This window comes from Chiloscyllium punctatum, chromosome 20 (genome assembly GCF_047496795.1).
Source record: "Chiloscyllium punctatum isolate Juve2018m chromosome 20, sChiPun1.3, whole genome shotgun sequence".
NCBI classification, from domain to species: domain Eukaryota; kingdom Metazoa; phylum Chordata; class Chondrichthyes; order Orectolobiformes; family Hemiscylliidae; genus Chiloscyllium; species Chiloscyllium punctatum.
Window position 1 is genome coordinate 1,174,200 of NC_092758.1, and position 72,089 is coordinate 1,246,288.

The following is a 72,089-nucleotide window of genomic DNA, read 5'->3' on the forward strand; positions in this document are numbered from 1 at the left end:
CCCTCTATACCTTCCTCCTTACACCTTAAAACTATAACCCCTCGTGGCAGTCAATCCTGCCGTGGGGAAAAGTCTCTGGCTATCAACTTTATTCATGCCTGTCATTATCTTGTATACCCCGATCAGGTCACCTTTCTTTCTCCTTCTCTCCAGAGAGAAAAATCTAAACTTATTCAACCTCTCTTCATAAGACAAACCCTCTAGTCCAGGCAGCATCTTGGTAAACCTTCTTTGCACCCTCTCCAAAGCTTCTGTATCTTTCCTATAGTTGGGCAACCAGAACTGGACACAATATTCCAAGTGTGGTCTCACCAGAGACTTGTAGAGCTGTAGCAAAACCTCGCAGCTCTTAACCTCTATCCCCCTGTTAATGAAGGCCAAAACACCATGTGCTTTCCTAACAACCCTATCCACTTGGGTAGCAATTTTGAGGAATCTACATACTTGAACACCAAGATCCTGCTGTTCCTCCATACTGCCAAGAATCTTGTCTTTAATCCTATATTCAGCATTCAAGTTCAACCTTCCGAAATGCATCACTTTGCATTTATCCAGGTTGAACTCCATCTGCCATTTCTCAGCCCAGCTCTGCATCCTGTCTATGTCGCGCTGCAGCCTGCGACAGCCCTTGATATTATCAGCAGCACCTCCAACCTTTGTGTCATCTGCAAATTTACTAACCCATCCCTCAACCTCCTCATCCAAGTCATTTATAAAAACTACAAAGAGCAGAGGCCCAAGAACAGAGCCCTGGGGACACCACTCAACATTGACCTCCAGGCGGGATACTTTTCATCTAAACTACTCTCTACTTTCTGTCTTTGTGCTAATCCTGACATTATCCTCTCAACATGATCTTCAGGGTCTGATGCCACCTTTCTAAAGGTCCCTGGGATTCAGGATGATATGCGCTTGATATAAAGTGCTGTATGTCTAAGCTCTCTAGAACCTCCTTAAACAGCTTAGCAGTAAAATTAGACCCTTGGACCGAGTGAATCTCTCTGATAGCCCAAACTGTACAAAAAAAGCTACTAACTCCTCTACTACCCTTTTTGCCTTGATACTCTGTAATGGAATTGCCTCCGGAAATCTGGTAGACACACGCATTATTATTGACAAGGACTGGTTCCCACCTTTAGTTCTCAGGAGGGGATCGTCACAATCAATTATAGCCCACGTGAAAGGTTCCTCAAATGGCAACAAGATGCCGATTTTATTACCGCCTGTGGCTTACCAACATTTGGCATAGGTTAACCACATCGTTGTGCATTTCAGACCAATAAAAATGTTTTTGTACCTTAGGCTGAGTCTTTCAAATCCCTAGGTGACCTCCTACAGTTAGTCCATGTGCTACCCGTGTCACTTCCTGTCTGTGTGCTACCGGTAACACAATCTGGTGCACTTTGGCCCATTTCCCCTCTGCACTAACCTGCCGTGGTCCCCATTTCTGCCTGAGGATTCCATTTTACAGATAATAACCCTCCAGAATATTCTCTGTCAACCTTTTGGAGTACGCATCCACATTTATATCTTTTATCGTCTTGTTTTGCTGTTGCAAGTCTCTGACCCTTTCAGGAGTGAACACTTCTGTCTGACCATCTGCCTGTTCAGGGATTTTCTACACCATTACATCAAACAGGGTCTCCGCTGACTGAACCTCAACTCCTTAATTTTTCTCTTTAGTTTTTGCTTCGTGCTGTAACTCATGATAGTGAGATCTGGTTACTACACAGTCTGGGAAAATACCAGGATATCTTTCTTTTACTTCCTCAGTTCCCTGGTCTTCCTTGGGCTTTTCCACAAGAAGGGGTGTCACTCCCAACTTGCACCCTGCTAAATTATTCCCAAGAACAAGCTGTATTCCTGGAACTAACACTTGGTCAATCACTCCCACTGTAACTTCCCCAGTCTTGAGTTGGCACTCCAACCTGATCTTACATAGGGGAATGCTAAATTTCTGTCATCTATCCCACAAATTACCACACTCTCGGGTAACATATCAGAGTGCAAATTTGCTTATCACTTACAATTAGAGACTGGTTAGATCCTGCATTTCTCAATATTATAATGTCTAGTCCTTCTCCCCCTGCTCTTTCTGAGTAAACCTTACCCACAGAGGTGAACTTTTTGTGAAGATCAAGCACTAATTCCATACCCAGCCCCTCCATAGGCTGTGTACTCTCCTGCAGCTCCTTGACTTTTCTTGGGGTTTCCTTTACTATTTTCATTAATGTCACTGGCTTAGCCTCTTTTCCCACATCTTTTCCCACAGTGCCTTTCTTTAACGACCAGCACTGTGACTCTCTTTGTCCCACTTTACCACAGTGGAAACACCTGAGGCCTCTCACCTCCTTTCCACCCTCTTGGGCTTCTTTTTTAGCCTGTGCTCTCTACTCTTGGTTTAGTTTTATAGGCTCTCCCTTTCTTCCAACTTCTATCTCCCACAGGACAAATTTCTGGCCGGAAGCTTATCTTACCTACCAACACGTATTCATCTGCAATTTCTGCTGCCCTTCTCACTTCCTGAACTTTCTGTTCCTCCACATGAATTCTCACCATCTCTGAAAGTGAGTTTTTAAACTCCTGCAGCAGAATAATCTCTCTGAGAGCCCCATAGGTCTTATCTATCTTTAAGGCCCGTACCCATCTATCAAAATGACTATGTTTAATTCTTTCAAACTTAACATAAGTCTGACCTGGTTCCTTCTTTATGTTTCTGAACCGCTGTCTATGTTCATAACCATTTAAAATAGCCTGTTTAACCTCTTCATAATCTCTTGACCCTTCATCTGACAGCGCGGCAAATACCTCACTCACTCTGCCAACCAGTTTCATTTGAACTAGCCTTACCCATAAATCCTCAGACCACTCCATCTGCCTCGTCAAATTTTCAAATGAAATAAAGAAGGCTTCAACATCTTTCTCATCAAAATGTGGTAGTGTTTTGACCGGGAAATTTACCGGGAAATAGAGAAGGCATGTCAGAAAGGCAAGGTTACATTGATCATGGGTGACTTCAATATGCAGGTGGACTGGGTAACTAATGTTGCTAGTGGATCTAAAGAAAGGGAATTCATGGAATGCTTACAGGATGGCTTTTTGGAACAGCTTGTCATGGAGCCCACAAGAGAGCAGGCTATTCTGGCCCTAGTGCTTTGCAATGAACCAGACTCTATAAAAGATCTTAAAGTAAGGGAACCCTTAGGAAGTAGCGACCATAATATGGTAGAGTTCAGTCTGGAGTTTGAAAGGGAGAAGGCAAAATCTGATGTAATGGTGTTACAGTTGAATAAAGGTAATTATGAGGGCATGAGAGAGGAACTGACTAAAATAGACTGGAATCAGAGGCTAACCGGGAAGACAGTAGAGCAAAAATGGCAGGAGTTTGTAGGTATAATTGAGGACACTGTACAGAGGTTCATTCCCAAGAAAAGAAAGATTAACCGGGGAGGGATTAGACAACCTTGGCTGACAAAGGAAGTCAGGAAATATATTAAAGAAAAAGAGAGATCCTATAAAGTGGCTAAGAACAGTGGGAAATCAGAAGATTGGGAAGGATACAAAAGCCAACAGAGGATAACAAAGAGTGTAATAAGAAATGAGAGGATCAAATATGAAGGTAGGCTAGCCAGTAATATTAGAAATAATAGTAAAAGTTTCTTTCAGTACATAAGAAACAAACGACAGGCAAAAGTAGACATTGGGCCACTTCAAACTGATGCAGGGAGCCTAGTGATGGGAGATAAGGAAATAGCAGGAGAACTTAACAAGTACTTTGCGTCAGTTTTCACAGTGGAAGACATGAGTAATATCCCAAAAATTAAAGGGTGTCACGGGGCTGAGTTGAGTATGGTTGCCATTACGAAAGAGATAGTGCTAGAAAAGTTAAAAAGTCTTAAAATTGATAAATCTCCTGGCCCCGATGGGATACATCCTAGAGTTCTGAGAGAGGTTGCTGAGGAAATAGCAGAGGCATTGGTTGAGATCTTTCAAGAGTCACTGGAGTCAGGAAAGGTCCCGGATGATTGGAAGATGGCTGTAGTAACCCCCTTGTTCAAGAAAGGATCAAGGCAAAAGATGGAAAATTATAGGCCAATCAGCTTAACCTCGGTTGTTGGTAAAATTCTAGAATCCATCATTAAGGATGAGGTTTCTAAATTCTTGGAAGAGCAGAGTCTGATTAGAACAAGTCAACATGGATTTAGTAAAGGGAGGTCATGCCTGACAAACCTGTTGGAATTTTTTGAAGAGGTAACAAGTAGGTTAGACCAGGGAAACCCAGTGGTTGTAGTCTATCTGGACTTTCAAAAGGCCTTTGATAAGGTGCCACACGGGAGGCTGCTGAGCAAGGTGAGGGCCCATGGTGTTCGAGGTGAGCTGCTGGGATGGATTGAGGATTGGCTATCTGACAGAAGGCAGAGAGTTGGGATAAAAGGTTCTTTTTCAGAATGGCAGCCGGTGACGAGCGGTGTCCCGCAGGGTTCGGTGCTGGGGCCACAGCTGTTCGCATTATATATTAATGATTTGGATGAGGGAACCGGGGGCATTCTAGCGAAGTTTGCCGATGATACGAAGTTAGGTGAACAGGCAGGTAGTACTTAGGAAGTGGGGAGGCTACAGAAGGATCTAGACAGGTTGGGAGAGTGGTCCAGGAAATGGCTGATGGAATTTAACGTGAGCAAGTGCGAGGTCTTGCACTTTGGCAAAAAGAATAAAGCATGGACTACTTTCTAAATGGGAGAAAATTAATAAAGCCAAAGCACAAAGGGATCTGGGAGTGCTAGTCGAGGATTCTCTAAAGATCAACATGCAGGTTGAGTCTGTGATTAAGAAAGCGAATGCAATGTTGTCTCTTATCTCAAGAGGGTTGGAATATAAAAGCAGAGATGTGCTACTAAGACTTTATAAAGCTCTGGTTAGGCCCCATTTGGAGTACTGTGTCCAGTTTTGGTCCCCACACCTCAGGAAGGACATACTGGCACTGGAACATGTCCAGCGGAGATTCACACGGATGATCCCTGGAATGACAGGTCTAGCATATGAGGAACGGCTGAGGATACTGGGATTGTATTCGTTGGAGTTTAGAAGATTAAGGCGAGATCTAATAGAGACGTACAAAATAATACATGGCTTTGAAAAGGTGGATGCTAGAAAATTGTTTCTGTTAGGCGAGGAGACTAGGACCCGTGGACACAGCCTTAGAATTAGAGGGGGTCATTTCAGAACGGAAATGCGGAGACATTTCTTCAGCCAGAGAGTGGTGGGCCTGTGGAATTCATTGCCACGGAGTGCAGTGGAAGCCGGGACGCTAAATGTCTTCAAGGCCGAGATTGATAGGTTCTTGTTGTCTAGAGGAATTAAGGGCTACGGGGAGAACGCTGGCAAGTGGAGCTGAAATGCGCATCACCCATGATTGAATGGCGGAGTGGACTCGATGGGCCGAATGGCCTTACTTCCACTCCTATGTCTTATGTTTGTATATATCACTATCTTCTCTTTTAATCTCCATCCTGTTAACATGACTTTGTTGACTAAGTCTCAACTTCTCAAATTTAAAATCTCTCTCTTTTTGCTCATCTCAGAACTTTCTGTCTCTCTCTCTCTCTCTCTTTTTCTCTCTCTCTTTCTCTCTCTCTTTGCCTTTCTTTAGCTGAGGATACTGGGATTGTATTCGTTGGAGTTTAGAAGATTAAGGGGAGATCTAATAGAGACGTACAAAATAATACATGGCTTTGAAAAGGTGGATGCTAGAAAATTGTTTCTGTTAGGCGAGGAGACTAGGACCCGTGGACACAGCCTTAGAATTAGAGGGGGTCATTTCAGAACGGAAATGCGGAGACATTTCTTCAGCCAGAGAGTGGTGGGCCTGTGGAATTCATTGCCACGGAGTGCAGTGGAAGCCGGGACGCTAAATGTCTTCAAGGCCGAGATTGATAGGTTCTTGTTGTCTAGAGGAATTAAGGGCTACGGGGAGAACGCTGGCAAGTGGAGCTGAAATGCGCATCAGCCATGATTGAATGGCGGAGTGGACTCGATGGGCCGAATGGCCTTACTTCCACTCCTATGTCTTATGGTCTTATGGTCTTTATTTTCTAACTCTATTTTCCTCAATTGTAATTTAAGTTTTCCTAACTCTACTGCACTTATCCATTTCTCTTACACACCTAAGTGTTTAAGTAATCCCCTTACAATTTCAGCTTTACTTTTGTCCTTGATTAAACACAATCCTAACTGCTCTGTTATTTCTAAAAGTATGGCCTTTTCTTTTCTTTCTAAATTTTCTTGGCAAACTTGGGAATCATCTCCAAACCCAAGAAACTCTTTAGCAATTTTAAGAGCTATTTCTTTTACTTTGAATTTAACCAACCACAAGTCACCAAATTTAAACAAATTGACTCACCTACATTTTATTTAAAGATCTAGGACACTAACCTGCAAGTGTTTAAGTTTACTGGGCTTTTTTGTCATACCCCAAATCTGCTCATATCTGTCCAAATCTCATACAGGGTCTGTCTAAACCTGTTCTAATCATGGACCCTAACCCCCCCAAACTGTTACGACTCAGGGTGAACCCCTCTGCTAATTTAAACCAGACACACAGAGAAGCTCACTTCACAGCATGATCTGTTACATTTCAAGAGGCAAAGAATTATCCCAAATTTCACTCATTAAAGTAAAAAATAACAATTTTATTCTTACTTCCAACAAAGAACATTAAAACTACTATTTACAGCTTCTTTCTCTGAAACCTTTTTTTAACCTCCCACTCTATAATATTGGTCTGATTAAAAAAAAAATGATTAAGACTTACAAAGAAAAATCACATTTTAAAATCTGTCAGCTTTGTGAATTTTCCTTTGTAGATTTTCCTCTGGGTGTCCCTGGGGTGTCTCTTCTTCGGTCTTCTGCAGCATGGCTTTTCTTATGGACCGGTATCTTTCAGAGAGCTCTTTGACTAATGATCTCTCCCGCTAACTATTCAAAATGTCCAGTTTTTTACCCCAAAATATCAGATCATTTCATTGGTTTGATGTCATCAAAACACTAAATTCAAATTCGATTGGATTTTGCAATCGGGGGAATATTTAAAGTGATTGGTGAAATTTGAATTTGTTTTTGTTCCATGGCAACGCAACTCCAGCTTTTTATTTCAATCAAGTCTTACATTTTATCCTTGTTTGGCACTCTCTGTACTTTCAATCAGTCTTTGCTGGCTTCCCCTCTCTTAAAGGTACAGTACACAGCTAGACCTTCACAAAAACACACATACAGAAAAACATAGACAAACAAGTAAATATGGATTGTATGGGTGGAGAAATAAATACTGGGGAAACACAGTTCATAGGATTTGATTAGATGTTTCTTCAATGATGTTGCTTCTTCCAAAAGCTTCTATTCTCTGATCTCTTTATTTACAGATTCTTTTAGTTCTTTACTGATGAAACAAAGTAGTTGGCACATTAAATGTTCAGTCTTTCAGCCACTGGATAGAGCAGCAATTTAAATAGAAACATAGAAGCTAGAGACAGGAGGAGGCTTTTCAACCCTTTGAGCCAATTCCATCAATCATTACGATCATTCTTAGAAGAGGTGACAAGTAGGTTAGACCAGGGAAACCCAGTGGATGTGGTCTATCTAGACTTCCAAAAGGCCTTTGATAAGGTGCCACACGGGAGGATGCTGAGCAAGGTGAGGGCCCATGGTGTTCGAGGTGAGCTACTGGGATGGATTGATTATTGGCTGTCTGACAGAAGGCAGAGAGTTGGGATAAAAGGTTCTTTTTCGGAATGGCAGCCAGTGATGAGCGGTGTCCCGCAGGGTTCAGTATTGGGGCCACAGCTGTTCACGTTATATATTAATGATCTGGATGAAGGGACTGGGGGCATTCTAGCGAAGTTTGCAGATGATACGAAGATAGGTGGACAGGCAGGTAGTACTGGGGAAGTGGGGAGGCTGCAGAAGGATCTAGACAGTTTGGGAGAGTGGCCCAGGAAATGGCTTATGGAATTCAATGTGAACAAATGCGAGGTCTTGCACTTTGGCAAAAAGAATAAAAGCACAGACTACTTTCTAAACGGTGAGAAAATTCATAAAGCCAAAGTACAAAGGGATCTGGGAATGCTAGTCAAGGATTCTCTAAAGGTCAACATCCAGGTTGAGTCCGTGATTAAGAAAGCGAATGCAATGTTGTCACTTATCTCAAGAGGGTTGGAATATAAAAGCACCGTTGTGCTACTGAGACTTTATAAAGCTCTGGTTAGGCCCCATTTGGAGTACTGTGTCCAGTTTTGGTCCCCACACCTCAGGAAGGACATACTGGCACTGGAACGTGTCCAGCGGAGATTCACACGGATGATCCCTGGAATGGTTGGTCTAACATATGAGGAACGGCTGAGGATCCTGGGATTGTATTCATTGGAGTTTAGAAGATTAAGGGGAGACTTAATAGACACGTACAAGATAATACATGGCTTGGAAAGGGTGGACGCTAGGAAATTGTTTCCGTTAGGTGAGGAAACTAGGACCCGTGGACATAGCCTTAGAAATAGAGGGGGTAAATTCAGAACAGAAATGCGGAGACATTTCTTCAGCCAGAGAGTGGTGGGCCTGTGGAATTCATTGCCGCAGAGTGCAGTGGAGGCCAGGACGCTAAATGTCTTCAAGGCAGAGATTGATAGATTCTTTTAGTCTCGGGGAATTAAGGGCTACGGGGAGAATGCGGGTAAGTGGAGTTGAAACGCCCATCAGCCATGATTGAATGGCGGAGTGGACTCGATGGGCCGAATGGCCTTACTTCCACTCCTATGTCTTATGGTCTTATGACTGACCATCCATCTCAACAGCATAATCCTATTTCTCCCCATAACCTGTGATCCCATTCATCCCAAGTGCTCTCTTGAATATATTCAATGTTTTGGTATCAACTACTTCCTGTGGTAATGAATTCCACAGGCTCACCACTCTTTGGGTGAACAAGTGTCTCCTCATCTCCTTCCTAAATGGCCCACCCCGAATCCTCAGACTGTGATTCTGGTTCTGGACACACCCACCATTGGGAACATCTTCCCTGTAGCTAACCTGTTGGAATTTTGTCAGTCTCTATGCGATTCCCCCTCATTTATCTGAACTCCAGCAAAAACAATCCTAACCTAATCAATCTCTCCTCATACATCAGTCCCACCATCCCCAGAATCAGCCCTCACTGCACTCCCTTAAGAGCAAGAGCATCCTTCCTCAGAAAAGGAGACCAAACTGCACACAATATTCTAGATGTGGTCTCACCAAGGCCCTGTATAACTGCACAAACATATCCCTGCTCCTGTACTCGATCCCTCTCACAATGAAGGCCAACATCCCATTTGCCTTCTTTACTGCCTGCTGCACCTGCATACTTACCTTCAGTGACTGGTGCACAAGGATACCCAGGACCCACTGCACACTCCCCTCTCCCAATTTACAGCCAATCAAATACTAATCTGCCTTCCTGTTTTTGCTTCCAAAGTGAATATCCTCATATTTATCCAAATTATGCTGCATCTGCCATTGATTTGCCCACTCACCCAACCTGTCCAGATCATACTGAAGGATCTCTTCATCCTTGTTTCAGTTCACCCTCCCACCCAACTTGGTATCATCTGCAAATTTTGTGATATTACATTTTGTTCCCTCATCCAAATCATTAATATATACTATGAATAGCTGGGGTCCCAGCACAGATCCCCATAGCCCCCCCACTAGTTACTGCTTGCCAATTTGCAAAGGACCCATTAATTCCTACTCTTTGTTTACTTTCTGCCAATGAGTTTTCTATTCATCTCATTACACTTCCCCAATCCCATCTGCTTTAATTTTTCACAATATTCTCTTATGTAGGTCTTTATCAAACACTTTCTGAAAGTCCAAATGTACCACATCAACTGGCTCCACCTGGTCAACTCTACTAGTTACAACTTTATAGAATTCCAACAGACTGGTCAATTATGATTTCCCCTTTATAAATACATGCTGACTCTGTCAGACTCTGCCACTGCTTTCTAAATGCTCTACTCAGAAGTCCTTGATAATGGATTAAGCATTTTCCTCACCACCGATATTAGGTTTACTGGCCTATAATTCCTTGTTTTCTCTTTGCCTGCAATTTTGAATATTGGAGTGACATAAGCTACCTCCCACCTGCAGGGACTGTGCCAGACTCTATAGAGTTCTGGAAGATGACCTCCAGTGCAGCCATTATTTCTAGAGCCACTTCCTTAAGTACTCTGGAATGTTGATGATCAGATCCTGGGGATTTATCCACCTTCAATCCCATAAATTTTCTCTACTTATACTGATCTTCCTCAGTTCTTCCCTCGCACTAAATCTTGCATTCCCCAACATTTGTGGAATCTGATTTTCATCTTTTTTTGTGAAGACAGAACAAAAGTATGTATCTAGTAGCTCAGCCATTTCTTTGTCCACGATTACACATTCCCCCAGTTCTGCCTATGGGGGACCTGCGTTTGTCTTCACCAATCACTTTCTCTTCCTGAGCCTACAGAAACTTTTAGTTTCAGTCTTTATGTTCCTTGCAAGCTTATTTTTGTAAAGTATTTTCCCCTTCTTAATCAGTCCCTTCTTGCTGAATTCTAAACTGCTCTCAATCCTCATTTTTTCTTAGCCAATCTGTTTGCTTCTTCCCTGGATTGGATACTGTCTCTAATTTCCTTTGTAAGCAGTAGATTGACCCTCTTGCCCATTTTGTTTTTGTGCCGGACAGGAATATGCAGTTGTTGTGTTTCCCCCGTGCATTCCTTGAATGTTTGCCGTTGCCTATTCATGGTCATCCCTTTAAGTAACTCTGCCCAATCTATCAAGGCCAACTCATGCGTCATATCTCCATAGTTTCCTTTATTAAAATTCAGCAACCTGATCTCCAAATCAAAAGTTCATTTTCCATCTTGATAAAAAAATTCTATCATGTTATGGTTGCTCATCCCCAAAGGGTCTCACACAGCTAGATTGGCAATGATTCCCTTCTGATTACACAGTACCTAGTCTAAGGTGACCTGCTTTGAAAAATGTGATGCTGGAAAAACACAGCAGGCCAGGTAGCATCCGAGGAGCAGGAGAATCGACGTTTCGGGCATAAGCCCTTCTTCAGGAATGAGGCTGGTGAGGCTGGTTCCTGAAGAAGGGCTTATGCCCGAAACATTGATTCTCCTGCTCCTCGGATGCTGCCTGGCCTACTGTGTTCTTCCAGCAACAAATTTTTCAACTCTGGTCTCCAGCATCTGCAGTCCTCACTTTCTCCTAAGATGACCTGCTCTCTAGTTGCTTCCTCCACATATTGGTCAAGAAAACCACTCTGTATACACTCTAGGAAATCCCCCTCTACGGTATTGTGTTTAATTTGACTGGCCCAGTATATGTGCATATTAGAATTACCCATGAGCACCGATATTCCCTTATGTTAGAAACAAACTTAACAAAATTAGCCAAGACCACCAAAACTGGAAACAAGACAATTTATTTTAGGATCTTGCAAGAAAGGGCATCAAATGCTAAAGCAAATGAGCAATGATCATTGCAACACGTACACAGTTATACCTTTGAGCTGCATGAGGTCACTTCTCCCGACTTCTACATTACCCAATCACCCTAGTTCTCTGCCTAACTTGTGACCTGACTGCCCCGACGTGACTTCTCCTTATCTTGATTGGATTCTACTTCTATCTCCTTGGGCCGTTAGCTGCAACCGTTTTGTAACTATATTAACACTTGCTGTGCTCGTGTTTTCTATTGTTCTGTTTTTCTGTCTGCACAAACTTGTTTTTCCCAGAAGTTTGCTAATCTGATCTTTGCCTGCAGCTACCCTCTATACCTGTTTGTCAGCGCAATGCTGAAGCTTATGATCACTACCCTTTTTGTTACAGCTGCGAAAACAACACCCTTCCCCATTTCTCACACCTTATCACATGTATCTCAATTTCCTGTTGTCACAAAGCTGGTCCTTTTTCTAAAAACTGTTCTTTTTCTCAAGGATACTGTGTCCTTGTTTTTTTCCCAGCGGATTGTAAATGGTCACTGGCTCTGATTAGACCAGTTTGGTACAGAGACTAAAGGGCATTGAGAGGACTTTTTGTTTATACGTAAACAGATGAGACTTTAGGCCAAAGCTTTTATGTTTTTAAAAGTAACCTGAATAAGTTAAGGGGGCATGGCCAGTTCTCTAGCTGAGCAGTTCAGTCTAGAACTAGTTAGGGCATTCAGCTGTGGAGTTGTGTGGAAACAGGCAACTGGACTCTCTCTCCTTCTGTCCTAACTTCGACCTGGAAGCTTTTGTTTCATTTTTGCTGTGTTTAAGGGGTTTGTTTGTTGGGGCTGTTGTGTATATTCAGAACAGTATAATTAAGTCTAGTTTGGATGGGCTGGGTTCTGTAGATATTCTTTGTTCTGTTCTTTGTGTTTCATTCTGTACTTTTGTGAATAAACTTTTGTCTTTTTTAAACCTGGTAGTCAATCTAACTAACTTACACAAGGTAACTTTCACTGTACACTTCCTGAAACAAATTGCAAAGCTATGATTTGGGCTGCCTGTGTAAGAATGTTTTGAGTAGTCTGGCCTAGTTCATAACACTGTTCATTGCCATTTCCAACATCACCACGGCAGTTCAGGGGGGTCTGTCTCTGATACCCAGTAATGTTTGTTGCCCCTTGGTATTTCTCAACTCTTCCCATAGAAACTCCACATTGTCAGATCCAAGATCCTTTCTCAGGGTTGTGTTGATTACTCTTTAACCAGCAATGCCGCTCCACCACCTTCTCCTTTTTGCCTGTCATTCCTAAATACTGAAAACCCTGGGACATTCAGTTCCCATCCCTGGTCACCCCCTAACCATGACCCCATAATCCCAATTACATTGTAGCCATTTACTTCTATTTACTCAATTCGTTCAGCCACTTTATTACAAATACTCTATGCATTAAGGCACAAAACCTTTAAGCTTGTCTTTTTAACATTGCTTGTCTTGCTCCCAATATTTTTCTCAATAGCCCTGATGAATTTTGTCCTTGGTTTCTCTATCTATCCACTTTTCTTATTCCCTTTCCTACCTCTTGTTTGCGTCCTTGCTCCCATCTTCTCTGGCTCCTTATAGAAGTTCCCATCTCCCATTATATTCGTTGAAACCTTCCCCAGCCACTTGAGCAAACACTCCCCCTCGGCCAGAAGTCCCAGTCTTGCCCAGGTGTAGCCCGTCCAATTTGTAGAGGTCTAACCTCCCCCAGAACCTGTCCCAATGCCCCAGGAATCTAAAACTCTCCCCCTGATACCATCTTTTCAGCCACATAATCATCTGATTACATCCTGTCATTTCTACTCTGACTAGCACGGATTCACTGATTTCATTACCTCTGAGATGTGATTTCTTAACTTGCTTCCTAGCTCCCTGTATTCTGCTTTGAGGACCTCATCCCTTTTTTTATCTATGTCATTTGTACCGATGTGTACAATAACCATGCTGTTCACCCTCCCCCTCCAGAATGTCCTGTACCCACTCCGAGACAACATTGACCTTAGCATCAGGGAGGCGACATACCATCCTGGAGTCTCGTTTGCAGCCACACAAATTCCCTTTACAATTCAGTCCCCTATTACTGTTAGCCTGGCACACTGATTACCCCTCCCCTCTGCAGCAGTAGAAACACCAGGCAACTGGTGGGAGAGGTTAGCTAGATTTCATCTAGGTTTTGGTGACAGCAATGCAGAAAGAGAGGTGCATCCTGTCCTTTTCTGCAGCTGAAAGTCTTCTTTCCTTGTACTGTAAACAAACAAGCTGTTCCTCTGCTCAGAAACCAGAGAGCAAATGTCTTGTGGCATCTCCAACAGATCCTGTTTGTAGAAACCAATCAGCAATCTGTTACTGGGTGAGGTTCACTCTACATGCCTCCTCAGCCTCCCTTAAATACCTTCCCTCACTACTTGAACCAAGGAACAGTGCAAACACAACTCACCACGAATCCCAATAAAAAGTGCATCAAAGCCTTCTATAGTCCTTGGTTTACAACAATATCCTTTTTCCCATTTTATCAGCAATCTAAAATAAATGAAATAAACATAAAGTGGTCTTGAGGAAGAGGACTCCCTCAGAAAAGTGGGGGCATGACTGAGCTCTTAAATGAATGCCCTTGCATCGACCTTTCCAAAAGAGATAGATTCTCCCCAGGCTTCACTGACAGAAAAGGAACTCCATCTCTGGAAGAGTTCCAATTTGATGAAGAGACAGGTTGGATAAGCTATTAATATTTAAAACTGACAAGGAACTGAGAGTGGGGGAGATGTATCCAAGGGCAATGAAGTAATTGAGAATTTTAGCAAAGTACACAAAATGCTTCATTCACCTGTCTGATAGTCCCGGGTTAATAGAACACACAAGTTTCTGTTTTTAACAAGTGTTGCTAATTACAAATAAATAGATTCTTACAACATGTAAACAATAATGAACCATTGACAAATGCTGTAAATGACAAGACCCTTAGCAACATTGTGATATGGAAGGATCTTGGGGTCTAAGTCCATAGCTCCCTGAAAGTGGCAACCCAAGTGGATTTGCCTTCATTGGTCGGGGTACAGAGAATAAAAGTTGGCAAGTCATGTGGCAGCTGTATAAAACTTTAATTCGGCCACATTTGGAATATTAGGTACAGTTCTGGTCGCTGCATTATAGGAAAATGTGAAGGTTTTGGAGACGGTGCAAAATAGGTTTACCCTCCTCTAGCCTATCTCTCCACGCTTCAGGCTCACTGCCTTTATTCCTGATGAAGGGCTTTTGCCCGAGACGTTGATTTCGCTGCTCGTTGGATGCTGCCTGAACTGCTGTGCTCTTCCAGCACCACGAATCCAGTTACCCGAATATTGCCAGGATTGGAGTGTATCAGCTATATGGAGAGGGTGGTCAAATTTGGATTGTTTTCACTAGAGCGTAGAAGCTGACAGGTGACCTGGGAGAAGTACATAAAATGATGAGAGGCATGGATAGGGTGGATAGTCAGAGTCTCTTTCCCAGAGTGGAAATTTCAAATACTACAGTGCATAGATTTAAGGTCATGATTTGGAGGTGCTGGTGTTGGACTGGGGTGTCCAAAGTTAAAAATCACACAACACCAGGTTATAGTCCAACAGGTTTAATTGGAAGTACTAGCTTTCAGAGCGTTACTCCTTCATCAGGTGGTTGTGGAGTACACAATTGTCAGACAAAGAATTTATAGTAAAAGTTTACAGTGTGATGTAACTGAAATTATACATTGAAAAATACCTTGATTGTTTGTTAAGACTCTCATCTGTTAGAATGACCATGATAGTTTCACTTCTTTCATATGTAAATCACAAAACTTTTTTAAAAAGTTATATTCTCAGGTTAACTTTAACAATTGGTGTCTGCCCAGATAAAGTGTTGAAGACGTTAGCCCCCTGTGTTCTCTGTCTGTGCCATAATGTTTAGACTGATTCGAATCTAAAAAATGAGTTAACAGAGTCTTACATGGATTCATGCAGTTTTGGAGCAAAGTACAATGTAACTCTAAGTACAAATTCACCCCACAAACATATATTTGTATGTGTGCATGTGGGTTTGTGTGTGTGTACCCTCTCACAGACTAAGATTGCTTTACACTCACACACACACATATATACTCTGTCACACAGACACTCACAACCACCCTCCCCACCCATACCCCCCCTCCCAAACACACACACACACACCCACACACACACAAACCCACATGCATAGATACACATATTCGTCTGTGGGGTGAATTTGTACTTGCAGAGTTACATTGTACTTTGCTCAAAAACTGCATGAATCCATGTAAGACTCAGTTAATTCATTTTTTAGATTCGAATCAGTCTAAACATTATGGCACAGACAGACAACACAGGGGGCTAACACCAATTGTTAAAGTTAACCTGAGAATGTAACTTTTAAAAAACGTTTTGTGATTTATATATGAAGGAAGCGAAACTATTATGGTCATTCTAACAGATGAGAGACTTAACAAACAATCAAGGTATTTTTCAATGAATAATTTCAGTTACATCACACTGTAAACTTTTACTATAAATTTTGTGTCTTAAAACTGTGCCCTCCACAACCACCTGATGAAGGAGCGTCGCTCCGAAAGCGAGTGCTTCCAAATAAACCTGTTGGACTATAACCTGTGTGATTTTTAACTAGGTTTAAGGTGAGACAGGGAAAGTTTAAAGGAAATGTATGAGGAAAGTTTTTTTGTACACAGAGGATGGTAGGTGTCTGCACATTGGGGAGACTGGGCGCCTCCCAGCAGAGCACTTTAGGAAACATCTCCGAGATACCCGCACCAATCAACCAAACCGCCCCGTGGCCCAACATTTCAACTCCCCCTCCCACTCTGCCGAGGACATGGAGGTCCTGGGCTTCCTTCACCACCGCTCCCTCACCACAAGACGCCTGGAGGAAGAACGCCTCATCTTCTGCCTCGGAACACTTCAACCCCAGGGCATCAATGTGGACTTCAACAGCTTCCTCATTTCCCCTTCCCCCACCTCATCCTTGTTACAAACTTCTCGCTCAGCACTGTCTCCTTGACTTGTCCGGATTCTCCGACCTGCCTATCTCCTTTTCCACCTATCCACTCCACCCTCTCCTCCTTGACCTATCACCTTCATCTCCTCCCCCACTCACCCATTGTACTCTTTGCTACTCTCTCCCCACCCCCACCCTCCTCTAACTTATCTCTCCACGCTTCAGGCTCACTGCCTTTATTCCTGATGAAGGGCTTTTGCCCGAAACGTTGATTTCGCTGCTCGTTGGATGCTGCCTGAACTGCTGTGCTCTTCCAGCACCACTAATCCAGTATTTGATTTTCAGCATCGGCAGTCATTGTTTTTACCCTGTCCTATGCTGTACTGTTTTATGATGAACTCTGGGTCCTTAGGAAGAACCAGGCATCACTCTTGGTGATAATGTTCATATGAAGGAATGTGGAAACTTTATTTCCTGAGGCAAGGAGTTTAACAACAGGAAAGAAAGGTACAAAAAGTTGGTTAAGTCACAGCTAAATAATTGTTTGCAGTTCTGGAATCCACGTTGTAAGAGGGATTTGATACCACTGAAGAGGGTGCAGAGGAGATTTACCAGGATGGAGATTTAAGATTGGGGGCATAGAGATAAGGTTGAGGCAGAGGTTTAGAGGAAGATAAACCTTTTTCATCTGGAGGGTGGTGGGGAATTTGGAACTCACTGCCTGTTGGAGTGGAAGAGATAGAAACCCTCAGAACATCAAGGAAGTGTTTAGATGTGCACTTACAATGCCAAGGCAGACAGAGGTGTGGGCTGAGTGCTGGAAAGTTGTGTTTGAATAATTTGATTTTTTTTACGAGCATGCACTCAATGGGCTGAAGGGCCTTTCTCTGTGCTATAGATCTCTACGATTTGATAACTCAATGCCTAATTATTTCCATAGTTTCTGATTTTTAAAATACTCCATTGCGACTTTGGTCCACAATCAAACATAGACAAAAATTAAAAAAAGCACAATCTTTGAGTGTGCTTTCCATATTTGCTTCTGCAATTGGTGCTATTTGTTAACATCTCTGAAATGTACCTGCTAGAAAACATGTCATCGCAGCAAAAATAACTATTTTACACAGAGTTCAAATCTTGCTCAAAAATTAAGGGGAAGGGGAGATGTTAGCCCAAAGGTATTATCACTTGACTATTAATCCAGAGAGGCAAAAGTAAGGACTACAGATGCTGGAGATGAGAGTCAAGAGTGTGGCGCTGGTAAAGCACAACGGATCAGGCAGCATCCGAGGAGCAGGAGAATCGATGTTTCGGACAAAAACCCTTCATCAGCCCTGAAACCACAAGCTTTCTGAGCGTTACTCCTTCATCAGTGTTGGACTATAACCTGGTGTCTTGTGACTTCTGACTTGATCCCATTAATGAATAAGAAAATAATGTTAATGCCTCACACTACCATTCACTCACAAATGGATCAGTAATTTCAGAAGATGAGCTGGGAAGCTTCCAAACTTCAGAGATATGGTGCTCTGTTCCTCATGTTGTACAATTGGCATCTCACCTTCAGACTCTTCGTTAGACTGAAGAATTTTCACATAGCTTGTCCACTCACTTTATGGCAGATAATTTAACATAAATCTGGAATGTTGACTTTAACACAGAGCATCTTCTGGAATTATAAGAAACACCATTGCAATATTACTGCAGGCTTCATTTAAAATATTTCATTTCAAATTAACAGTGTGAACTAATTCAGAAAAACAGCAGCCAAGAATGTGAATACATCATTTTGTCAGTCCCGAGCCAACAATAACTCAAAATGAGAAAATATCCAACTGATGTTTTCCTCTGGATTGGACTGATAATTAATGTTGCATGATTATAATTAGGAAGAAGGTATATTTGTAACTACTCACTAAATTATCCCATTTTTGGCAGAATGCTGACTGTCTGAACAGATATTAATTACTGTGCTTTCTCTGCATTTGTCCCTTCAGAGAAGAATTAAACTATTTTAAAATTCTCACTTTTTAAGATTGGCCTAGGTGACATATATGTCCATGTGAATGTATTTTAAGGATTGGTGAGGGTTCTGTTTAATATACACCTATTACAACATATGCTGAAGAAAGTGTTATCTCTCTTGTTTGAGGAGACATCATGGAGCTCTGTCTGATAAAATAGCAACTGAAAAGAGAAAGCCTGTTTTGCGAATTTGTAAATTATGAGATTAGATTTATTCAAATGGCATCACAACATCCTCCAGAAGCTGTGGATGGATTGAAATGTCTTTTTCTGAACTCATCACTGGGTGGATTGTTGGCCTTAGCAGACCTGAACTCCTGATCTACAAAACATGGAACACAGAACATGGGATGTTGTGCCAAGCATTTGTCTTAATCTAAGGTCAACCTACCCTACACACCCCTCAATTTACTGCCATCCATGTGCTTGTCCAGCAGTCACTGAAATGTCCCTAATGTCTCTGACTCTATTACCATCACTGGCGATGCATTTCATGCTCCCATCACTCTCTCTGTGTAAAGAATCTAACTCTGACATCTCCCCTATATCTTCCTTCAATCACCTAAAAATTATGACCCCCTCATGACAGCCATTTCTGCCCTGGGGAAAGTCTCTGGCTATAGAACATAGAACATAGAAAAGTACAGCACAGAATAAGCCCTTTGGCCCACGATGTTGTGCCGAGGTTTAATCCTAATGTAAAATATAGTAATAACCTACACACCCCTCAACTCACTGCTCTCCATGTGCATGTCCAGCAGTCGCTTAAATGTCCCCAATGACTCTGCTCCCACCACCACAGCTGGCAACACATTCTATGCATTCACAATTCTCTGCATAAAGAACCTACCTCTGACGTCTCCTTTATACCTTCCTCTGAATATCTTCAAACTATGATTTCTCGTACCAGTCAATCCTGCCCTCTGGCTATTGACTCTATCTATTCCTCTCATTATTTTGTATACCTCGATCGGTCTCCTCTCTTCCTCCTTCTCTCCAGAGAGAAAAGTCTGAGCCTATTCAACCTTTCTTCATAAGGCAAGCCCTCCAGACCAGGCAGCATCCTGGTAAACCTTCTTTGCACCCTCTCGAAAGCCTCTGTATCTTTCTGATAATAGGGTGACCAGAACTGGACACAATATTCCAAGTGTGGTCTCACCAGGGACTTGCAGAGCTGCAGCAAAACCTCGCGGCTCTTAAACTTGATCCCCCTGTTAATGAAAGCCAAAACACCATATTCTTTCTTAATGACCCTATCCACTTGGGTGGCAACTTTGAGGGATCTATGCACTTGCACACCCAGATCCCTCTGTTCCTCCACACTGCCAAGAATCCTGTCTTTAATCCTATATTCAGCATTTGAGTTCGACCTTCCAAAATAAATCACTTCACATTTATCCAGGTTGAACTCCATCTGCCATTTCTCAGCCCAGCTCTGCATCCTGTCTATGTCACACTGCTGCCTGCAGTAGCCCTCGATACTATCGACAGCACCTCCAACCTTTGTGTCATCTGCAAATTTACTAACCCACCCCTCAACCTCTTCATCCAAGTCATTTATAAAAACTACAAAGAGCAGAGGCCCAAGAACAGAGCCCTGCAGGACCCCACTCAACACTGATCTCCAGGCAGAATACTTTCCATCGACAACCACTCTCTGCCTTCTGTCAGCTGGCCAATTCTGAATCCAGATAGCCAAATCTCCCTGTATCCCATACTTCCTGCTTTTGTGAATGACCTACCATGGGGAACCCCATCAAATGCCTTGCTGAAGTCCATGTGGATCCAAACAAAGGGAATTCATGGAATGCTTGCAGGATGGCTTTTTGGAACAGCTTGTCATGGAGCCCACAAGACAGCAGGCTATTCTGGACCTAGTGCTATGCAATGAACCAGACTTTATAAAAGGTCTTAAAGTAAGGGAACCCTTAGGAAGCAGCGATCATAATATGGTAGAGTTCAGTCTGCAGTTTGAAAGAGAGAAGGCAAAATCGGATGTAATGGTGTTACAGTTAAATAAAGTTAATTATGAGGGCATGAGAGAGGAACTGACGAAAATAGACTGGAAGCAGAGCCTAGCAGGGAAGGCACTAGAGCAAAAATGGCAGGAGTTCGTGGGTATAATTAAGGACACTGTACAGAGGTTCATCCCCAAGAAAAGAAAGATTATCCAGGAAGGGATTAGACAGCCATGGCTGACAAAGGAAGTCAGGAAATGTATTAAAGAAAAAGAGAGATCCTATAAAGTGGCCAAGAGCAGTGGGAAATCAGAAGATTGGGAAGGATACAAAAACAAACAGAGGATAACAAAGAGAGTAATAAGAAAGGAGAGGATCAAGTATGAAGGTAGGCTAGCCAGTAATATTAGAAACGATAGTAAAAGTTTCTTTCAATACATAAGAAACAAACGACAGACAAAAGTAGACATTGGGCCACTTCAAACTGATGCTGGAAGCCTAGTGATGGGCGATAAGGAAATAGCAGGAGAACTTAATAAGTACTTTGCATCAGTTTTCACAGTGGAAGACAGGAGTAATATACCAACAAGTAAAGGGAGTCAGGAGGCTGAGTTGAGTATGGTTGTCATTACAAAAGAGATAGTGCTAGAAAAGCTGAAAGGTCTTAAAATTGATAAATCTCCTGGCCCCGATGGGATACATCCTAGAGTTCTGAGAGAGGTGGCTGAGGAAATAGCGGAGGCATTGGTTGAGATCTTTCAAGAGTCACTGGAGTCACGGAAAGTCCCAGATGATTGGAAGATCACTGTTGTAACCCCCCTGTTCAAGAAAGGATCAAGACAAAAGATGGAAAATTATAGGCCAATTAGCCTAACCTCGGTTGTTGGTAAAATTCTAGAATCCATCATTAAGGATGAGGTTTCTAAATTCTTAGAAGAGCAGAGTCTGATTAGAACAAGTCAACATGGATTTAGTAAAGGGAGGTCATGCCTGACAAACCTGTTGGTATTCTTTGAAGAGGTGACAAGTAGGTTAGACCAGGGAAACCCAGTGGATGTGGTCTATCTAGACTTCCAAAAGGCCTTTGATAAGGTGCCACCCGGGAGGCTGCTGAGCAAGGTGAGGGCCCATGGTGTTCGAGGTGAGCTACTGGGATGGATTGAGGATTGGCTGTCTGACAGAAGGCAGAGAGTTGGGATAAAAGGTTCTTTTTCAGAATGGCAGCCGGTGACGAGCGGTGTCCCGCAGGGTTCAGTGTTGGGGCCACAGCTGTTCGCATTATATATTAATGATCTGGATGAAGGGACTGGGGGCATTCTAGCGAAGTTTGCAGATAATACGAAGTTAGGTGGACAGGCAGGTAGTACTGAGGAAGTGGGGAGGCTGCAGAAGGATCTAGACAGTTTGGGAGAGTGGTCCAGGAAATGGCTGATGGAATTTAACGTGAGCAAATGCGAGGTCTTGCACTTTGGCAAAAAGAATAAAAGGATAGACTACTTTCTAAACCGTGAGAAAATTCGCAAAGCCAAAGTACAAAGGGATCTGGGAGTGCTAATCGAGGATTCTCTAAAGATCAACATGCAGGTTGAGTCCATGATTAAGAAAGCGAATGCAATGTTGTCAATTATCTCAAGAGGGTTGGAATATAAAAGCACCGTTGTGCTACTGAGACTTTATAAACCTCTGGTTAGGCCCCATTTGGAGTACTGTGTCCAGTTTTGGTCCCCACACCTCAGGAAGGACATACTGGCACTGGAACGTGTCCAGCAGAGATTCACACAGATGATCCCTGGAATGGTAGGCCTAACATATGAGGAACGGCTGAGGATCTTGGGATTGTATTCATTGGAGTTTAGAAGATTAATGGGAGACTTAATAGAGACGTACAAGATAATACATGGCTTGGAAAGGGTGGATGCTAGGAAATTGTTTCCGTTAGGTGAGGAGATTAGGACCCGTGGATACAGCCTTAGAATTAGAGGGGGTCATTTCAGAACAGAAATGCGGAGACATTTCTTCAGCCAGAGTGTGGTGGGCCTGTGGAATTCATTGCTGCAGAGTGCAGTGGAGGCTGGGACGCTAAATGTCTTCAAGGCAGAGATTGATAGATTCTTGTTGTCTGGGGGAATTAAGGGCTACGGGTAGAATGCGGGTAAGTGGAGTTGAAGTGCCCAGCAGCCATGATCGAATGGCGGAGTGGACTCAATGGGCTGAATGGCCTTACTTCCACTCCTCTGTCTTATGGTCTTATGGTCTTATATACACCACATCCACCGCTCAACCTTCGTCGATCTGTCTCATCACCTCCTCAAATAACTCAATAAGATTTGTGAGGCATGACCTGCCCCTCACAAAGCCATGCTAACTGCCTTTAATTACACTATGCTTTGCCAAATAGCCATAAATCCTTTCTCTCAGAATTCTTTCCAAAACTTTGCTGACCACAGACGTAATACTGACTGGTCTGTTATTTGCCAGGGATTTCCCTATTTCCCTTCTTGAAAAGAGGAACAACATTCGCCTCCTTCCAATCCTCCGGTATGACTCCCGTGGAGAGTGAGGAGGCAAATATCCTCACCAGCAGCTTAGCAACCTCCTTCCTCGCTTCCTGGAGCAGCCTAGGGTAAATCTGGTCTGGCCCTGGGGACTTATGAATCTTAATATTTTCCAAAATTTCTAGCACATCAACTTCATCAATCTTGATCTGGTCAAGTCTGTATCCCAGCTCCTCTAAGTTTTCATTCACCACAAGGTCCCTTTCCTTGGTGAAAACCAAAGCAAAAAACTCATTTAAGGCTTCACCTATCTGCTCAGACTCCACGCACAAGTTCCCTCCACTTTCCCTGACCGGCCCTACCTTCTCCCTGATCATTCTCTTATTCCTCACGTATGAGTAAACGCCTTTGGGTTCTCCCTAATCCTTCCTGCCAAGCCTTTTTCGTGCCCCCTCCTGGCTCTCCTCAGTTCATTTCTGAGCTCCTTTCTAGCAAGCCTGTAATCCTCTAAAGCTGTGCTAGATCCTTGCTTCCTCCACCTTACGTAAGCTGCCTTCTTCCTTTTGACGAGAAGTTCCCCTGTTCTCGTTATCCAAGGTTCCTTAATCTTACCCCTTCTTACCTGTCTCAGTGGAACAAATTTGTGCATCACTCACAACAACTGCTCCTTAAACAGTCTCCACATGTCTGCTGTGCCCTTTCTGTGGAACAATTGCTCCCAGTCTGTACATTCCAACTCCTGTCTGATAGCTTCATAATTTCCTTTTCCCCAATTAAATATCTTCCCTCGGTAACTGCACCTTTCACTCTCCAAGGCTATGGTAAATGTGAGGCAGTTGTAATCACTGTCACCAAAGTGCTCTCCCACCGCGAGATCTGACAACTGTCCTGGCCCACTTAAAAACTCAATCCCTCTGTTAGTGAAAGCCAAAACATCATACGCCTTTTACGTAAACCTATCAACTTGAGTGGCAACTTTGAAGGATCTATGTACATGAAACCCAAGATCTCGTTGTTCCTCCACACTGCCAATAATCCTCTCTTTAATCCTATATTCAGCATTCAAATTTGACCTTCTAAAATTAATCACTTCTCATTTATGCAGGTCGAACTCCATCTGCCACTTCTCAGCCCAGCTCTGCATCCTGTCAATGTCTTGTTGTATCCTACAACACCAGTGACCTTTGTGTCATCGGTGAACTTAGGTAAGCCACCTTTCCACTTCTCATCCAAGTCATTTATAAAAGCTACAAAGAGCAGTGGCCCAAAAACAGATCCCTGTGGGAGACCACTGGTCACCGACCTCCAGGTAGAATACTTTCCATCCACTACCACTCAGTGTCTGCTTTCGGCCAGCCAATCCTGTATTCAGACAGTCAAATTTCCCTGTATCCCATCCCTCCTAACTTTCTGAATAAGCTTACTGTGAGGATCCTTCTCAAATGCCTAACTGAAATTCATATACACCACATCCACTGCCTGACCTTTGTCAACTTATCTCGTCACATCCTCAAAGAACTCAATAAGGCATGTCCCTCACAAAGCCATGCTGACTATTTTTAATCAAACTATGTTTTTCCAAATTGTCATAAATCCTATCTCTCAGAATCCTTTCCAGTTCCTTACTTACCACAGACTGGTCTGTAATTCCCAGAGATTTCCCTATTCCCTTCTTACACAGCATCATCTGGTACTACTCCCGTGGAGAGTGAGGATGTAAACATCATTGCCCGAGGCGCGGCAATCTCATTCTTCACTTCCCTTAGTAAATTTGGATATATCTGGTCCAGCCCTGGGGACTTATCCATCTTGATGCTTCCCAGAGTCTCTACATTGCTTCCTTCTGCCTGGATTCCCATCCTCTTGCCATTTTAGTCTGTCCTTCTTTGCAGTCTTTCTACTCACTGCATCTACCGTTACACCAACTACTGACCTGACACCTTGGCTCTCATCCCCCCGCCAACCTAATTTAAAACTCCCCCAACAGCTCTGGCAAACCTGTCTGTGAGGATATTGGTTCCCTCGAATTGAGGTGTAACCCATCCCTTTTGTACAGGCCATACTTTCCCCAGAAGAGGACCCACTGATCCATAAATCTGAAACCCTGCCCCCTGCACCAACTGTTCAGCTGTGTATTAGTCTGCCATACCTTCCTATTCTTGCCCTCACTAGCCCATGGAACAGGTAGCAGCCCAGAGATGAAGGCCTTTGAGGTCCTTCTTTTCAGCTTCCTTCCTACCCAATCCTCAACTCAACTTTCCTGCCTTTACCCCATAACCCTTGATTCCCTTCTTGTTTAAAGATTTGACTACTCAGGTTTGCATATCTTTAATGACTCAATCTTTTGAAGTGTGTTGTAATGTGGGAAAAACAAAAGAAAATGCCTTGGATAGATTCCACAAAGTGAGAATGTTTTAATTAGATTCCCTACAGTGTGGAAAAAGGCCCTTTGTCCCAACAAGCCCACACTGATCCTCCGAAGAGTAACCCACCCAGACCCATTCCCCTAATCCCTACTAATTCACCTAATCTGCACATTTTTGGACTGTGGGAGAAAACCAGAGCACCTGGACGAAACCCACGCAGACTCGGGGAGAATGTGCAAACTCCACGCAGACAGTTGCCTGAGGCTGGAATTGAACCCAGGTCCCGTGAGGCAGCAGTGCTAACCACTGAACCATCGTGCCATCCCATGACTCAGTCTCCTGTTTTGGTGATTTAATGAGGGGCAAATATTGGCCAGGACCCTGGGACAAAAGTCTTTGCTTTTCTTAGAAACACTTTGATGGGATTCTTCCCTTTGACCTGCAAGTTTTGACAGGACCTCTAGTTAACATCTCATTTGAAAGATCAACCTAGGAAAGTGCAGCACTCCCTCAGTACGAAAGCACAGGTTACAATCTCTCGGGTGAGAATCCAAGTCAATTGAGCTTCCAATGAACCAAGACTGGCATCTAAATTCAATCTTCAACTTCATCTAAGATTCGACCCTCTCAGCGTTTTGAGACACACAGTATTCCTCATTAAAAATCAATAATTGTCTCATCATCAACTCCCAGCTCATTGAGTCATGACATCCTCCTCTGGCCTGACTACAATGAAGACACGGTAAAAACAATGACTGCAAATGCTGGAAAATAGATTCTGGATGAGTGGTGCTGGAAGAGCACAGCAGTTCAGGCAGCATCCGAGGAGCAGCAAAATCGATGTTTCAGGCAAAAGCCCTTCATCAGGAATAAAGGCAGTGAGCCTGAAGAGTGGAGAGATAAGCTAGAGGAGGGTGGGGGTGGGGAGAGAGTAGCATGGAGTACAATATGTGAGTGGGGAAGGGGATGAAGGTGATAGGTTAGGGAGGAGGGTGGAGTGGATAGTTGGAAAAGAAGATAGGCAGGTCGGACAAGTCATGGGGACAGTGCTGAGCTGGAAGTTTGGAACTAGGGTGAGGTGGGGGAAGAGGAAATGAGGAAATTGTTGAAGTCCTCTACATTGGGAAGACTGGGCGCCTCCTAGCAGAGCGCTTTAGGGAACATCTCCGGGACACCCGCACCAATCAACCACACTGCCCTGTGGCCCAACATTTCAACTCCCCTTCCCACTCTGCTGAGGACATGGAGGTCCTGGGCCTCCTTCACCGCCGCTCCCTCACCACCAGATGCCTGGAGGAAGAACGCCTCATCTTCCACCTTGGAACACTTCAACCCCAGGGCATCAATGTGGACTTCAACAGTTTCCTCATTTCCTCCACCTCACCCCAGTTCCAAACTTCCAGCTCGGCACTGTCCCCATGACTTGTCCTACCTGCCTATCTTCTTTTCCAACTATCCACTCCACCCTCCTCCCTGACCTATCACCTTCATCCCCTCCCCCACTCACCCATTGTACTCTATGCTACTTTCTCCCCACCCCCACCCTCCTCTAGCTTATCTCTCCACGCTTCAGGCTCACTGCCTTTATTCCTGATGAAGGGCTTTTGCCCAAAACGTCGATTTTGCTGCTCCTCGGATGCTGCCTGAACTGCTGTGCTCTTCCAGCACCACTAATCCAAAATACAATGAAGACATTTTGTTTCACATCAAATTTCTACTGAACCAGAATGTTAATAATGACAAAAAAAGTAGAGTTCATCAAATTCCCAAGTTACAACAGTACAATTTAAATTCGGCTTGAAGTAACTACTGAGTGTCAGGGTCACTTACTGAACTCACAGTTCTGTTTCCTCTTCTCACTACTTTCCCTGGTGTAATTAGTTCTGATTAGTCCACCTTTCCAGTGATTGAGAAGATTCTTTCTAATGCTGGCACCTTAAAGGGCGAGGCAAGCTCATAGCCTGGATCCAGTTATTTTGTTTTCTCGCAAGTTCTGGCTTCCCCAAAATCGATGGAGTAGAATATTTAGGTGTTTCAGTGATAGCATTCTGAGGAGTATTTTACAAAAGGCAAGTTCATGTGGAAAGGTTTCAAAACATTTCTTTGCCTTTTTGTAGAAGTATAACAAATATTTCTTTGACCAAGCAAGGTTTGGATTGACCATGTGTTAACGCAGGGATTTCCTGATAGTCCAACGAATGTTACAAACATTGGGATAAGAACAGGAGGAGGCCGCTCAGCCTTTTGATACTGTTCCACCAGTCAAAACGATTATGCCTGATCTGGTTTTAACCTCAACTCTACATTCCTGTATGCCCCTGATAAACTTTCATCCCCATGGTCATTAAGAATCTATCTTCCTCTGCTTTAAAAATATTTAAAGATTCTGCATCCACTGCCTTTTGAGGAAGGGAATTCCAAAGTCTCACAACCCTCTGTGAGGTAAAAATACTTCCTCATCTCTGCCTTAAATGTGCTGTCCCTTATTTCGAGTCAGCATCTGGTTGAAGCATGTCAAATCTGAACAATACCGGACAGAACCAGTGCAGGTCAGTTGTTTGCCTTGGTTGGCGAATCCAGACATTCCTGAAGAAGGGCTTATGCCCAAAACGTCAACTCTCCTGCTCCTCAGGTGCTGCCTGACTGGCTGTGCTTTGCCAGCACCTCACTTTTCAACTCTGACTCTCCAGCATCTGCAGTCCTCACTTTCTCCTGGAGAATCCAGAACCAGGTTTCACAGAAGGGGCCATTTAGGAATGAGATGAGAAGGCATTTCTTCACTCAAAGGATGATGAAGCTTGAAATTCGCTAACAGAGAAGGCTGTGGAGCTGAGTCACTAAGCATATTCAAGATAGAGATAACGAAAATAGAAATTGCTGGAGAAAATCAGCAGGTCTGGTAGCATCTGTGGAGAGAAAGCAGAGCTAATGTTTCCATTCCACGGATTCTTCTTCAGAAGAGATAGATAATATTAAAATATTAAAGGCATCAAGGGGCATGAGGAGAATTTGGACACATGCCACTCAAATAGAGGATCGGTCAGAATCATTTTGAATGGCAAAGCAGGCCTGAAAAATGGCCTACTCCAGCTCCTATTTCCTATGGCTCTATATTTCCATGGATGGTAGAATGGACTTGATGGGGAAAGTGGCTAAGTCCTGGCCCTAGTTTCTATGTTTGTAAGGATGGTGATGCAATGTCTGGGATGTTGTAAGGTTTGATTCTGGGAGTGTGAATATGTCAGTGTTGCTTGGTCAGTCTGTGAGATAGTTCTGCCAATTGTGGCAATTGCTCCGAGATGTTGGGAAGTAGGATTTTGCAGGACAGTAGGATTGTGTTTGTCTTTTCTGGTTCTGAGCTGGATGCTGGATGGTCCATCTGTGTAGATTCCCTTTTCCTGACTGTTCAGTAGATTCATAATGTTGAATGTGTCACTCACCCATTTCAGATGGCAGTTTTAAATCAACCATGTTGCTGTGGACTCACAATGGAATCACATGAAGACCAGACAGGTAAGGACAACAGATTGCTTTTCCTAGTGGATAGGTAGATTTTTATCATGATGCAAAATAGTTCAGTGATCATTGATAGACAAGATTTTAATTTCAAATGTACTAAGTGAATTCAGATTTCACAATTTATCCTGGTGGAACTTGAGCTCTTGACCACTGATCATTAGCCTCAGTCTTAGGAGCACAGTTCCAATGACAAAACCACTCCACCACTGAGTATCTCCTGCACACAGTGGGTCAGTACTGAAGGAGTGCTGCACTGTTGGAGGGTCAGCGCTGAGGTAGTTTAAAGAGATTGAATTTTAAGACAGTAGTTTATGAAGTTGCGTCCTTTTCCAAAGGGGCATTATATCTTTTTTTGTTTAGATTCTGAACTGAAATGAAAGTTGGACTGTAATAGAGCTGAAATACCAGAAGAGATCTGCAAATTGGAAAATCAGCTAATGCATATTTTTAGCTTTCCAAGACAATGTTGTGTTTTGAAGCAATGAGAGAGATAGTTTGAGATAGTCTAAGTGGCACCAAATGTCTTTGAGGTAAAGAAAGCTGTCAGACAACAGCCTTTGGATTGACCAAGCTTCAGTTTATTATAAATCAAATGGTGCACAGCAGCAAGAGACCTCCAGGCCAGCAAACTGAAAACCTCCTTCCATCTCTCTCTCTTTTACCTCTTGTGAAGGAAAATACTGTAAAAGAAGAATGCCTGAGGGAAAAATGTTAACAAAGAAGACCTCGGCTCACCGAATCTACTGTTGAAATGAAGAATGGCCATCATTCTATAGACAACAGTGAGTCATCATTGCTGAAGTTAGAAAGAACTGTGTGAGACAAAGTAATTGTGATTGTAATTTTGATCTTCAGAATTTTGTTCCCTATCGATATACCAACTTTTCACCAGATATAATATCTGCACCAAACCACCTGCCATGGTGCTGTCTTAATTGTACATCAATATGCATGTGTTATGGGCTTTTTAAAGGGTGTGATTTAAGTTGCATAGTCGTAGAATAGAAATCCTTTCTTCTCTCTGTTATTGTTAAAGTTGTGTTTTACAATAAACAGAGGTATCTTCTCTTCATGATGAGAGCTGGAGTGAATTGCTTTAGCCCTAAACTGCAGTCCATCAGACAAGTTGGTTATCTTGATGGTCTCACTCGGATTCTCTGCCTTCTGGGAGACCTTGTGGAAGTGAAGAATCTTTATCACTGTAGCCTTCCCAGTTAGGTCATGACAAACTAACAAGTTCAAACAGCCCTCCCAGAAACATGACGTTTGTGTCAGAGAGCAGGAATCCCAATGAGACATTGTTTTAGCTTTTATAGTTTTTAACAAAAAAGAAAAGAATGAGATGTAAACTTGTTTTTAATTCAGAATAATCAAGGATTGACTTTAGCTGAGGAAAGCCAGAGATTAAAAGTTTTGGACAGTGCAGAGAAGATCTGATGAGGGTCAGGAGCAAAGATAGTTTCTCTCTCAGAAAGGAGTATAGAAAAGATCAAGAAAAGCACAGTTACCTCAGTGTAAAACTTTAATTGTACAAACTCCAGACAGGATTGTCGGTTTAGAAATCTCCAGTTTATTATAAATTGAGTCTCAATTTTTTAAGTATTTATGTAACTTCACAGTTCACAGAAAAGATATTTGATACCATCCAGAACATTGCAGTCCATAACATTACATCCATAAACATCCATTTCCTGCATGAATGATGCTCAGAAGCAGCAATATATATCATTTACAAAGTGTACTGCAGATCCTCCGAGAGCAGCCTCCAAACCCACAGCCACTTCCATGTAGAAGAACAAGAGCATCAGGTACATGGGAACACCACCTTCAAATTCTCATCAAAACCACTCACCATCCTGACATGGAAATATATCACCGTTCCTTCACTGTTGCTGGGTCAGAATCCTGGAATTCCCTCCCTAAGGGCATTGTGGGTCAATCCACAGCACATGGACTGCAGTAGTTCAAGAAGGCAGCTCACCCCCACCTTCTCAAAGTCAACCAGGGTTGGACAATAAATGCTGACCCAGCCAGTATCACCCATGAATGATAAAATAAATGGAGTTTAAGGATTTTACAGAGAAGGATAATTTATCTAGGGTTTGAGTCTCTCTAATGGATAGTGTCAGGGAACAAGATTTGTGTTTGAAGATTTAAGATTTAAGATTTTAAGATATCTTTCAATGCTTTTCTATGTCACGATAGCTTGATGTATTGTTTATTTTTATTTTTGTGTGATAAACCCTGGTTGTGTAACCAAAGAAACTCTGCAGCCCTGTGTGAACATGTTTCAGCGTTTCAGCGACTGAGCACCACATTAAGTAAAACTGAAACATGATCCATCAATGCAGATTCCAGTCTCACCTCCAGTTGTGCTGTCAGTGGGTATGATAACCAGCCCCGTCTGTTCTCTCACGTGGCTGTAAACGATTATAAGGCATCTTCTCTGGTGCCCAAAGCAACACTGAGCGAGAACAACAACCAGCAATGTTTGTATTGTCCTTTTGACATAACAAACCGGACTAAGTGTTTCATAGGAACAATGCAAAGCAAAATAATCTCATCCAGAATTTATTTTGTAAAGAGACAGGAAGTTGAAGATTTGTGGTTGGGTTCTCATTAGAATTACAATACAAGGACATTAACTTTAGGAGAGAAAGAACTATTCACACAGAATAAGAGGGTGCTTGTTGGTTGGTCTTTATTTGGTTTGGAGATGCAGGACTGTCCTGCTGAAACTGACTAACTTCAAACTAATTCAACTCAGCTTGGTGAAGGCATTATCATGGGGATGTAGCATCCCCTGTCTCTTTCCTCTGTAAAATGTGTGGACATATTCCTTTTGTTGAGAACCATGAGGGTCCGGAGTGTGAATGAATGTAGCTTTTGGCGTGCGCAAATGAATCATACAGTGAAGCAGGTTTGTCATCTTAAACAGGTTACAGCTGTAGTTCTGACCACGGTCACATTGATCTGGGTCCAATAGAAATCAGTGATCACAGGGAAAAAAAAAAGAAAGGGATTGGTCTGAGCTAAGACTTGGACACCAGAATTTTGCTTGACCTTGAGTTTTTTGTAGGTAGGATGTGGGACAATGAGTAGGTTGCAATCGCATGCCTAGAGGTCACATAAGAATGAAAACTGGATAGTGTAGTTCTAATAGAGTAAAGGTAAAAACAATGACTGCAGATGCTGAAAATCAAATACTGGATTAGTGGTGCTGGAAGAGCACAGCAGTTCAGGCAGCATCCAACGAGCAGCGAAATCAACGTTTCGGGCAAAAGCCCTTCATCAGGAATCGGGCTTTTGCCCGAAACGTTGATTTCGCTGCTCGTTGGATGCTGCCTGAACTGCTGTGCTCTTCCAGCACCACTAATCCAGTATTTGATTTTCAGCATCTGCAGTCATTGTTTTTACCTTGTTGATTTTAACCCTACTGCGAATCCTCTTGCAAGGATGCCTGCCTTGAAGAAGTTTTCCTCCTCTCATTCCTGATGAAGGGCTTTTGCCCGAAACATTGATTTCGCTGCTCATTGGATGCTGCCTGAACTGCTGTGCTCTTCCAGCACCACTAATCCAGTAGTTATAATAGAGGTCATTAATTATCCAAACTGACTGATATAGTGGAATTGTAAAGTACAGAGACAGGCAAGCATTGCATTCAGCAGAATTTTCTACAGGAGCATGTTTTCACTCTGATGAGAAAGTAAGGACTGCTAAGCCTGGTTCTTGGGAATGAGGTGGATTGTGTCAGTGGGATTGTGATTATTGCATTGAGGGGAGGTGATGGCTGAGTGGTATTATCAGGAGACTGTTAACCAGGTGACTCCCGTAATGTTCCGGGGACCTGAGTTTGTATCCTGCCATGACAATTGGTGGGATTTGAATTCAATGAAAATTGGGAATTGAGAGTTTAATGATGACCATAACTCCATTGTCGATTGTCAGGACTGGCTCACTGATGTCCTTCAGGAAAGGAAACTGCCATCCTTATATGGCCTGGCCTACATGTGACTCTAGACCCACAGCAATGTGGTTGACTTGTAACTGCCCTCTGGGAAATTAGGGAGGGAGAATGAATGCTGGTGTAGCCAATGATACCCATATCCCATGAGTGAATACAAAAAAAATTATAAGGTTCAGGAGATGGTGGAAAAGAGCAATGCACAATCCAGAAGGCGAACTTTTCATTGGGAGAGAGCTGACCTTTCTGTGGCAAGAATTGGTTTGGGGCAGATTGACTGAAGTTAAAGGCTGCCAGAAAAAGTGATGGTGGAACAATGGGCTACCCTCAACTCACAGATGGTTCAGGCACAGCAAACTTACATGATTTTTTTTCATTCCTCTGTAATCTGTGACCAGTGAGCAATGTTCAGCTCGACAGCTGTTTCTGAAACACAACAGGAGTACACTACATAGAGCACCACAAGAGGACTGCTATTTCAAAGCAAATATTCAGAATTACCACTGTTACTGAAATCAACTGGTTTGATCATGAACACAAATCAAAACTGACATATTGTACATCTCCCTGATACAGGATCATTACTGGCAATGCAATCACCTACAGAGACAATGGGGAGCTCATGTCTGCATTTCTGTTCTCTAAATTATTTCACACAGTAAATCTCATCCTGTTAGAAATCAAAGCACATGAAGCAATTTGGGCTTTGTTAATACTCTTATCCTTAATTGTATATCTGAATACTTTCATCAATTTTGTCGGCTAATGAGGGAATAGACTCATCTTCAGTGGAGATTAGAGGGACACGAAGTGATCTAATTGAAATGTAACATTCTTCAACAGCTTCCCAGTGTCAATGCTGAGAATCTGTTCTCACTCAAGGATCAACAACACAGGGGCACAGTCTCAGAGGAGGAGGTCAGTCATTTTGACTGAAATGAAGAGAATTGTTTTCATTTTGATAAAGCTGAATGTTTGGAATTCTCTACCAAAACCCGGAGTTATTTCTATTCAACAGTCCTCCTTATATCAGGCATTCTTGACTACAATTGCCTGGCAGGCAAAGTTGGCCAAGCTGGTGACAGCAACAAGATAGAGACTTGTATCTTGTTGGAATTGACTGTGAAATGTCAAACCACAATGAGACCTATTTTATTCTATATGTGTTAGCAAAGTCTCAGTTCCTGGTGCAATCTATAATTCATGCTGCAGAAACTGGAATAATGACATTTGTGTGTAATTTTAACGTGGTTGTTGACTTATTTAAAACTCATTTTTCATACATTTTGCATGCATTTGAGACCAGTGCCTGTGTACACTGACAAGAAGCTGACAAGCCATGTGTAATGCAGCCAAGTATTGTCTGCTCATCGTTCAAGGAAGATGAGATACACTGAAGCAACTTACTATGAAATTCTGCTCGCTTGCATCTCAATCCTGAGGCAGCACATGGAATTAGGGATGATACTCTCTTCATGAGTTTCAGTTTGGGATTCCAGGAAGTTTTCACTTTGGAAATGTAAGTTCAAAAGCTGCTGGTCCAAGTTTTTTTTGGCTTTCTTTTATTTGTGAATGTTTTGCTAATGATGTTTTCTTTCTGCTGCTGACTGAGATTCCAATGTGGTTTTAGCATGAAGCAGAGCAGATGATGTGCAGTGTGATGCTTGTGAAGGAAAATACAGAAAAATATTTACTGTCAATTTTCATTCACCTTCTCATCGCTGAAACTGTACTGACCTGTTCTCAAAACTCGCTGACCTGTTCACTTATGTCCTGGCCTCATTACAGCCTTGGTTCAACCATGGATAAAAGAGTTGAATCCCAGAGGGGAGGTGAGAGGGACAGTCCATGACATCAAAGTCTCATTTAACTGAGTGTGGAATAAAGAAGCCTGAACAAAGCTGGAGCCAATGAGAATCAAAGGAAAATTCTCCACTGGTGGAGTTATATCTGGCAGAATGGAAGATGGTTATGGTTATTGGACGTGAGTCATCTCAGTCCCAGCACATCTTTACAGGAGTTCCTTCCTCAGCTCCTGTGCTGAGCTCAACATCTTCATCAGTGACCTTCCTGTCATCAAAAGGTCAGAAGTGGAGACAGGATGCAAAACTCTGTCTGTAAAAATGATGCCAAGCTTCCAGTTGCCTCCCGATTCAACACATCGCCATGTTCCCACAGCCATTTCTGTCTCAGACTCACTGCAGTGTTGCAGTATCCGTCAGTGCAGGGTCAAAAAGCAGCATCTCGTTTCCACTTGGGACCCTGCAGCCTCCAGAACTCAACATCGAGTTCAATATCATTAGAACCTGGGTCGACCCTTCCATATGTTTTACCTACCCCTACACCCCGGTCCTGTCATTTTTTTATTTATTCATTTTGTGAGGTGTGGTCATTGCTGGTTGAGTCAGCATTTATTGCCTGACCCTAGCTGCCCCTTGAGAAGGTGGGGGTGAGCTGCCTTCTGGAACCGTTGCAATCCACCTGCTGTAGTTGACCCACAATTCAGTTAGAGAGGGAATTTCAGGATTCTGACCCAGTGATAGTGAAGGAACGGTGATATATTTCCAAGTCAGAATGGTGAGTGGTTTGAAGATGACCATGAAGGTAGTGGTGTTTGAATGTATCTGCTGCCTTGTCTGTCTAGGTAGAAGTGGTCATGGGTTTGCAAGGTCCTGCCTAAGGATCTTTGGTGAATTTCTGCAGTGCATCTTGTAGATAGTACACACTGCTGCTACTGAGCACTGGTGTTGGAGGGGGTGGTTGCCTGTGGATACAAAGTTAATCAAGTGGATGTTTTGTCCTAGATGGTGCTAAGCTTCTTGAGTGTTGCTGGAACTGCACCCATTCAGGCAAGTGGGCAGTATTCCATCACACTCCTGAGTTGTGCTTTGTAGCTGGTGGATAGGCTTTGGGGAGTCAAGAGTTGAGTTACTTGCTGCAATATTCTGAATCTCTGACTTGCTCTTGTAATCACTGCTGTATGTGGTAAGTCCAGTTGAGTCTCTAACTGACAGGATGTTGAAAGTTAGGGATTCAGTGATGGTAACACCATTGAATGCCGAGGACAGTGGTTAGATTGTCTTTTATTGGTGATGATCATAGCCTGGTGTTTGTGTTGCGTGAATGTTACTTGCCACTTGTCAGCTCAAGCCTGGATATTGTCTAGACATTTTTGCATTTGGACACAATGTCTGAGGAATTATGAATCGTGCTGAACATTGTGCAATCATTAATAAACATCTCCAGTTCTGACCTTATGATGGAGGGATGGTCATTGATGAAGCAGCTGAAGATGGGATATTACCCTGAGGAACTCTTGCAGAGGTGTCCTGGAGCTGAGATGACTGACCATCAACAACCACAACTGTCTTCCTATGTGTCAGGTATAGCTCTAACCACCAGAGAGTTTGTTCCATGGTACCTATTGATTCTAGCTTTGTTAGGGATCCTTTATGCCACACTGAGTCGAGTACAGTCTTGATATCAAGGACTGTCACGCTCTCTTCCCCTCCGGAATTCAGCTCTTTTGTCCATGTCTGAAGCAAGGCTATAATGAGGTCAGGAGTTGAGTGACCTTGGCAGAACCCAAACTGGGCATCACTGAGCAGGTGCTGCTTGATAGCACTGTTAGTGACACCTCCCATCACCTTACTGATGATCAAGTCTAGATTGATGAGTCGATAATTGACCGGGTTGGATTTATCCTGCTTTTTCAGTACAGGACATAATTGGGCTACTTTCCACATTGTCAGGTAGATGCCAGTGTTGTAACTGTATTGGAACAGCTTGGCTAGGGGAGCTGCAAGGTCTGGAGCACATATCTTCAGCACAATTTCCGGAATATTGACAAGGCCTGGAGCCTCTGCAGTATCCAGTGCCTTGCTATCATGTGGAGGGAATCGAATTGGTTGAAGACTGGTATCTGTGATACTGGGGACCACTGGAGGAGGCTGAGATGGATCATCCATTCGGCGCTTCTGGCTGAAGATTGCTGTGAAAGCTTCAGACTTATCTTTTGCACTGATGTGCTGGGCTGTTCCATCATTAAGAATAGCAATATTTGTGGAGCCTCCTCCTGCAGTGAGTTGTTTAATCATCCACCAACATTCATGACTGGATGTGACAGGACTGCAGAGGTCAGATCTGACCCATTGGTTGTGGGATTGCTTAGCTCTGTCTATCACTTGCTGTTTGCCATGTAAGTAGACCTGTTTGGTGACTTTACCAGGTTGGCACTTCATCTTCAGGTATGTCTGGTGCTGCTCCTGGCATGCCCTCCTGCTCTCTCTATTGAACCAGGATCGATCCCCTGACTTGATGGTAATGGTTGAGTGGGGGATATACTGGGCCACGAGGTTGCAGATTGTGCTGGAGTAAGATTCTGCTGCTGCTGATGGTCGACAATGCCTCACAGATGCTCAGAGTTAAGTTGCTCAGTCTGTTTAAAGTCTGTCCCATTTAGGACTCAACAGAATGAAGGGTATTCTCAATGTGAAGGAGGGACTTTGTCACCACAAGGACTGTGCAGTGATCACTCTTACTACTACAGTCATGGACATTAATTACTTTTAGCAGAACCGATCCATTCTCTCCTACTCTCAGCTCTCACTATCACTTATTCAACTCCTCTCTGTCTCAACTTACTATTAATCATCCCTCGTCTGCCTAATCCTTTCATATCTCTCTCTCTCTCTCTCTCTCTGTTTCTCTATGGGCTCTCTCTCCACCTATCCGCTCACCTCTTCCCCTAACACCTCCGACCTCGTCTTCAGAAAATTACCACATTTTCCTCACTGCTAATAGCTCTGATGCAAAGACACTGGATTTGAAATGTTAACTCTGCTTTCTCCCTGCAGATGTTACCAGATCTGTTGAATTCCACCAGCAGTTTCTGTTTTTGTTTCAGATCTTCAGCATTTGCAGTTCTTTGTTTTATTTTAGACTTGGACATTGAATATCTGTCTTTCATCATCACTCTATTCGCTGCCTGTTCACATGTCTGTCTAAATGCCTCTTAAATGTTTCTATCATATCTAGCCATACCGTCTCTGGCAGTGCATTCCAGGCACATGCTACCCTCTCTGCAAACAACTTGCCTCATACAACCTTTTCAAATTTTCCCCTTCAACTTAAACTTATGTCCCCTCGTCATTAACATTTCTACCCTGGGAAACAGACTCTGACTGTCCACCCTATCGATGCCCCTCATTAATTTGCATATTTCTATCAGGAGGCTCCCCAGGTTCTGATGCTCTAGCAAAAGCAATCCAAGTTTGTCCAAACTCTCCTTTTAACTACCACACTCTAGTTCAGGAAATGTTCTTTTGCACCCCCCCAAAAAGCTTCCACATCCTTCGTATCATGCAGCAACCAGAACTGCACACAATACTCCAAATGTAGCCTAACTAAAGTTTTATACAGCTGCAAAATGATTTGCCAACTTTTTGACTCAATGCCCTGACCCATGAAGGTAAGTATATTGTATGCCTTCTTTACTGTCCTATCCACACATGTTGCTACTTTCAAGGGGCTATGGACTTGAACACAAATATCCCTCTGTATGTCAGTGCTCCTCAAGGTTCTGCCATTCACGATATGCTTTCCTCTTGCATTTGCTGGATTAAACTCCACCTGCTATTTCTCACCCCAACTTTCCAACCAATCTCTATCCTGCTGTATCCTTTGACTCCATTCCTTTTTGTCCACAGCTTCATTAATGTTAGTGTTGTCTGCTCAAAGAAACTGCTTTTAAAGGTTTAAAAGGTGGGAATGGGTGAGTGAATAGGTCGAGATGGAGCCCAGAGATATGACAGGGAGTAGGCAGATGAGGGGATTATTGATAGCAGGAAAATTCAGTTTATTGAATATTATCAATTCATTAACCGAGGCTGTGAATATTTCACACTGTTATATCTCATGTATATATTTTATTTATAATATGTACACCATCATATTTGAATGAAGGAAACTCTTCTGTTCAGTTTATTGCAGAATATTCCATTTGTCATCTTTTCATTCTGACAGATAATAGTGTGTTGGAAATTCAGGCTTCAAGTCTTTATGTGAATAGAAATGGGGTTATTTTAATACAATAATGTTCTAAGGTAAATTGAATTGAAGAATGAAAAGTGTTGCACATTTTGTTAACTTTTTCAATTTTTAAAACTAAAATTATTTATAGCTTTCTTCTGTGTTCCTTCATTTATGCCTGAGGGCAGACTTGGTTGGAGATAAATTACCTCAGCTGGAACAGTAAGTGAGGCGTGAACATTTCTGTGATGTTAGTGTACTCAACCAACAGCACAGTTCCTGCAGAATTCCTGTATTTTATCGCTGTGTTTGGCTATTTGATATAGAAAGCAAATGACCTAGCATTTATATTGATAAATGTGTTGAACTCTTATGAAAAAGGATGTGATTTCCTTACCCACTGACTCACTGCAGGTACTGTCTGTGACTCAGTCTGATGGTCTACATGTCTGTATTCTAACTAACACTGTGCTGCTGACCTATATCAACCCCCATCCCCATTGACTCTCTTGCACCTATACAACATTGCCCACCCACCTTCACTGGCTATGGAAACTCTTATCAGCACCCCTGGATATCTCTAGACTATCTCAATGCTCTCCTTGCTGAACCTCCCTCCCACCTTTTACCAATTGCAAAGGAGCTTATTCAAAAGTCTGGTGGCTGAGTGCCCAACTTACTCCAAGTCTTAATAACTCATCATTGCTGTGTTCTCTCACATCCATTAGTCCCTGGTCTGGCAACTCTTTGATGTGAAAACTATCATCCTTGTTTTCAAATCCCTCCATGGCCTCATGTCTCGAGATAGTATTTAATCACATCCAGCCCCTACAGCCTGCTGAATGGTCCATGCTCCTCTAATTCTGATCTTTCACACATTTCCCATATTCGTCACTGCAGTATCGGTGACCTTGCCTTTAGCTGCTTGAGCCCTCAGCTCTGAAACTCTCCATAAGCCTGCTAAGGCCCGTCCTTGATCCTGAGTCTTTCGTACATGTTAAATACACCTTAAAGCTGATGCTGGAACTCATTTTTGATTAAAATATCCTGCCAGCACCTTCGATTATTCAATGTCAACATTTTGAGATTTTATACTGTCAGAACTCAAAGTTGTTGACTTGGTAAAGTCCCACATGGCAGATTGGTACAAAAACTAAAATCACATGAGATTCGGCGGGGGCTGGTTCGATAGATATAGAACTGGAAGACAGAGGGTAGCGGTAGAAGGGTGTCTTTGGGAATGGAGACTGTAACTAGTAGTGTTCCACAGGGATCAGTCTGAGGTCCTCTGTTATTGGTTATATATAAATGATCTGGAGGAAAATGTGTGTGGTCTGATTAGTAAGTTTGCAGATGACACAAAGATTGATGCAGTTGCTGATAGTGCTGTTGATTGTGAAAGGATACAACAGCAGAAGGTGAGGACTGTAGATGCTGGAGATCAGAGCTGAAAATGTGTTGCTGGAAAAGCGCAGCAGGTCAGGCAGCATCCAAGGAGCAGGAGAATCGACGTTTCGGTCATAAGCCCTTCTTCAGGAATGAGGAGAGTGTGCCAAACAGGCTAAGATAAAAGATAGGGAGGAGGGACTTGGGGGAGGGGCGTTGGAAATGTGATAGTGGAAGGAGGTTAAGGTGAGGGTGATAGGCCAGAGTGGGGTGGGGGCAGAGAGGTCAGGAAGGAGATTGCAGGTTAGGAAGGTGGTGCTGAGTTCAAGGGTTGGTACTGGGACAAGGTGGGGGGAGGGGAAATGAGGAAACTGGAGAAATCTGAGTTCATCCCTTGTGGTTGGAGGGTTCCTAGGCGGAAGATGAGGCGCTCTTCCTCCAGGCATCGTGTTGCCATGGTCTGGCGATGGAGGAGGCCAAGGACCTGCATGCCCTTGGTGGAGTGGGAGGGGGAGTTAAAGTGTTCAGCCACAGGGAGGTTGGGTTGGTTGGTCCGGGTGTCTCAGAGGTGTTCCCTGAAACGTTCCGCAAGTAGGCAGTCTGTCTCCCCAATATAGAGGAGGCCACATCGGGTGCAGCGGATGCAGTAAATGATGTGTGTGGAGGTGCAGGTGAATTTGTGGTGGATATGGAAGGATCCCTTGGGGCCTTGGTGGGAAGTGAGGGGGGAGGTGTGGGCGCAAGTTTTGCATTTCTTGCGGTTGCAGGGGAAGGTGCCGGGAGTGGAGGTTGGGTTGGTGGGGGGTGTGGACCTGACGAGGGAGTCACAGAGGGTGTGGTCTTTCCGGAACACTGATAGGGGAGGGGAGGGAAATATATCCTTGGTGGTGGGGTCTGTTTGGAGGAGGCGGAAATGACGAAGGATGATACGATGTATCTGGATGTTGGTGGGATGGTAGGTGAGGACCAGTGGGGTTCTGTCCTGGTGGCGATTGGAGGGGCGGGGCTCAAGGGCAGACGAGCGGGAAGTGGAGGAGATGCGGTGGAGAGCATCGTCAACCACGTCTGGGGGGAAATTGTGGTCTTAGAAGAAGGAGGCCATCTGGGTTGTTCGGTATTGAAATTGGTCCTCCTGGGAGCAGATGCGGCAGAGACGAAGGAATTGGAATATGGGATGATGTTTTTACAGGGGGCAGGGTGGGAGGAGGTGTAGTCTAGGTAGCTGTGGGAGTCAGTCGGTTTATAGTAAACGTCCGTGTTGAGTCGGTCATCTGAGATAGAAATGGAGATGTCTAGGAATGGGAGGGAGGAGTCTGAGATGGTCCAGGTAAATTTGAGGTCGGGGTGGAAGGATACAACAGAACATAGATAGATTGGTGACTTCGGCACAGAAATGACAGGTGGAGTTTAATCCAGACCATGGCGAGCTGATGAATTTTGGAGGATCAAATTAAGGTGTGAATTATACTGTAAATGGCAGAACCCTTAGGAACATTAACATACAGATGGATCTGGGTGTGCAGGTCCACAGTTCCCTAAAAGTGGTAACATGGGTGGCCAAGGTAATTAATTGGGCATATGGCAGGCTTGCATTCATCAGCTAGGTCGTGGAGTACAAGAGTTAGCAAACCATGTTTCAGTGATATAAAACCCTTGTGAGGCTGCATTTGGAGTGTAGTGTGTAGTTTTGGTCACCACACGACCAGAAGGATGTGGAAGCTTTGGAGAGAGTGCAGAGAAGTCTCACCAGGATGCTGCCTGGTCTCTAGGCCATTGGCTATGAGGAAAGATTAATAAGATTAGGATTGTTTTCACTGGAAAGACGGAGGCTGAGAGGAGACCAGATAGAGGTCTACAATATTATCAGAGGCCTGGAAAGGGTAGATAGTCAGAAGTTTGAAGTTTCAATTACAAGGGAGCTCAGGTTCCAGGTGAGAGAGGGGGAAAGTTTAAGGGAGATGTACGAGGGAAGGTTTTCACACAGAGTGGTTGGAGCCTGGAACGCACTGCCAGAAGAGGTTGTGGGAGCAGGTACATTGGTGACATTTGCAAGGCATCTGGATGGTTACATGATTAGGGAGGGAATAGAGGGATATGGACTGAATAGGAGCAGAAGGTTTGTTTTTTAGTTTAGTGTATGGGAACGTGTGAGTGTGTATGTGTCTATGTGCATTTCCCTTCATTCATTATAAAATTATTGAGGTTGGCAAAAGCAGGATCAGAATTATAATATAAACAGTAAATTATATGTGTTTGTGAGAGAGAGCACTGTCTTTGATGGTGATGGTAGAGAAAAAGCCTGAGAAGTATGAAAAATCAGAGTATTAGAATCATAGACTTTGGGAATAGAAGAGGCCTTTTGGCCCATTGATGCTAATGATGTTTGTGGTTTCAAGCTAATGAAGTAAAAATGGAATTGTATCAAGAGTGGGGGTTTAACCAAGTTGGTACCATTTGCGTTACAAAATGGTGGGTTCAAAACTAATAATTTAATTGGGGATGAGCAATAAAATACTGGCCAGCCAGTGATGCCCACATCCAATGGGTGAACAAAAACCCATTGGATTTGGGTCATGGATACATGATGACACTTCTGTAGAGTTTGAGATAGTGCTGACCTTGCAGGCTCTGAAGTTCACATCAGCTGATGGACCAGCAAGGAAATATTCCGGGAATTTGGCCAACCTTCCTCCCTCGATGATATTGATCATGGAGAATACTTCCCTGCTTTTATTTTTGCTGTTTCTGGATTTTACATTTGTTGAGATTATTTATAAAACAACGACATTGTGGGTGAACTTTTGATTGTGGGTGCTTTGGGATCTCAGCTAATGATGGGGGATATTTCACTGGGTCTTGTGGAGAGGCAGTAAAGCTGGTCTCTTGATTGATTGATTGTTTGCCATGTACACCAAAGTACAGAGAAAAGCTTTGTTTATGAGCAGTACAGACAGATCATAGTAAGCAAGGATGTATAGATAGACAGAAGCATACAGGTTACAATACACGGGGCGTGCGATAGACGAGGTCAGCATGAGCAAAATTGCATTATTTGGGGCGAGAGAATCCATTCATCAGTCTAATAATGGCCAGGAAGATGCTCTGTTCCTGGACCTGCTGGTGTTTATATTCAAGCTTCTGTATCACCTGCCTGGGGTGGATGGGTCTTTGATAATGTTGGCAGCCTTTCTGCAGCAGTGAGCTGTGTAAATGGAGTCCATGGATGGGAGGTTGGCTTCTGTGATGGTCTGGGCTATGCACACCATCTTCTGTAGTTTCTTCCAGTCCTGGGCAGAGTAGTTGTCATACCAGGCTGACATGTACCAAGACAGTGTGCTTTAATGGTGCCTCTGTAGAATTTGGTGAGGGTCTTTCTGGACATATCCAATTTCCTGACCCCCTAAGGAAGGAGAGGCGTTATTGTACCTTCTTGACCATTGCATCAACATGGGAAGTCCAGGGCAAGTTGTCGATTATAGTTACTCTGAGAAACCTTAATGCTGTTAAACTTCTCAACGCCCACTCCATTGATACAGATTCGGGGATGTTCTCCTCCTTTCTATCTGAAGTCAATGATCAGTTCTTTAATTTTTGCCAACATTGAGAAAGAGACTGTTCTCACTGCACCACATCACCAAACCCTCTATCTCACTTGTGTATTTTGACTCATTATTGTTAGATATCCGTTGCACTACGGTGGTATCGTCAGCAAACTTGGAGATGGTGACCATTTGGAATTTGGCAAAACAGTCAGGGGTGTACGGAGATTACAGTAGGGAGCTGAGGGACACAACCATGGGCGTATGGGGAGTACAGTAGGGGGCTGAGGCACAGCCGTGGGCATATGGGGAGTACAGTAGGGGGCTGAGGGACATAGCCGTGGGTGTACGGGGAGTACAGTAGGGGACTGAGGGCACAGCGGTGGGCGTATGGGGAGTACAGTAGGGGGTTGGGGACACAGCTGTGGGTGTACGGGGAGTACAGTAGGGGGCTGAGGGACACAGCCGTGGGTGTACAGGGAGAACAGTAGACGGTTGGGGACACAGCTGTGGGTGTACGGGGAGTACAGTAGGGGGCTGAGGCACAGCCATGGGTGTATGGGGAGTACAGTAGGGGGTTGGGGACACAGCTGTGGGTGTACGGGGAGTACAGTAGGGGGCTGAGGGACACAGCCGTGGGTGTACAGGGAGAACAGTAGACGGTTGGGGACACAGCCATGGGAGGACGTGGAGTACATTAAGGGGCTGAGGGATACAGCTGTGTGCGTACAGGGAGTACAGTAGGGGCTGAGGCACAGCCATGGGTGTATTGGGATTAACGTAGGGGATTGGGGACATAGCCGTGGGTGTACAGGGAGTACAGTAGGGGACTGAGGGCACAGCGGTGGGTGTATTGGGATTAACGTAGGGGGCTGAGGCATAGCCGTGGGTGTACAGGGAGTATAGTAGGGGGATTAGGGACACAGCTGTGAGTGCACGGGGAGTACAGTAGGGGGCTGAGGCACAGCCATGGGCATATGGGGCGTATAGTAGGGGGCTGAGTGCACAGCCTTGTGTGTATGGGGAGTACAGTAGGGGGCTGAGGGACACAGCCGTGTGTGTATGGGGAATACAGTAGGGGGCTGAGGGACACAGCCGTGTGTGTATGGGGAATACAGTAGGGGGCTGAGGGACACAGCCGTGTGTGTATGGGGAATACAGTAGGGGGCTGAGGCACAGCCGTGGGTGTATGGGGAGTACAGTAGGGGGCTGAGGGAGACAGCCCTGGGTGTATAGGGAGTACAGTAGGGGGCTGAGGGAGACAGCCCTGGGTGTATAGGGAGTACAGTAGGGGGTTGGGGACATAGCTGTGGGTGTACAGGGAGTACAGTAGGGAACTGAGGGCATAGCCGTCGGTGTACGGGGAGTACAGTAGGGGGCTGAGGCACAGCCGTGGGTGTATGGGGAGTACAGTAGGGGGCTGAGGGAGACAGCCCTGGGTGTATAGGGAGTACAGTAGGGGGCTGAGGGAGACAGCCCTGGGTGTATAGGGAGTACAGTAGGGGGTTGGGGACATAGCTGTGGGTGTACAGGGAGTACAGTAGGGAACTGAGGGCATAGCCGTCGGTGTACGGGGAGTACAGTAGGGGGCTGAGGCACAGCCGTGGGTGTATGGGGAGTACAGTAGGGGGTTGGGGTCATAGCTGTGGGTGTACGGTGATTACAGTAGGGAACTGAGGGCATAGCCGTCGGTGTACGGGGAGTACAGTAGGAGGCTCAGAGCAGAGCCGGTGTGTATGGGGAGTACAATAGGGGGCTGGGGACACAGCTGTGGGTGTACAGGGAGAACAGTAGGGGGTTGGGGAAACAGCCATGGCAGTACGTGGAGTACAATAGGGGGCTGAGGGATACAGCCGTGGGTGTACAGGGAGAACAGTAGGGGGTTGGGGATACAGCCGTGGGAGTACGTGGACTACAGTAGGGGGGTTGAGGGACACAGCCGTGGGTGTACAGGGAGTACACAGTAGGGGCTGAGGCACAGCTGTGAGTGTACAGGGAGTACAGTAGGTGACTGAGGGACACAGCCGTGGGTGTACAGGGAGTACAGTAGGGGGTTGGGGACACAGCCGTGGGTGTACGGGGAGTACAGTAGGGGGTTGGGGACACAGCCGTGGGTGTACAGGGAGTACAGTAGGGGGTTGGGGACACAGCCGTGGGTGTACAGGGAGTACAGTAGGCAGCAGAGGGACACAGCCGTGTGTGTACGGGGAGTACAGTAGGGGCTGAGGGACACAGCCGTGGTTGTACGGGGAGTACAGTAGGGGGCTGAGGGACACAGCCGTGAGTGTACAGGGATTACAGTAGGGGGTCTGAGGGACACAGCCGTGTGTGTATGGGGAGTTCAGTCGGGTCTGAGGGACACAGCCGTGTGTGTACAGGGAGTAGAGTAGGGAGCAGAGGGACACAGCCGTGTGTGTACAGGGAGTAGAGTAGGGAGCAGAGGGACACAGCCGTGTGTGTACAGGGAGTAGAGTAGGGAGCAGAGGGACACAGCCGTGTGTGTACAGGGAGTACGGTCATGGGTTGGGGACACAGCTGTGGGTGTACAGGGAGCACAGTAGGGGCGGAGTACACAGCCATGGGTGTACAGGGAGTACAGTAGGGAGTTGAGGACACTGCCGTGGGTGTATGGGGAGTACAGTAGGGGGTTGGGGACACAGCTGTTGTTGTATGGGGAGCACAGTATGGGTTGGGGACACAGCCGTGTGTGTACAGGGAGAACAGTAGAGGGTTGGAGACACAGCCATGGGAGTACGTGGAGTACATTAAGGGGCTGAGGGACACAGCCGTGTGCGTACAGGGAGTACAGTAGGGGGCTGAGGGCACACCCGTGGGGGTATGGGGATTAATATAGGGGGTTGGGGACATAGCGGTGGGTGTACAGAGAGGACAGTAGGGGGTTGGGGACATAGCCGTGGGTGTACGGGGAGTACAGTAGGGGACTGAGGGCACAGCCGTCGGTGTACGGGGAGTACAGTAGGGTGTTTGGGACATAGCTGTGGGTTGGGTACACAGCCGTGGGAGTAGGTGGAGTACATAAAGGGGCTGAGGGACACAGCCGTGTGCGTACAGGGAGGACAGTAGGGGCGCAGGGACTCAGCCATGGGTGTACGGGGAGTACAACTGGGGGCTGAGGGACACAGCTGTGTTTGTATGGGGAGTACAGTAGGGAACTGAGGCAGAGCTGTGGGTGTACGGTGAGTACAGTAGGGGACTGAGGGACACAGCCGTGTGTGTACTTTGAGGATAGTAGAGGGATGAGGACACTGCCGTGGGTGTATGGGGAGTACAGTAACGGGCTGAGGGAACAGCCGTGGGTGTACAGGGAGTACAGTGGGGGGTTAAGGACACAGCGTTGAGTGTACAGGGAGTACAGTAGGTGACTGAGGACACAGCCGTGTGTGTGTGCAGGGAGTACAGTAGGGGACTGAGGGCACATCCAGGGTGTATGGGGAGTATAGTATGGGGGTTGAGGGTACAGCTGTGGGTGTACAGGAGTACAGTAGGGGACTGAGGGCACAGGTGTGTGTAGAGGCAGTACAGTAGGGGGCTGAGGGAACAGCCGTGGGTGTACGGGGAGTACAGGAGGGGGTTGTGGACACAGCCGTGGGTGTACGGGGAGTACAGGAGGGGGTTGTGGAAACAGCCATGTATGTACTTTGTGCATAGTAGAGGAATGAGGACACAGCCGTGGGTGTACGGGGAGTATAGTAGGGGGCTGAGGACACAGCCGTGTGTGTACAGGGAGGATAGTAGGGGGTTGGGAACACAGCCGTGTGTGTACGGGGAGTACAGTAGGGGGGTGGGGGCACAGCCGTGGGTGTACGGGGAGTACAGTAGGGGGCTGAGGCACAGCCGTGGGTGTACGGGGAGTACAATAGGGGACTGAGGACACAGCCGTGTGTGTACGGGGAGTATAGTAGGGGGCTGGGGGTACAGCCGTGTGCGTATGGGGAGTACGGAAGGGGCTGAGGACACTGCCGGGGTGTATGGGGAGGACAGTAGGGGGCTGAGGGCACAGCCATGTGTGTACTTTGAGAATAGTAGAGGGATGAGGACACAGCCGTGTGTGTATGGGGAGTATAGTAGGGGGCTGAGGGACACAGCCGTGGTTATACGGGGAGTAGAGTAGGGGGTTGAGGCAGAGCCGTGGGTGTACGGAGAGCACACTAGGGATCGGAGGACACTGCCGTGGGTGTACGGGGAGTACAGTAGAGGGCTGAGGGACAGCCGTGGGTGTACAGGGAGTGCGGTAGGGGGCTGAGAGCACAGCCGTGGGTGTATGGGGAGTACAATAGGGAGCTGAGATACATCCTTGGGGGTACAGGTATACAGTAGGGCGCTGAGGACACTGCCGTGGGAGTACAGGGAATACAGGAGGGAGTTGTGGACACAGCCGTGGGTGTACGGAGAGTATAGTAGGGGGCTGGGGGTACAGCCGTAGGTGCACAGGGAGTACAGGAGGGGGTTGTGGACACAGCTGTGGGTGTACAGGGAGTACTGTAGGGGGCTGAGGGACACAGCCGTGGGTGCACAGGATTACAGTAGGGGTCTGAGGGACACAGCCGTGGGTGTACAGGGAGTACAGTAGGGAGCAGAGGGACACAGCCGTGTGTGTACAGGGAGTACAGTAGGGGGCTGTGGATACTGCCGTGGGTGAATGGGAGAACAGTAGTGCTCTGAAGCACAGCCGTGGGTGTACAGGGAGTACAGTAGGGGGCTGAGTACACAGCTGTGGGTGTATGGGGAGTTACAGTAGGGGTCTGAGGCACAGCCGTGGGTGTGTGTGGAGTACCGTAGGGGGTTGGGGACACAGCCGCGTGTATACAGGGAGTACAGTAGGGGGACTGAGGGACACAGCCATGGGTGTACTTTGAGGACAGTAGAGGGATGAGGACACTGCCATGGGTGTACAGGGAGTACAGTAGGGGGTTGGGAACACAGCCGAAGGTGGACTGGGAGTACAGTAGGGGGCTGAGTGTACAGCCGTGTGTGTACAGGGAGTACAGTAGGGGACTGAGGGCACATCCAGGGTGTATGGGGAGTATAGTATGGGGATTGAGGGTACAGCTGTGGGTGTACAGGAGTACAGTAGGGGACTGAGGGCACAGGTGTGTGTACAGGGAGTACAGTAGGGGCTGAGGGAACAGCCGTGGGTGTACAGGGAGTACAGGAGGGGGTTGTGGACACATCCGTGGGTGTACGGGGAGTACAGTAGGGGGTTGAGGGACACAGCCGTGTGTGTATGGGGAGTATAGTAGGGGGCTGAGGGACACACGTGTGCGTATGGGGAGTACAGAAGGGGCTGAGGACACTGCTGTGGGTGTACGTTGAGTACAGTAGGGGGCTGAGGCACAGCCATGTGTGTACAGGAAGTACAGTAGGGGGCTGAGGACACAGCCGGGGTGTATGGGGAGGACAGTAGGGGGCTGAGGGCACAGCCATGTGTGTACTTTGAGGATAGTAGAGGGATGAGGACACAGCCGTGCGTGTATGGGGAGCATAGTAGGGGGCTTAGGGACACAGCTGTGGGAGTACAGGGAGTACGGAAAGGGGCTGAGGACACTGCCATGGGTGTACAGGGAATGCAGTAGGGGACTGAGGGCACAGCCGTGTGTGTGCAGGGAATGCAGTAGGGGACTGAGGGCACAGCCGTGTGTGTGCAGGGAGTACAGCAGGGGCTTAGGGACTCAGCCATGGTTGTATGGGGAGTAGAGTAGGCGGTTGAGGCAGAGCCGTGGGTGTACGGAGAGCACACTAGGGATCGGAGGACACTGCCGTGGGTGTACGGGGAGTACAGTAGGGGGCTGAGAGCACAGCCGTGGGTGTACAGGGAGTGCGGTAGGGGGCTGAGAGCACAGCCGTGGGTGTACAGGGAGTGCGGTAGGGGGCTGAGAGCACAGCCGTGGGTGTACAGGGAGTGCGGTAGGGGGCTGAGAGCACAGCCGTGGGTGTACAGGGAGTGCGGTAGGGGTCTGAGAGCACAGCCGTGGGTGTACAGGGAGTGCGGTAGGGGGCTGAGAGCACAGCCGTGGGTGTACAGGGAGTGCGGTAGGGGGCTGAGAGCACAGCCGTGGGTGTACAGGGAGTGCGGTAGGGGGCTGAGAGCACAGCCGTGGGTGTACAGGGAGTGCGGTAGGGGGCTGAGAGCACAGCCGTGGGTGTACAGGGAGTGCGGTAGGGGGCTGAGAGCACAGCCGTGGGTGTACAGGGAGTGCGGTAGGGGGCTGAGAGCACAGCCGTGGGTGTACAGGGAGTGCGGTAGGGGGCTGAGAGCACAGCCGTGGGTGTACAGGGAGTGCGGTAGGGGGCTGAGAGCACAGCCGTGGGTGTACAGGGAGTGCGGTAGGGGGCTGAGAGCACAGCCGTGGGTGTACAGGGAGTGCGGTAGGGGGCTGAGAGCACAGCCGTGGGTGTACAGGGAGTACAATAGGGAGCTGAGATACATCCTTGGGGGTACAGGTGTACAGTAGGGCGCTGAGGACACTGCCGTGGGAGGACAGGGAATACAGGAGGGAGCTGTGGACACAGCCGTGGGTGTACAGGGAGTACAATAAGGACTGAGGGCACAGCCATGGGGGTATGAGGAGTACAGTAGAGGGTTGAGGGACACAGCCGTGGGTGGACAGTGAGTACAGTAGGGGACTCAGGGACACAGCCGGGGTGAATGGGGAGTTAAGTAGGGGGCTTTGGGCACATCCAGGGTGTATGGGGATTATAGTATGGGGTTCTGGATTAGTGGTGCTGGAAGAGCACAGCAGTTCAGGCAGCATCCAAGTAGCTTCGAAATCGACGTTTCGGGCAAAAGCCCTTCATCAGGAATCTCGTTTCCAGCATCTGCAGTCATTGTTTTTACCTTATAGTATGGGGGCTGAGGGTTCAGCCGTGGGTGTACAGGGAGTACAGTAGGGGGACTGAGGGTTCAGTCGTGGGTGTACAGGGAATACAGTAGTGGCTGAGTGCACAGCCGTGGGTGCATCGGGGGTTACAGTAGGGGTCTGAGGCACAGCCGTGGGTGTACAGGAGCACAGTAAGGGACTGAGTGCACAGGTGTGTGTACGGGGAGTAGAGTAGGGGACTGAGGACACAGCCGTGGGTGTACAGGGAGTACAGTAGGGGGCTGAGGGACACAGCCGTGGGTGTACAGGGAGTACAGTAGGGGGCTGAGGGACACAGCCGTGTGTGTACAGGGAGTACAGTAGGGGGCTGAGGGACACAGCCGTGTGTGTACAGGGAGTACAGTAGGGGACTGAGGACACAGCCGTGGGTGTACAGGGAGTACAGTAGGGGGCTGAGGGACACAGCCGTGGGTGTACAGGGAGTACAGTAGGGGGCTGAGGGACACAGACGTGGGTGTACAGGGAGTACAGTAAGGGCAGAGGGACTCAGCCGTGGGTGTACAGGGTAGTACAGTAGGGGGCAGAGGGACACAGCCGTGGGTGTACAGGGAGTACAGTAGGGGACTGAGGGACACAGCCGTGGGTGTACAGGGAGTACAGTAAGGACAGAGGGACACAGCCGTGGGTGTACAGGGAGTACAGTAGGGGGCTGAGGGACACAGACGTGGGTGTACAGGGAGTACAGTAAGGGCAGAGGGACACAGCCGTGGGTGTACAGGGTAGTACAGTAGGGGGCAGAGGGACACAGCTGTGGGTGTACAGGGAGTACAGTAGGGGACTGAGGGACACAGCCTTGGGTGTACAGGGAGTACAGTAAGGGCAGAGGGACACAGCCGTGGGTGTACAGGGAGTACAGTAGGGGGCAGAGGGACACAGCCGTGGGTGTACGGGGAGTACAGTAGGGGGTTGGGGACATAGCCGTGGGTGTACAGGGAGTACAGTAGGGGGTGAGGGGCACAGCCGTGGGTGTACGGGGAATACAGTAGGGGGCTGAGGGACACAGCCGTGAGTATACAGGGAGTACAGTATGGGTTTAGGGACACAGCCGTGGGTATATGGGGTGTATAGTAAAGGTCTGAGGCACAGCCGTGTGTGTACAGGGAGTACAGTAGGGGGCTGAGGGACACAGCCGTGTGTGTACAGGGAGTACAGCAGGGGGCTGGGGCACAGCCGTGGGTGTACGGGGAGTACAGTAGGGGGCTGAGGGACACAGCCGTGGGTGTACTCTTGCTTTCTAACACACACACATACACACACACAAGCAAACAGTTTCTCCTGTGTTCCTGCTTGTGGTAGTGTTCAGGAGATTATTAACCAGAATGTGGACATTGCAGCATCATTGTGGAGAATTATCCACATTCCCCCTTGAGTAGCTCTTGCCTTATATATAGCAGAAAAAAACATTTGCTACTTGCTGTTAGAGATGATCCTGTAGCAAAAAGTTCATTGCATTTTGTCAAGTTTTGTTGAAATATTAATGTCAAATCAAATAAACTCATTTGTGTAGCAAAAGACATTTTGAAAATGAAAAGCTGTTCTGACTCGAATGTCTCCAAATTACATTTCTGCCTCAGAAAAATTAGTTTTTTTATTAACTCCAAACCCAAGTATTGTTTTAAATATGGGAGAACCTGCATGGCGGGACAGTTGCCTTCTTTAATTTCCATCAGTAATATCCCTCATTGCTCTTATGCTTCAACCTCTTTAGCATTTCCACTCTTCCATCACCTGCACCAGTCTCTCCCACCCTCAAACAAAGGCACTGCCATTACTAGAGGATGGTCAACCACTTTATGCCCACCTGAGCAGCTACACTCTTTGCCCACAGTTTCCACGACATTTCGAAAGTACCATCCGTTCCTGAGAACTGAACGCTGGATCACTGGGATCTGTAATGTATGGTCCAGCTGGAGAATTGGAGTCTGTGACTCATGAAGAATCTTTCACTGCTATTCCTGCTCGAAAAAGAAACAAGAATGGGAGGGCACAGAATTAAACTGATATGCAGATGAGGCAAGAGTGGCGTGAGAAACAACTTTTTTGTGCAGTGAGTAGCTAAACTTTGGAATGCAATGCCTGAGAATGTGGTGGAGGCATTGAAGCATTTAAGAGAGCATGGGGTGATTATTTGGATCGAAATAATGTGAAGGGGTAAGGGGAGAAAAAGGCAGTAGATCAGCACAAGGTAACAGTAGCAGTACAGATATGTGGGGCTGAATGGCATCCCTATGCTCTGTAACAATCCCAAGATTCTGTGATTGATGAGCATAAAGGTTCCTGGTGAATGAGAGACCTTTCGAGCAGTTGCTGTGAGAGACCCAACCAGCAGGTTGCAGTATAACTTCACAGTTTTCCCAGGGATGGTTGAACAGAGAAGGGACTCCGTAAATAATTGTTTATAAAATATTACTGACAACAAGAAGAAAAGAGCAGCTGGTTTTAGCATGACGAGACATGAGTATCTTCCAACACTCATTATTATTCACATTGATCACTGTAATGTGTATCTTCTCTTCATATGCTCCACACTTCCCTTATATTTATGGAAATTGCAAAATTTAGCAACCATTCAAGAGAATATATATTCCAGCAAAATATTTCATCCCCTTGTACAAAGACTGTTGTGCAATGTCCTCACCAGCTCATTGCACTCTTCACATGAGCAAGACTCAAAAGGGATACCAAGCCTCCACCAACACCATGTCTCTGGAACTGATAGAGACCAAGCTTTATTCAGGCAGAAGAAGGCAAACCCATTCTTATTCCTTGGTTTGTTGCTTCATTACCGATGTTTCCAAAGGTACATTGCAGTTTATCTGACCCTCATGAAAATTAATCTTGTAATTTCAGTGCAGTCAAGATTCTAATTTTGGGAATTGCTTCCAGAGAAACCTCTGGCCAGCTTTAGGAAACTCTGGCAATTGTAGAAGCAACTCAGCACCTGTCAGTTTAACCAGTTAGAAAGGACTTTCAAAATTAGACAAAAGCAATTTCCAGTTATACAAGGGAGCAGGAGACTGATTCTTCAAAAATTAAAACAATCATTTTTGAAATGTTTTAGAAACTTAGAAACATAATAAATAAGAGCAGGAGTAGACACTGAGAAAAAGATTTAGAAATGGAGCAAGGAAGTAGACATTGTTCTCTGTGGCCAGAACAGAGCAGACCTTCAGACCTTCAAAGGTTGCTGCTTCAAGTTCTGAGGGTCTCGGAGGTAAATATGTGGAAGCTGCACTGGTCCAGTCAGTTCAATTGTTGGAGAATGACTTAAAGTAACACCCAAAATAATCACAGAAAATCTCTTTATTCTTTTGCCGAGTTACACTGGCTCATGTCGATAAAACACCTTCAACCATTTGCATCTTCAGTGAGATATTTATTCATGAAAAACTGTTGATTATTTTTATTGGAGAATGAGATTCGGTGGGTGGCTCTTTCTGAAGCAGGTACAGGAACGATGGGTTGAACTTCTGTTCTCTAAAATTCCATGATTCTGTTTGTAAGTTGTAAAAGGCCTCGCTGTCTCTGATCTTTTCACTGTTATTTACAATTACCTGCAATATATTACTGACTGATTTTAACAAAACATTAATGAACTATGACTTATGCTTAATGTCTTCAAAACCTTGATTCCATATTTTTAGTCAGGATTTTTTTCCTTTTTGATGCTTTTAGCTGATAACCTTTGTAATGTTGTGCATTTTCTCTGTCTTCCAACAAACAATGTTGTTGCTTTTGGTGATGTTCCACCAGGAGGCAGTGTTTCTCTCACATGATGCTGAATGTAAAAATGGAAATGTATTTGATACTTCAGTCACCAGTTCTCAGAAGCTGAAAGTTGTTTCGCTTAAAGATTATCTTGATATATTTGCTGATTATATTGAACTGGGAACTCTATTGAGAGTTGACAGGAAGTGTGGACCAACCCCAGCAGTGCAGTGCACCCCCCTGAAGCCCAGATAAAATATTGAACTCTTGAAAACGTGAAGATCCAACTTTGACAATCTGGTTCACACAGCAGTCAGGTAAGTTCCAGGGAGGGGACTGGAGTGAAGATGGGGCCCTGAGACCTTGAGGACCATGCAATTCCTGCACCATTGTGTGTTCTTTTGAACTGAGCACAGCACCGACCAAGGTGTCAGTCAGGGGAAGCAAGAGTGCACATCTAGCCAATAATGTTGCCCACTGAGTGCTCCAGGTTCCTGTCCATGGAGCAGACAGTGAGCTCTCCTTTCCCCTGGGCCATGTATTTATTAATTAATCATCACAATGCATGGGGAGGGGAAGGGGTATGTAGCTCCAAACCCACAGCATCCAAGTTGGTACACTCACCGACTTTAAAAAATGGCGGCAGCAGCATGAACAGCAGAAGGTTCTGGAAGTGGTGAGCATTTCCTTCTCTCATACTCTATGAGAAGGCACATGATTGTATATTGAGTGACATGATATCTGAAAGATTGTATGAGATAAGGCTTTTAGACCCAGAGCAAACTAAGCACGCATCTCACTCAGCAAACCACCATAACTGGAAACAGGAACATTTCACCCTGACTCTAACTCCTCATGAACAATCCAGCTGACCCTCCTTATTGACTAACAACCTGAACCCCAGACCCCAAACCTCCCACTTCCCTGACACACCCTGACTATCTAACAGCAAGTAGGCAGGATGGTTAAGAAAGATTTGGCATGCTTGGTCAGAACGTTGAGTAAATCAATTGGGACACCATGTTGAGGTTATGTGTACTGTGTCCAGTTCTTAGGTGGCATGGTGGCTCAGTGGCCAGCACTTCTGTCTCACATCACCAAGGACCAGGATTCAATTCCCACCATGGGTGACTGTCTGTGTAGAGTTTGCACATTCTCCCTGTGTCTGTGTGGGTTTCCTCCGGGTGCTCCGGTTTCCTTCCACAATCCAAAGTTATGCAGGTTCGATGAATTGGCCATGCTAAATTGCCTGTAGTGTTCAGGCATGTGTAGGTTATGTACATTAGTCAGGGGTAAATATAGGATAATGGAGTCTGGTTGGGTTACTCTTCAGAAGTTCGGTGTGGATTTGTTGAGCCAAAAGGCCTGTTTCCACACTGTTGGAATTCTAATTCTGGTCACGCTGTTATAATAAGGATATTATTAAACTGGGGAGAGTTCAAGAAAGATTTATCAGGATGTTGCTGGGAATGGAGGGTCTGAGTTATAAAGGGACACTCGATAAACCAGGATCTTTTCCACTGGAGTGTAGGGGGTTCGGAGGTGGCCTTTTCGAGGTTTATAAAATCATGAGGGGTATAGCTAGGATGAATGGCAGGAGTCTTTTACCAAGGATGGGGGATTTCAAGATCAGGAGTATATTTTTAAGATGAGGAGAGAAAGATTTAAAAAGACACGAGGGACAACCTTTTATACAGACAATGGCTTGTGTGTGTGGAATGAACTTCCAGAGGAAGTAGTGGATGTGGGTACAGTGAGAACATTTAAAAGACATATGGATGAGTATATCAATAAGAAATGTTTGGAGGGATATGGTCCAGGCTCAGGCAGGTGGGACCAGTTTAATTTGGGAAACTTGTTCAGCATGGACAAGTTAGACTGAAGAGTCTGTTTCCATGCTGTATGACTCTATGAGTGTATGACAAGCCCACCCCCTCATCGCCTGACTCTCAACCCTACGTAAACGCTGACCTAACCTGACCTGCCTCAACCTGTCCACCCTGTCAGCTGCCATCCTTCTCACTAACCCCTCCCCCGTACCCTCTTCCCCCGTACCCTCTTCCCCCCTTACCCCTTCCCCATACCCTCTTACCCATTTACCCCTCCCCGTACCCTCTTACCCATTTACCCCTCCCCGTGCCCTCTTACCCATTTACCCCTCCCCGTACCCTCTTACCCATTTACCCCTCCCCATGCCCTCTTACCCATTTACCTCTCCCCGTACCCTCTTACCCATTTACCCCTCCCCGTACCCTTCTTACCCATTTACCTCTCCCCGTACCCTCTTACCCATTTACCCCTCCCCGTACCCTCTTACCCATTTACCCCTCCCCGTACCCTCTTACCCATTTACCCCTCCCGTACCTTCTTACCCATTTACCCCTTCCCCATACCGTCTTACCCATTTACCCCTCCCCGTACCCTCTTACCCATTTACCCCTCCCCGTACCCTCTTACCCATTTACCCCTTCCCCATACCCTCTTACCCATTTACCCCTCCCCGTACCCTCTTACCCATTTACCCCTCCCCGTGCCCTCTTACCCATTTACCCCTCCCCGTACCCTCTTACCCATTTACCCCTCCCCATGCCCTCTTACCCATTTACCTCTCCCCGTACCCTCTTACCCATTTACCCCTCCCCGTACCCTTCTTACCCATTTACCTCTCCCCGTACCCTCTTACCCATTTACCCCTCCCCGTACCCTCTTACCCATTTACCCCTCCCCGTACCCTCTTACCCATTTACCCCTCCCGTACCTTCTTACCCATTTACCCCTTCCCCATACCGTCTTACCCATTTACCCCTCCCCGTACCCTCTTACCCATTTACCCCTCCCCGTACCCTCTTACCCATTTACCCCTTCCCCATACCCTCTTACCCATTTACCCCTCCCCGTACCCTCTTACCCATTTACCCCTTCCCCATACCCTCTTACCCATTTACCCCTCCCCGTACCCTCTTACCCATTTACCCCTTCCCCATACCCTCTTACCCATTTACCCCTCCCCGTACCCTCTTACCCATTTACCCCTCCCCGTACCCTCTTACCCATTTACCCCTCCCCGTACCTTCTTACCCATTTACCCCTCCCCATGCCCTCTTACCCATTTACCCCTCCCCGTACCTTCTTACCCATTTACCCCTCCCCGTACCCTCTTACCCATTTACCCCTCCCCGTACCCTCTTACCCATTTACCTCTCCCCGTACCCTCTTACCCATTTACCCCTCCCCATACCCTCTTACCCATTTACCCCTCCCCGTACCCTCTTACCCATTTACCCCTCCCCGTACCCTCTTACCCATTTACCTTACACATCTGCCAGTTATAGACCTAAAACATTCAGCCATTCACATATACACTCTCACTGACACATGGAGAACAATAGGGATTTGAAACAATGTGTTACTGGAATACAGCAACTATTAAAATAAAGGGGCATAACCCCTTCATTGTTACTCTCAATGTTTCCCAAACTGAGACAACTCTTCAGGATCCGCTATTGGGATTTGAGCCGAGAATTGTGTGGAGGTGTGTGACTCATTTACTCTCTAGCCAACAGTTGAACCAAAGTTTGTGATGCTGACTGGAAGGTTTGTGCGATGGAACCTGATCTCCCTTATCAGGTATATCACCCAGTCAGTATCAACAAAAGATGGTGTCCTGACTAATTCTTATCCACGCCCTACACTACCACCAATGGCTACAACTGATTACCTGCTCAACTATTTTATTCCTGTTTGTGGGAGCTTTCTGTCAACAAATTGGTTGTTCTGTTTCAAATTACAAGAGGAAAGTGATTTCAAGCTGATAAGGATTTAATAACTATGTCCAACCTGATGTTCCATGGTGTAGTTATACGAGCTTGCGTAGTGTTGATACCGGCTTGTCCACAGTGTGGTGAGTCTCAGAGATGTGAGCTGCACAAATGATGCTACTGGCTGCAGTTCAGGAAAAGTTCTCTTCATTAATTTTCAATGAAATGAATTCAACAAGCTGACTTTCCTGGTTTATTCTCTGTCTCGATAGGCTATTTCTGCAGTATTGCAACTCGATGTAACAGAATCTTGACTGGATAAAAAAACATGGCTTTCATTCTGTGAACAAGAGCTGTCCATTACCAAAGGATTTTCTGTCACTTTGGAGGTTCAGAACTTGTTTAAGCCAATGTAACAAATTGTGATATAGAGAGCAGGGATTTAAGTGACCATGAAGGGTTTGGAGGGATATGGTCCACACTCAGTTTTATATAAGATATAAGAAAACAGCATGCAGAAAATAAGATAGATTTTAATTAGTATTAACTAATTCTTGTGTGAGATTAAATTTAAATTTAAGTTGGCTTTGTTTTGAAAGTTCAACAGCAATGCAGTGCTGAGAACAGCTCTGTTTGGTACTGAGGGATCTATCAGATGAAAGATCTATTTAGAGGAAGGAACAAGATCTTCTCAACAATAAAATATTTTAATGGCAGTTAGCATATGACATCAGATCACCTGCTTCTTTGATATTTCAAAGTATGTTCATTATATTCAGATTTTGGGAGCATATTGATGTCATCAGACTGTCCCAAACAGTGACACCCACTACCTCCCACACAACATTGACCCCATCCCATTCCAACCTCTGCAGGATCCTGGCATGATGGGCATTGGTAGACATGGCAAGGCCCTCTAGGACTTGGTTCATGACAAGAGCCACTCCCCAACAAAAGCACCACTGTATAACCAAGGCCAGGGGATCACTGAGTAGAACAAAGAGATTCTGAAGAGGGAGCTCAGTACTGACACAGGTCTAAGTGTTCAACCAATGTTACACTTAACCATTTCACCGCAATGCAGAAGAATTTACATTGATCCTCATCTGAGGAAAAGTTACGGGGGGGGGGGTCAGTTTGTTCAGACATGTTATCACACACAGCTCTGGAATAAGTGAGACTGAACCCAGGCCTTCCAGCTCAGAGATGGGGACACTACCACTATGCCACATGAGCAACTGGGCAATAGCGAAAGAACAGCAGGAAAAGCCACACCACCTCAGCTTCTTTCACCAATCAATGAACTCAATTGCTAACAATTGCAGCAACTTGTTCTCAGACCTTACATGGAGAGCCTGGGGCACTTTGGTAATGTCCCTAACTCTGAGTCAGGACACTTGGGTTCAAGTCCCACCTGCTACAGTGAGTGAGAATATCATCTCTGAACAGATGGATTAGGTAAATATCTAGACAGAGTCACCCTGAGCTCAGGATCACTCATATCTCCTTCAGTCCTTTCATTTTACACTGGCGATGATTTAAACCACTCAGGCCACTGTCTAATAAAAGCTGGAGATCTGAAATAACTGGATAAGGTCAGCAGCACCCCCAGGGAGAGAGCAGAGTTAACATTTCGAGTTTGATATGAATCTGCTGAAGAAATCTCAGATTTGATCCAAAGTGCAAACTCTGTTCATCTCTCTGCCTGCACATGGCCAGACCTGATCGCTGTCATATTCACATTGTGCTAACATTGATGTTGAAGGTATGAGGAACTGTACAATATTCCAGTCTTTGTTGTTTCAGTACATCCAAGCAGGAAGTTATTTCAACATCTTCAACATGGGATCAGAATGTACACCCTCAGAGTCTTCATGTTGGCATTTTTGGTACTTATGGGAATTATTGATGTGTACAACCTCAACTGTGATTCAGAAATTAAATTATTTTTTAAATGCTACATGGAATGTAGGTGTATCTAGAAAGCCTAACATTTGTTGCCTGTTGTTAATGACCCTTATGAAAATGGCATTGGGTGATCTTCCTGAACTGCTGTTGACCTGGTGGGTGTAGGAACACCAGCAATGCCATTCAGGAGCTAGTTCCTTGGCTTTGACCCAGTGACAGTGAAGGAACACTGATATACACCAAATCTGTGTGACCCAAGGGAGAAAGGTGAGGACCTCCCATGGAGAACACAATAACTGGCTTTGGAGGCAGTTCACAGAAGGTTCATGACGTTATTTCTGGTTATGGGGAATTCTTTAATGAGGAATCCAAGTGTAATTTCATAGTTTAAGCAAATGTTGCCCCTATATCTTAAGGTCTAATGTTTTCACATCCTTTTCTAAAGTAGAACCCAGAATTTAGCACCATCCTCCATTTAAGGTTGAACCAGTGTTTTGTAATGATTCTGACCAATGTATGACGGTAGGTTGAATCAGTTAGGATTATATTCACTGATGTTCAAGAGAATGAATGGGGATCTGATGCACACCTATAAAATTCTAACAGGACCACACTGGGTAAACACAGGAAGGATATTCCTGATGACTGGAGGGTCCAGAACTAGGGGTCAGAGTAGAAGGACATGGGGTAGGCCATTTAGGGCTGAGATGAGGGGAAAGGTCTTCACCCAGAGAGTGGAGAGCCTGTGGAATTCTCTGCCACAGAAAGTGGTTGAGGGCAAAATATTGAATGTTATCAAGAAGGAGTTAGATACAGTTCTTAAGGCTAAAGAGATCAAAGGGTAAGAGGAGAAAACAGAAACAGACTAATGAGCCATGATCATACTGAAAGGTAGAGCAGGCTCAAAGGGCTGAATGACCTACTCCTGTTCCTAATTCCAATGTTTCTATGATTCATCATAACTTTCCTAAAATGACAGTGACATTCCTGCTCTCCTTTGTGATTCCCTGAAAATGGTTCTTGAATTAGGAAAATAACATTGCTCTGGGAGTTCCAGGGGTTGCTCAGAACAAAGGAGCAGAGTTCACATGCTATACAATCCATTTCAGTTTGCAATTGAGGCTTACTGCATCATGGGAAACCATGTCACATCTCCTCTGCAAATTACAGAAATAAAATTTTCACTGTAATTAGAAAGCTACTTTGAAAAAAAATACTGAATATATTTTCAAAAAGAAATTAAATCCAGAGCATTCTCATTAATCCACAGTAAGTATAGTACCTATGATTAGTTTTAGTGCCGAAATCTCCCTGATTTCCAACATGAAAGTTTAGACAATTATATGTCCATCAGAATGAGGGGAATCCAAACCTGGTGAATGCAGCATTCCTTTCTATATTGTAGATCAGAAACAGCACCAATCACTCCCTCAGTATCTAATCCCAGGCATGTCAAAGATTCATGCTTTGTTGCAACAGCACCTCATGACCCTCCTTCTGACAGAGTACTCACTATTCTGGCAGTATGACACCTTGCAATTCCCACTCCAGTTATCCTTGTGCCTTATGTGAGTGATACAGACAATTTAGTGTCAATTATCATTGGCATCTGGGCAGTTTTATGGTGCATTGAATGGAACAACTGTCAGTGTACAATAAAGTATTTCACTCTGTAAACCATATGAAGTTACTGCATGTGTCCAGTACATTTTCTGTAAATCACGAGCACTTAATTTGTTTTTTGCCTTTGTCAAACATGTTACAGTTGGTTGGATATGAAAGAAAGTGTTATGTTGCTAATGCAGTGGTTTTTCTGTTCTCTCATAACCAGCATTGACAGAAGTGATTGGCAAATGGACATGTGACCCTACATTAGTTATTCACATTATCATTCAATAACATGTATCTGAACTTTGTGTGAAAGTTGCAATAGATGATAGTATTGTTTGATTTGATTTGATTTATTATTGTCGCATGTACTGAGATACAGTGAAAAGTTTTGTGTGCTAACCAGCCAAATCATACCTTAGATAAGTCCATCAGGGTGACAGGATAGAAGGCAGAATATAGTGTTACATCCACAGAGAAAGTGCAGAGAAAGATCAGCTCTAATGTCATGGAGTCATAGAGATGTACAGCATGGAAACAGACCTTTCGGTCCAACCCGTCCATGCTGTCCAGATATCCCAACCCAATCTAGTCCCACCTGCCAGCACCCGGCCCATATCCCTCCAAACCCTTCCTATTCATATACCCATCCAAATGCCTCTTAAATGTTGCAATTGTACCAGTCTCCACCGCATCCACTGGCAGCTCATTCCATATACGTACCACCCTCTGTGTGAAAAAGTTGTCCCTTAGGTCTCTTATATCTTTCCCCTCTCACCCTAAACCAATGCCCTCTAGTTCTGGTCTCCCCAACCCCTCTGTAAACCTCTATAAGGTCACCCCTCAGCCTCTGACCCTCCAGGGAAAACAGTCCCAGCCTGTTCAGCCTCTCCCTGTAGCTCAGATCCTCCAACCCTGGCAACATCCTTGTAAATCTTTTCTGAACCCTTTCAAGTTTCACAACATCTTTCCGATAGGAAGGAGACCAGAATTGCACGCAATATTCCAACAGTGGCCTAACCAATGTCGTGTACAGCCGCAACATGACCTCCCAACTCCTGTACTCAATACTCTGACCAATAAAGGAAAGCATACCAAAATGCCTTCTTCACTATCCTATCTACCTGCGATTCCATTTTCAGGGAGCTATGAACCTGCACTCCAAGATCTCTTTGTTCAACAACACTCCCTAGGACCTTACCATTAAGTGTATAAGTCCTGCTAAGGTTTGCTTTCCCAAAATGCAGCACCTTAGATTTATCTGAATTAAACTCCATCTGCCACTTCTCAGCCCATTGGCCCATCTGGTCCAGATCCTGTTGTAATCTGAGGTAACCCTCTTCGCTGTCCACTACACCTCCAATTTTGGTGTCATCTGCAAACTTACTAACTGTACCTCTTATGCTCACATCTAAATCATTTATGTAAATGACAAAAAGTAGAGGGTCCAGCACCGATCCTTGTGGCACTCCACTGGTCACAACCCTCCACCACCATCCTCTGTCTTCTGTCTTTGAGCCAGTTCTGTACCAACTGGCTAGTTCTCCCTGTATTCTATGAGATCGAATCTTGCTAACCAGTCTCCCATGGGGAACTTCATCGAACGCCTTACTGAAGTCCATATAGATCACATCTACTGCTCTGCCCTCATCAATCTTTGTTACTTCTTCAAAAAACTCAATCAATCCATTCATTAGTCTGATAACAGCAAGGAAGAAGCTGTTCTTAAATCTTGTTTTCAAACTTTTGTATCTTCTGCCCGATGGAAGAGGGTGAAAAAGTGTGTAACCAGGTTGGCAAGGGGCTTTGATTATGTTGACTTCTTTCCCAAAGCAATGGGAATGTAGACAGTCAATGGATAGAAGGCTGGTTTGTGTGATGGACTAGACTACATTTACAACTCTTTATAATTTCTTGTGGTCTTGGAGAGAGCAGTTTGCCATACCTGATAGGATGTGCTCTATAAAACTTTGTAAAATCAATGACTGCAGATGCTGAAAACCAAATACTGGATTAGTGGTGCTGGAAGAGCACAGCAGTTCAGGCAGCATCCAACGAGCACAGATTTCGCTGCTCTATAAAACTTTGGTTAGACCGCACTTGGAATACTGCGTCCAGTTCTGGTCACCCTATCATAGAAAAGATGTGAATGCTTTGGAGAGGGTTCAGAGGAGGTTTACCAGGACGCTGCCTGGACTGGAGGGCTTATCTTATGAGGAAAGGTTGACTGCGCTCGAACTTTTTTCATTGGAGAAAAGGAGGAGGAGAGGGGACCTAATTGAGGTATACAAGATAATGAGAGGCATAGATAGAGTCGATAGCCAGAGACTATTTCCCAGGGCAGAAATGGCTAAAAGAGGGGTCATAGTTTTAAGCTGGTTGGAGGAAAGTATAGAGGGGATGTCAGAGGCAGGTTCTTTACACAGAGAGTTGTGAGAGCATGGAATGCGTTGCCAGCAGCAGTTGTGGAAGCAAGGTCATTGGGGACATTTAAGAGACTGCTGGACATGCATATGGTCACAGAAATTTGAGGGTGCATACACGAGGATCAATGGTCGGCACAACATCGTGGGCTGAAGGGCCTGTTCTGTGCTGTACTGTTCTATGTTCTATGTTCTACATTGATAGTTTGTTAATTAGACAGATATATTCATCGTCCCCTATTATCATTTTTAAGGAAATCAGTGATAGTAAAAGTCAGGAGAGGTGTAGCAGTGCCTTTGACCCAGTATCATGCATTTTATGTTATTACAATGTCCCAACAAACCTGAGATCTCACTGTTGCTAACAACGCTCAACTATTAGTAAATATCCAATTCCTATCTCTGTCAATCTCCTTTATCTTGGATAATCCAAGAACCTTTCACCTCAGTATGGACAGTGCTCCATCCTAAGAGGAAATAAATTACTCTAAAGCAGCATCTTTCATATTCTCAATTCATCACAAAACATGTTACAGCCAACGATGTGCAGACAAAGTTATCATTCAAAGTAAATATAATACCCATTTTTCTCACAACACGGTTCCAGAGCGGACAATATGGTCAATGACCAATTGCAATGGTTTAGTTACAGTGGCTACATGTGAGGCACAACCACTACACTATTTCACTTCAATATTACCTGGGATTGTTTACTTCAACTTCCAAACAAAGCAACGACGCCAAATAATCCTCAGCTCAGGAGGTGATATCTTGTCTGGAAGACCTTGGTGTTGCCTGAGGCTGGAGAGCAGGTGAGATCCCAGGCCCTCTCCTTTGGGAAAGGCCTGACTGGTTATTACTGATGATGGTATCACTTCCTGAGGGTTGGAGATGGGGTAAGGCAGGAGGCGGGAGGGAGGTTAGTGAGGGAGATGATACAAATCTCAAACTGTCCAGGATCTCTCAACCAATCACAGTGGTCACAGCTATCAGTAACACAGACAGCAGAGGGCTTAGACAAGCTACCTCCACACCCTTCCCCCGACTGTCCCAAGGCCAGAGGTGAGTGAGGGGCAGGTGGAGGGCTGTGATGGAGGGAGCACAGGAGAGTGGGAGGGGTGAAAGCAGCAAGAGCAGGACAATGACTCTCACCCAGTCATCTCCTTTTGCAAGGTCCCCCAATCAGGCAGTGAGTGGGTGAACAAGGGACCCTCACTTCCACCAGCCACCCTGACTGGTTCATTTGCTGACACTCCGTTAATAACTGTCCCACCCAGTGCTGGTCAATGTGAATAGGCAGCTGGGTAAGGAAGCCAAAGACTGGACTTCTCACCATGGGAAGTACTGAGAATTAAGCAGGATCTCCCCCAGACTGAGTGCAGCTATGACTGAAAACTCACCACGGGGAGTGGGGGAGGGAGGGTTGGTATTAGATTCCATCTTGGAGCTGACCCTGAACCCTGTGATTTGGAGGCAATCCCCACTGATGAAAGGGAGGAATGGGGCAAATCCAGTAGTAAAAGCCAAGGCAGAGGCAGGTCATTGCTGGGTCACATCCAGGGGAGGGGAATCTGAAAGCTCCCTTTCCACAAAAGCTTCTGTTTATGAAGTCAATGAAAAGTTACAAGACAGTGATTTTCTTAAACAAGGGAAGAAAGGATTAGAGAACCAAGTAAGAGAGACGTGGGTCAGCCAGAAACTGATTGAAAGAGAGAATTGACTGGAGTATGCCTATGGTCTGTTTCTTGTCTGAAGGCCCAACTAGTGGTTGCTTCATGAATTACTAAAGAACCTGGGAATTGGTCTTGTGGAATTCAGTAAAAGATAGTATTGCTAGGTCAGTAAGGTTCCGAAATGGTTGTTGAAGAGACACATAAGGCAACAAGCCACATGATAAACTCTGTGGTGATGGGATGAGCTGATAGACAATAGACAATAGACAATAGACAATAGATGCAGGAGTAGGCCATTCTGCCCTTCGAGCCTGAACCGCCATTCAATATGATCATGGCTGATCATTCCTAATCAGTATCCTGTTCCAGCCTTATCTCCATACCCCTTGACTCCACTATCTTTAAGAGCTCTATCCAACTCTTTCTTAAATGAATCCAGAGACTGGGCCTCCACTGCCCTCTGAGGCAGAGCATTCCACACAGCCACCACTCTCTGGGTGAAGTAGTTTCTCCTCATCTCTGTCCTAAATGGTCTACCCCGTATTTTTAAGTTGTGTCCTCTGGTTCGGCACTCCCCCATCAACGGAAATATGTTCCCTCCTGCCAGAGTGTCCAGTCCTTTCATAATCCTATACATTTCAAAACTCTTCTAAACTCAAGGGTATACAAGCCCAGTCGCTTCAGTCTTTCCGTGTAAGGCAATCCTGCCATTCCAGGAATTGACCTCGTGAACCTACGCTGCACTCCCTCAATAGCCAGAATGTCTTTTCTCAAATTTGGAGACCAGAACTGTACACAGTACTCCAGGTGTGGTCTCACCAGGGCCCTGTACAGCTGCAGAAGCACCTCTTTGCTTCTATACTCAATCCCTCTTGTTATGAAGGCCAGCATGCTATTAGCCTTCTTCACGACCTGCTGTACCTGCATGTTTACCTTCATTGACTGGTGGACAAGAACACCCAGATCTCTCTGAACAGCCCCTTTACCTAATTTGATACCATTGAGGTAGTAATCTGCCTTCCTGTTCTTGCCACCAAAGTGGATAACCAGACATTTATCCACATTAAACTGCATCTGCCATGCATCTGCCCACTCACCTAACTTGTCCAGGTCACCCTGTAATCCCCTAACATCCTCATCACATTTCACCCTACCACCTAGCTTTGTGTCATCAGCAAATTTGCTAATGTTATTGCTGATACCATCTTCTATATCATTTACATATATTGTAAAAAGCTGCGGTCCCAGCACGGATCCCTGCGGTACCCCACTGGTCACTGCCTGCCATTCCGAAATGGAGCCGTTAATCACTACCCTTTGTTTCCTATTAGCCAACCAATTCTCTATCCAATCTAGTACTTTGCCCCCAATCCCGTGCGCCCTAATTTTACTCACTAACCTCTTGTGTGGGACTTTATCAAAAGCTTTCTGAAAGTCCAGGTACACTACATCCACTACATCCACTGATGAGAACTGACCTTCCATTTGTAGATGCTGATTGGCCAATACACTGTATATAATTCAGAACAGTTTCCATTGATAGGAAATGTTAAATATGACAGCTAGTAAACAGGCGATCACAACTGCTCTCTACATCTCCACTAACTTCATAAAGATGATCTCAGTGACCAGAAAGCAGCGCCCTCTAGATCAGGAATGAGTCGTGCCCACCTGATGATTCAAGCATTGCTGCTCCCGTGTGTGTATAAAATAAAATTCATACGGTAACTATTTTGGAAAATAAAAGGCTTTCCACCCTTGTAACTAACGTCTATTCAACATTACCCATAGATATGTCGATGGTTTGTGTTCAGGATGTTCATTATCTTGCCAGCTGTTTTGATGTGTTTGCGTACAAAGGGCACAAATGAACAATGACATGAACAGGCTGATAATCTCCAACTCCAGGACACCTCTTCCTACTGCCCCCTCGACCATGACCCCATCCCCCATCACCAAATCGTCATCCCCCAGACCATACAGAACCTCATCACCTCAGGAGATCTCCCACCCACAGCTTCCAACCTCATAGTCCGGGAACCCCGCACTGCCCGGTTCTACCTCCTTCCCAAGATCCACAAGCCTGACCACCCTGGCCGACCCATTGTCTCAGCATGCTCCTGCCCCACTGAACTCATCTCTACCTACTTATCCCCCCTAGTCCAGGAACTCCCCACATACGTTCGAGACACCACCCACGGCCTCCACTTCCTCCAAGACTTCCGTTTCCCCAGCCCCCAAAGCCTCATCTTCACCATGGATATCCAATCCCTCTACACCTCCATCCACCATGACCAGGGCCTCCAAGCCCTCCATTTTTTTCTCTCCAGACGTCCCCAACAGTACCCTTTCACCGACACTCTCATTCGTTTGGCCGAACTGGTCCTCACCCTTAACAATTTCTCCTTTGAATCCTCCCACTTCTTCCAGACCAAAGTGGTAGCCATGGGCACACCTATGCACCCCAACTATGCTTGTCTCTTTGTTGGCTACGTAGAGCAGTTGATCTTCCGTAATTACACTGACACCTTCAGGCTCACTGCCTTTATTCCTGATGAAGGGCTTTTGCCTGAAACGTCGATTTCGAAGCTCCTTGGATGCTGCCTGAACTGCTGTGCTCTTCCAGCACCACTAATCCAGAACCTGATAATCTCACCTCACCCGCTGCATCTGGAACTATCGCTCTGGTATCATCTTTAATCAGGAGTTCCAATTTCAGTGTGATCCTGAGAATCCAGGACCTCCAGACACAGCGAGCTGTGGTTATAGTATAAAACATACACTGCTGATTAACACAGAGACTGTTGACCTCGGAGCCTTGGGTGAAATCTCTGTAAGTGAAACAAGAATGGTGCTCTGACACTGTTGTACAAAGTTACAAATCACACAACACCAGGTTATAGTCTAACAGGTTTATTCGGAAGTACTAGCTGTCTCGGAGCGCTACTCCTTTGTGCTTCCAAATAGTCCAACAGCAGTGCTGCCACATCATGACACTTTATCAAGGAATAGCAGGAGGCTTTTTGGACCCTCCACACTTAACTGCCCTTCACTACTGGACCCTCTGGTTGGCTAATGTCATTTCAGAAAAGAAACCGCTGTCCTTATCTGGTCTGACCTTCATGTGACTCCAGACCCATAGCAATGTGGTTGACTTTTAACTGCGCTCTGGACAATTAGGGATGGACAATAAAAGCTGGCCCAGCCCGTGATGACCTCATCCTGTGGATGGAGAAAAGAATTTAAATTATGACCAACCAGTAACTTGACTCCACCTCTCTGCTTTGGCCCTATCACCCTTAATACTCTTCCCTCAAACAAAAAACACCTGATCTTATTCTTGAAAAGTTTTGATTCATTCTGTTCATCAAAAAGGATGACTCCAATTTTCCTTTTAACTTTATGCAAAGAAATCCCCCCTCTCACCATTGTTGAATGACACTTTCTCATGTTGAGTTTCTCCAGTTAGTAATCAGCAGGCAGAATCAATTTTATTTCTTTCAGTCTGAAGGTGACATGGTAAGAATGAAGCCCAATTATTCAAGTGTAGTTTGACAATTCGATTCCCTACAGTATGGAAACAGGCCTTTGGCCCAGTAAGTCCACACTGACCCTCTGAAGAGTAAACCACCCAGACTCATTCTCCTACGCTGCATTTCCCCCTGACTAATACACCTAACACTATGGGCAATGTAACCTGGCCTATACACGTTTAGACTGTGGGAGGAAACCCAGGGAGAATGTCCAAGCTCCACACAGACAGTCGCCCAACACAGGGATTGAACCCAGGTCCCTAGTGCTGTGAGGTAGCAATGCTAATCACTGAGCTGCTGTGGCACCCTACCACAAAGCATTCTGAAATTGTGTAGTTCAGACAGGTTCGACAGTGTATTCAAAACAGAACCAGGTTGTGTCCACCAGGAGAGCATCTCCTGGTGCAAATACTCTGGAGGGGCACATCACTGAAAAGGTACCAGGTGAGTCAGGTAAAAGCAAGTCAGTCAATGTGGAATATTTGGATCGTCCTGCCTCTAATGTTCAGACAATGATACTGACAGTGACAGTGACCGTCCCAACAGTGAATATAAAAACCAATTGAACAAACTGTTTAATCAGTTACATTGGTTGTAAATCTGTCTAACATGAATTTCCAAAATAAGAGACACATTTGGGCAACACTGTGGGACAAGGTAATGGAACAAGAGACAAGTTAAGGGCCATTTTGGACTTTCCTCTTTAAAACTATGATTAAAATTGAATGACATATTGTGAAGAATGCATTTGTTGGAGGCTTGTTCTGAATTTCTGCAGTGTAGTTGCTCCTTTATCAAATTTATTGAAGAATGGCAAAGAATGTGAATGGACTAAATTATGTTGAAATATCTTTGACAATCTGAAATCTGTGCTGATAAACCACACACTGGTGTGAACAGCAACCGATCATGAGGAACCATTCAAACTGACTGCTGTTTCCACCAACCTCAGCACTGGTGTGATATTGTCACTGGAGAATGAGACACGGATTGAAGGGAGAGTCAATTACTTTCCCAGGAAATCGAATACTTGTCAACAAAAGATATGTAATGACATTGATCTTGTTTTTACAAATAAGGTTTTGTATTTTATTCCACATCTACTTTACCCAAAAGCACAGTGCAACAGACTGATGAGCAAGGTCTTCTCATCACCAGTGTCTGAGGTGCCTCCAACTAGTTGGTTTTCATAAAAACAGTGTATTAACAGCAGCATCAGGGTCCACTTGCTCCGAAAGATTCAACAAAGCCCAAGTGGTACTGCATTTTCAGCAGAACCTGGAGCTCTGCCTCACCTTTCACCGTTAGTGCTTCAGCCTGAGGGAACTCTTCTTCAGCCACTATGCTGTCATGGTGACCAGGATACCGTAATCTCCACACCTGAATGTACAATATTCCTTCATTTGTATTTTCTGTACAGTATCCCTATAGCTCAGGTGCTCGTTGTTGTGGTTCTGTTCGCCGAGCTGGGAATTTGTGTTGCAAACGTTTCGTCCCCTGTCTAGGTGACATCCTCAGTGCTTGGGAGCCTCCTGTGAAGCGCTTCTGTGATCTTTCATCCGGCATTTATAGTGGCTTGTCTCTACCGCTTCCAGTTGTCCGATCCAGCTGTCCACTGCAGTGGCCGGTATATTGGGGGATACCCGCGCAATTTCATCAACAGATGCCTAAGGGAAAGACAACGGAATGAGGACATGCCACAACCCAAAGGACTAGCCACACTACCATACATCAAGAGCATTTCTGAACTGACAGCCAGACTACTGCGACCACTAGGACTCATAACAGCACACAAACCAACAGCTACTCTCAGACAACAACTCACCAGAACGAAGGACCCGATACCCAACATGAGCTAAACCAATGTAGTGTACAAAATCCCATGCAAGGACCACACAAAACACGACATAGTACAAACAGGAAGACAGCTAACGATCCGTATCCATGAACACCAACTAGCCACGAAACAACACGACCAGCTATCCTTAGTAGCCACACAGACAGATGACAAGCAACATGAATTCGACTGGGACAACACTACCATTATAGGACAAGCCAAACAGAGAACAGCCAGGGAATTCCTAGAGGCATGGCACTCATCCACAGATTCAATCAATAAGCACATTGACCTGGACCCAATATATCGGCCACTGCAGCGGACAGCTGGAACTGACAACCGGAAGCGGCAGATTCAAACCACTACAAATGCCGGAGGAAAGATCACAGAAGCGCTTCACAGGAGGCTCCCAAGCACTGAGGATGTCACCTAGACAGGGGACGAAACGTCTGCAACACAAATTCCCAGCTCGGCAAACAGAACCACAACATTCCTGTACAGTATCCCTGTAGTTGTATTCCTATAAAGTATTCCTGTATTTGTATTTCCTGTACAGTTTCCCTGCCTTTGTATACTAGATTAGATTACTTACAGTGTGGAAACAGGCCCTTCGGCCCAACAAGTCCACACCGCCCCGCCGAAGCGCAACCCACCCATACCCCTACACATACATTTACCCCTTACCTAACACTACGGGCAATTTAGCATGGCCAATTCACCTGCACCTGCACATCTTTGGACTGTGGGAGGAAACCGAACCACCCGGAGGAAACCCACGCAGACACAGGGAGAACGTGCAAACTCCACACAGTCAGTTGCCTGAGGCGGGAATTGAACCCGGGTCTCCGGCGCTGTGAGGCAGCAGTGCTAACCACTGTGCCACCGTGCCGCCCTAGTATTTGTATTTTCAGTAACTCTAAAG